Source organism: Heteronotia binoei, chromosome 20 (genome assembly GCF_032191835.1).
Source record: "Heteronotia binoei isolate CCM8104 ecotype False Entrance Well chromosome 20, APGP_CSIRO_Hbin_v1, whole genome shotgun sequence".
NCBI lineage: Eukaryota > Metazoa > Chordata > Lepidosauria > Squamata > Gekkonidae > Heteronotia > Heteronotia binoei.
This window is the reverse complement of record NC_083242.1, coordinates 37,952,132-38,008,695: the sequence shown is the minus strand read 5'-3', so window position 1 is coordinate 38,008,695 and position 56,564 is coordinate 37,952,132. Positions and strand designations below refer to the sequence as shown.

At 52.2% G+C, this 56,564-nt stretch overlaps 2 protein-coding genes across 3 annotated transcripts; one reads left to right on the top strand and one right to left on the bottom strand.

The window, feature by feature from the left end:
- The first annotated feature begins 3,137 nt into the window (after positions 1-3,137).
- Positions 3,138-37,321, top strand: TXNDC11 (thioredoxin domain containing 11). 2 transcript variants are annotated; one of them, XM_060260898.1, is made up of 11 exons: positions 3,138-3,357; positions 3,957-4,054; positions 6,017-6,146; positions 10,095-10,188; positions 15,802-15,914; positions 18,008-18,208; positions 24,599-25,358; positions 26,726-26,874; positions 29,552-29,658; positions 33,841-33,921; positions 36,145-37,321. In XM_060260898.1, exons 1-11 carry the CDS (start codon positions 3,160-3,162, stop codon positions 36,743-36,745), a joined length of 2,532 nt encoding a protein of 843 aa, XP_060116881.1. In that variant the 5' UTR covers positions 3,138-3,159; the 3' UTR covers positions 36,746-37,321. The 2 variants fall into 2 exon arrangements, with proteins under 2 accessions (XP_060116881.1, XP_060116882.1); XM_060260899.1 differs by lacking the exons at positions 3,138-3,357; positions 6,017-6,146 and having other exon boundaries at positions 3,998-4,054.
- A 2,954-nt stretch (positions 37,322-40,275) lies between these two features.
- On the bottom strand, positions 40,276-40,654 carry SNN (stannin). Its single transcript, XM_060260707.1, has one exon. The coding sequence runs from the start codon at positions 40,567-40,569 to the stop codon at positions 40,306-40,308; it is 264 nt and encodes an 87-aa protein (XP_060116690.1). The 5' UTR covers positions 40,570-40,654; the 3' UTR covers positions 40,276-40,305.
- Positions 40,655-56,564: the final 15,910 nt, after the last annotated feature.

The window sequence follows — 56,564 nt, the reverse complement described above, 5'->3', positions numbered from 1 at the left end:
GCACATGCTAGGAGGGCTGTTCCTGGAGGCCTGGGGAAGGGGGGCTCTCACCCCATCCGTTTTCAGGGGGTCTAGTCCAGGCTCAGTAGCCGCAGGTGGCTCTTTCACAGCCCCCGACACCCAGCTGGCCAGCTTGGGGAAGTCATTTTTCTCTTTAAGTCACTTCTGCAAGCCAAGCCAGCTGGCATCTTGGAGAATGCATGTAAAGATAAAGTTGCTTTCTTTCCACCTCTCCCTCCCCCATATATCTTCCTTCCTTCCTTCCTTCCTTCCTTCCTTCCTTCCTTCCTTCCTTCCTTCCTTCCTTCCTTCCTTCCTTCCTTCCTTCCTTCCTTCCTTCCTTCCTTCCTTCCTTCCTTCCTTCCTTCCTTCCTTGATGTTCATGTCTTGTGGCTCTCAAACATGTGACGTTTGCTCTGCGTGGTGGCTTCCCACCCCACTGAAGTCCCACCCCTCCCCATACCCTGTCCTCCTCCAGCCTCACCCCCCAAATCTCCAGGTATTTCCCAACCCAGCAATGGCAAATCTATGCACTGATAGAAGCCCCAGTTTGCCTACAATACAATCCTAAAAAGAGCTAACACCTTTCCAAATTTCAGTGGCCATAGGAAGGTCTAACTCCGCTTAGGATAGCAATCTTCATTGTGTTGGTTGCCTTTTCAGGTCCCTCTATGATGCGACGTCACCTCAGAGTCGAAACGACGGGTGCCTTGTTGTTGTTGTTCAGTCGCACAGTCGAGTCCGACTCTTTACTACCTTTACCTTTTTAGTGAGCGGGTTCCCCGACAGTGTCTTTGACCCACATTCATAATATTTGAAGGCTTCTGAGCTGTCCGAAAGCATTCCTCCAACTATTGTTGTTGATCATGATGAAGGCGATGCTACTAATAATAATAATTTTGTTTTACTGAATCATCCCATCCCGGCTAGTGCAGGATGGGATGATTCAGTAAAACAAAATCCCGGCTAGTGATTTACAACAATGAATAATAAATACAGTCATATAAAAACCAATTAACTAAGATAAATCATAAGCCTGATGGTGTCCTATTAACATCCTCCTGAACCAGATTTCTGGCTGTGGCGGGGGGTGGGGGGACCTCATTGAGGGGGAGGAGGGAGGTGCCAGCTCAGCAATCGTTGCTGCCCTAATTGAAAGCCTACACACACCAAATTGCATTTTCCCCATCACATGTTCCCAAATTCAGGCCTGCAGCCTGTCTCCAGTTGGCTTCTCTTGCATGCCCACCAAATAGGTGCTATGGGAATGGCTTGTACAGGGTTATTCCAGACATCTGCATTTATCTTATTTACAGCCTCTTTCTTGCTGAAACTGGAGGTAGATCACAAAATGAAAAAAACAGGACCATAAATAAGACCCAGTAGTATAAGGCCCAGCGCAACCACTGGATTACTGGACTTAGAAAAACAATGCAGTAACAAACAAGGAACGCCTACAATAAATGGTGCCATAAACGCACCACCCTGTTCCCATTACAAAACTCCCTCCTGGCCGGTTCCATTTGCCACAACCCAATTAATTCGCTTCTGAACAATTATATATAAGGTATATTTGTGAAGTGATTTAACAGGTGAGAACCAGTGTTTCCTCTAAGCTGAGTTGGCGTGAGCTAGCTCACAGATTTTTAGCTTTTGGCTCACACATTTTTGTCTTAGCTCAGGAAAAATGGCCCCAGAGCACAATAACTTATGCAGTAGCTCACAACTTTAATGCCAGGAGCTCACAACTTTAATGCCAGGAGCTCACAAAGTAGAATTTTTGCTTGCAAGAATCTGCAGCTTAGAGGGAACATGGGTGATAACATACTGTGTGAATGTGACCAACGGACCCATTTGCAGCTGGGCGTGTCATACACTTGGCTGAGAATTGGGGTTCGTTGCCAGGTCCCCCTCCCTACTGGCAGGGGATGGGGAGATATAGTTGCTAGATGCAGGCTGGGAAACTCCTGGAAATTTGGGGGTGGAAGCTGGGGAGAACAAGGACTGCAGTAGGGTACCGTGCCATAAAGTCCACCCTCCTAAACATCGCTTTTCTCCAGGGGGATTGATCGCTGTAGTCTCGAGATGAGCTGTAATTCCAGGGAGATCTCCAGGTCCCGCCTGGAGGCTGGCATCCCTAATAGGCACTCTGAAAGGTCTTTGAAATGAATCTGAAAAACAAGCAACATGTTGGGAATGGATAGAAATGCAAACTGTAAACACTGCAGGATGGGTGACTTTTACAATAACAGCCATTAAATGTTATGATTCCTCTCTTAACAGTGAAGCAATCTGTGATTTGGGGCCTCTGCAGCTTGGAAAAAAACATTGCGCATCTCTCTTAATGGGAACAGTCGTTCCCATGAGGCCACACTCTGGGTGGCTCATGCATGTGTGACCCACACAACCTATTATCTGCAGAGACTGGGTGTGATTTGCTAGGACTCTCCATCTTTTCAGACTGTAATAGGGAAAAGTTTACAAATCTGTTTTTTGCCAGTTCCCCAGTTCACCCTGAATTCTGTACTAGTCCCCTTGAGAGAAACCGGACTCAAGTAGGTGGCGTCTGAGTGACGCAAGTTGTGGAACTGGGATTTCTGTAAAAAAATTTCTAGAGAAACCCTGTGGTATGTCACACTGTTAACCAACTATGAAGATGATGTAAACGGACATTGTGTTGCTTTCTGTATTGCCAGATGTTTGTTTGATGTATTTATACCCTACTTGTTCTGCCCCTAAGGCAGATTACAGTTAAAATCCATCCGATTTTTAATTAACCAATTGCTCAGATTCACTGTTCTGGATGGACGGACAGACAGATAGATAGATGCTTTTTTTTGTAGCAGGAACTCCTTTGCATTTTAGGCTACACTCCCTGATGTAGCCAATTCTCCTGGAGCTTACAGTAGGCCCTGTACTAAGAGCCCTGTAAGCTCTTGGCAGATTGGCTACATCGGGAGGGGGTGTAGTCTAATATGCAAAGGAGTTCCTGCTACAAAAAAAAAGCCCTGGATAGGTTTGATATGAGAAGATATTATATGATAAATGAAGCCTCAGCTGATTCCTGCAACCTTTGGGGAGGAGGGAGCCTTGGGGGGGACAATTCCTGACAAGCATTTATCTCCTTTCTCACCCGGCAGCCGTGCAAAAGATGTGACGATGCCGGCAAAGCTCCCAGCAAGCTTCTTCTCCTCGAAATCACCGGTCATCGATTTTTTCCTGGGGCAGCTGGACCACGCGGAGCTCGTCCGCCAAGACTCGGAAGTCACCCTCTTCTTCTTCTATGCCCCCTGGTGCGGGCAGTCCATTGCCGCCCGGGAAGACATTGAGAAAGTGGCCAGCAGCTTGGCGGATCAGGTCAGCCGGAGGCAGATCCCGTTTTCCACTCTGTCCTCGTTTGATCTCAGGGTGGCGTGCTCTGAAGAGCTGGTTTTCATACTCAGCTTTTCTGCACGCAACTAATACATCGTGGCAAATTAAACAAACCGTCCTGGGTGCATTTGTAAGCTTCCTTTCAGCCGCCTGCACCACTGCATTCCCTCACCTTGCATAGAGTCCTTCTCTCCCACCCCCCTTGTGTTCCGGCTGCGGCTCAGGAGTAGAGCCTCTACTTGGCATGCAGAAGGTCCCTGGTTCATTCTCTGACAACACCAAAAAAAAAGAGAAATAGCCCCCTCTTGGGTCCGGTTTTGGGCATTGTGAGTTGTTTTAAATTGATCACCGCAATCAGCGTAACTTCTCCAGCCTTCTCCCAGGAACACTCATGGCCGGGGCTGAGGGAAGGGGGCCCCCGGGGGTTTCTGTTGTGCAGTTGGAAGAATTTCCCTGCACCAGTTCATTGCTCCTCTGTGTTCGTTTGCATTTGAAGTTCCAAAGTCTGACATTCTGCTTTGAAACTCACCGGATTTATCGAGTCCCCTTGTGCTCATGCCGTCTTGTTTGCTTTCATGTCCCAGGTGTTGTTTGTGGCCATCAATTGTTGGTGGAACCAGGGGAAATGCCGGAAGCAGAAACACTTCTTTTACTTCCCAGTGATCTACTTGTACCATCGGAGGTAAGAGATCTGCGGGTGCCCCCGAGAGGCTGTCGAAACGGCAGGACCAGTCTGAAGAAGGCCAGGGGCGGGAAGGCCTTTCCTCCTGGGATTGGAGCTCCTCCGCCAGCTGTCTCTTGGCAGTTCTGCTCTGCTCAGGCCTGACCTTCTGAGCCTGTCACAAGAGTTGCTTGGATTGCCATTCACAACAGAAGGATCTCTCCTGCTGTACTCTTGTAGCTTCTTGGAGCGGGCTTTCTTTGCTTCCTTACACAGAGAGAGGTTAAAATGTGGAATTTGCTTTCAGAAGACGTAATGATGGCTGCGGGCATAGACAGCTTTAAAAGGGCATTGGGCAGATTCATGGAGGACACCTCTCTCCGCGAGGGGAACTCATAAGAAAACAGTCTGTAATGAAACCTTTCATCCAGACTGCACACAGGCACTTTATCAAACAAATTGTCCCGCTTCACAGTCTTCCACATTCAGTCCACTTTCACATTCAGTGTTAGGAGAAAGAATAAGTTTATCCACAGAAGGCCAGTCCACGTTAGCCGGTGTCAAAACATTTCGTTGCCTTTGTCAAGACTGGTGGCTTTTAAGTGGAACCCAAAAATCCTGTCTCTTCCTCACAAGGCTCTAGCTGTTTGTAAAGACGGAGTGGGGTCCTCGTTTGTCATTTCTCTCACACGACTGAGCAAAAGTGCTCTTTGGCCCTGGGAGGGATAACATCATAAAACAGTGTGGCTTGAACAAATTGTTCACAAAGGCAAAGGAAGATCTTTGTCTGTGAAGATCGTTTCAGAGGGGATCCGTGTTGGTCTGCGGATGACCAACACGCGGGATTTGAATCCAGCACCTTCGAGAGCAGCAAGATTTTTGCAGCATGACCTTTTGAGAGTCAACACTCAAGGTCTCTGAGGAAGGGCGCTTAGGCTCTCAAAAGTTTACGACCCCCCCCCCTACCCACACCTTTAGGGCGCTCCTGGATTGAAAATTCAAATTGAATTTTGTCTTTCAAGGTTGGCTTCTTTTAAGGGGACTCCGTGGCTGTGGTTTCCCCTGCTGTTTCCTTGCCACGCAGATTCTTAAACCCAGTGGGGGGACACCAAGCCGCCAAGCAAGATCCATTATAAAGGACACAGACAAACACAAAGGTTTTTTTTTTTTTTTTTTAAACCTTAAAATAAAACATGCTTCAAACATTAGCACTTGTTGGTCTTAAAGGTGCTTTATTGTATCTCTCCCATGGGATCCAGGGAACTGGGCAAATGAAGCTCTGGAGAGCCAGTTTGGTGTAGTGGTGAAGTGTGCGGACTCTTATCTGGGAGAACCGGGTTTGATTCCCCACTCCCCCACTTGCACCTGCTGGAATGGCCTTGCGTCAGCCATAGCTCTGGCAGAGGTTGTCCTTGAAAGGGCAGCTGCTGTGAGAGCCCTCTCAGCCCCACCCACCTTACAGGGTGTCTGTTGGGGGGGGAGAAGATATAGGAGATTGTAAGCCGCTCTGAGTCTCTGATTCAGAGAGAAGGGCAGGGTATAAATCTGCACTTCTTCTTCTTCTTCTTCTTCTTCTTCTTCTTCTTCTTCTTCTTCTTCTTCTTCTTCTTCTTCTTCTTCTTCTTCTTCTTCTTCTTCTTCTTCTTCTTCTTCTTCTTCTTCTTCTTCTTCTTCTTCTTCTTCTTCTTCTTCTTCTTCTTCTTCTTCTTCTTCTTCTTCTTCTTCTTCTTCTTCTTCTTCTTCTTCTTCTTTCCTTCCTTCCCCAGGGTCCTTCTCCCATGGAACTGGAACTTCTCCCAGAGTGGGCTGACTGCCCCAGCTGTAGCGTTTGGGATGCTGCTTTTGCTGTTTGGATTAAACCGCTGGGCAGCATTGGGCTGTCCTGGCCTGACAGGTCCCTGTGAGCAGCTCAACAATCTTTCTCTGTAGGCAGCCCCAGTTTAACTTTTGGCACATGCTTTCTCTTCTTCTTTTTAATGCCAGCTTTGGGCCCATTGAATACAAAGGGCCGCTGAATGCTGTTTACATTGAGAAGTTTGTCCGCCGGGTGATGACGCCGCTCCTGTACATCTCTTCTCAGACCAAGCTGCAGCAGTTTCTCTCCGGTTATGAGGTAATTCCCTCTGTTTTGCCTTGTGCCCAGCACCGTGCTGCATCTCTTCCCGGGGTCCTTAGGAGGTGCTTCCTGCCAAATAAAGTCCTGCAGGCTGTCGCACTCGGGGCGTGGTAGGGGTTGGAGTCCTGAAGCGCTGTGCCTCGGTGTCATTGTCTGAGAGGCTCAGAGATGTCACCCTGCTCAGAATCCTCTTGGAAACTGTGGCAGAACATTCCCACCCTGACCTGCAAGCCCCATTCTGCCCTGCCCTCCTAGGGGGTTCCCAACTCCTCTGGAGGGGCTTTTCCTTCTCTCTATGATAGCTGGCTGCTGCCACCAACTGCCCTTTTTGCAAATGGAGAGCCAGTTTGGTGTGGTGGTGAAGTGTGCAGACTCTTATCTGGGAGAACCGGGTTTGATTCCCCACTCCCCCACTTGCACCTGCTGGAAATGGCCTTGGGTCAGCCATAGCTCTCTTCTCTGGGAGAACCGGGTTTGATTCCCCACTCCTCCGCTTGCAGCTGCTGGAATGGCCTTGGGTCAGCCAGAGCTCTCTTATCTGGGAGAACCGGGTTGGATTCCCCACTCCTCCGCTTGCAGCTGCTGGAATGGCCTTGGGTCAGCCAGAGCTCTCTTATCTGGGAGAACCAGGTTGGATTCCCCACTCCTCCGCTTGCAGCTGCTGGAATGGCCTTGGGTCAGCCACAGCTCTCTTATATGGGAGAACCGGGTTTGATTCCCCACTCCTCCACTTGCACCTGCTGGAATGGCCTTGGGTCAGTCATAGCTCTCTTATCTGGGAGAACCGGGTTTGATTCCCCACTCCTCCACTTGCACCTGCTGGAATGGCCTTGGGTCAGCCAGAGCTCTCTTATCTGGGAGAACTGGGTTTGATTCCCCACTCCTCCACTTGCACCTGCTGGAATGGCCTTGTGTCAGCCATAACTCTCACAAGAGTTGTCCTTGAAAGGGCAGCTGCCGGGAGAGCTCTCTCAGCCCCACCCACCTCACAGGGTGTCTGGTGTGGGGGGAGAAGATATGGGAGATTGTAAGCTGCTCTGAGTCTCTGATTCAGAGAGAAGGGTGGGGGATAAATCTGCAGTTCTTCTTCTTCTGTTTGGTTCCAGTTTGGTGTAGTGGTTAAGTGTGTGAACTTTTATCTGGGAGAACTGGGTTTGATTCCCCACTCCTCCACTTGCACCTGCTGGAATGGCCTTGGGTCAGCCATAACTCTCACAAGAGTTGTCCTTGAAAGGGCAGCTGCCGGGAGAGCTCTCTCAGCCCCACCCACCTCACAGGATGTCTGGTGTGGGGGGAGAAGATATGGGAGATTGTAAGCTGCTCTGAGTCTCTGATTCAGAGAGAAAGGTGGGGGATAAATCTGCAGTTCTTCTTCTGTTTGGTTCCAGTTTGGTGTAGTGGTTAAGTGTGTGAACTCTTATCTGGGAGAACTGGGTTTGATTCCCCACTCCTCCACTTGCAGCTGCTGGAATGGCCTTGGGTTAACCACAGCTATTGCAGGAGTTGTCCTTGAAAGGGTAGCTTCTGGGAGAGCCCTCTCAGCCCCACCCACCTCACAGGGTGTCTTGCGGCGGAAGGAGATTGGAAGCCGCTCTGAGTCTCTTGATTCAGAGGGAAGGGCAGGGTATAAATCTGCAGTCATCTTTTTCTTCAAATAGGAGGGAAAAGACTCCCAGCTTCCCTTCCAAGATCCTGAGGCCTTGCTTCAGCGTCTCCCGCTAGCCCAGCCCTGGCTTCCACGGGGACAGAGGGATGCCTTGTGTGTTCCCAGGGGAATAGCCAGTTGCCAGTTGCTTGCCTTCCCCCTGCTGGGTCCCTTTTAAAGTAGCATGTCTGAAACAGTTGGGGGCGTCTATATGGTACAGAGAACCACTTCCAGAATCAAAAGGGTTTTTAAAGTAGTATTTATTCATATGATCAAGGAAAAAGGGAATAGGAAAGAGTAAAAAACAAAAACAAAGCAAGGGAGAAAATGAACATGCAGTCTGTCTCAAAGACATATTGTGAGTGTAAACTAAACAAAAGAATCTATAGTGGACATATCTCCATGTTGTAAATACTGTTTTCTCATGTACTGAAACTAAAAAATGTAAAGGTAGTCCCCTGTGCAAGCACCAGTCGTTTTTAACTCTGGGGTGACGTTGCTTTCACAACATTTTCATGGCAGACTTTTGACGGGGTGGTTTGCCATTGCCTTCCCCAGTCATCTACGCTTTCCCCCCAGCAAGCTGGATACTCATTTGACCGACCTCGGAAGGATGGAAGGCTGAGTCAGCCTCGAGCCGGCTACCTGAACCCAGCGTCTGCTGGAATCGAACTCAGGTCATGAACAGAGCTTGGACTGCAGTACTGCAGCTTTACCACTCTGCGCCACGGGGCTCTGTACTGAAACTATAGTTCTGCTTTCAGTGAATTTCAAATGGACTAATTCCACCTAGCATTGCACTCCGTTGGGTTGATCTTTAAGCAGAGAAGTCAAGTTATCCATTCCAGCACGGTCCAAGACTTTCTTAAGTAGATCTTTCTGTTCTGGAGTTTCTTGCTTCTTCCATGCCTGTGCTAAAAGAATTCTGGAAGCAGGAACAATACGAATCACGAGAGATCTTTGGTTGCTATTATACTCATCAGGTATACATTTCAAGAGGAGCAATTCAGGCTGGAATGGTCTTGATGCAGCTAAAATCTTTTGCAAAAGTAAATGCACCTTAGTCCAAAATTTATGAACACTTTTACAGAGCCACCACATAGGGTAAAAGGTCCCTTCATGATTAAAGCACTTCCAACCTTGGTTGGACCTATTAGGATACATTTTAGATAAACAGAATCGAAAGTTTAAAAATGTTTATTTAAAAAGGGAATTTTACAAGCATCCTTTTAAGTACCCTGCCAGATTGAAGCAAGGAAGAACAAAAGAAATTGGTAAACAGCAAATCCTCTGTCGCTTTCTCTAAAACGAGGTGTTAAAATTATGACAGGCTTTTTGTATTAGCAGTCCTAGTTCTCTAGTTGTCCGTGTAGATGGAGCAGACTGCAGTGGTGTGGTCCCTGCGTCCCCTTATTTTCCCCAGACTCTTGGAATCGAGAAGGAGGTGGGTGGTTTCCTTGGCTTGGGCAAACTGCTCTTTCTAAGGGCCAAACTACACATGGTCTCTGTGGGCACGAAGGGATCCTCATATGAACATATGAAGCTGCCTTCCACTGAATCAGACCCTCAGTCCATCAAAGTCAGCCTTGTCTTCTCAGACTGGCAGTGGCTTTCCAGGGTCACAAGCTGAGGTTTTTCACGCCAACTTGCCTGAACCCTTTTGAGTTGGAGATGCCGGGGATTGAACCTGGGACCTTCTGCTTACCAAGCAGATGCTCTACCACTGAGCCACCATTCCTCCCCATGAATATATGAACATATGAAGCTGCCTTCTACAGAATCAGACCCTGAGTCCATCAAAGTCAGTCTTGTCTACTCAGACTGGCAGCGGCTCTCCAGGGTCTCAAGCTGAGGTTTTTCACGCCTACTTGCCTGGACCCTTTTTAGTTGGAGATGCCAGGGATTGAACCTGGGACCTTCTGCTTACCAAGCAGATGCGCTACCACTGAACCACCATCCCTCCCCAGTGCTTACTTTCGTTGCTAGGAAGGAAAGCCAGTATGGTTCAGGGCTGCAGCCCTTGGGAAAGGAGGATCTAATTCTTTTCTCCACTCTGTACTCTCAGCCACAAATCTCCTTCCCCTGCCTCTGTAGGGGAGAAAGGTGGGTCTCTTTTTGGTCCGGGAAATGGAGAGGGAGTGTTAACTCCTTTCCCAGCAAATGGCATTTTGGAGGATCCAGTTGGGCCTTATGCACCCTGACTGTGAGAGCCCCCCCTGACATGAATTCAGCCGATGTTTTTCCAGCACTGGCTCTCTGTAGCCCCCCCCCCCCCTTCTCACGCTCTCTTCTCTTTGCAGCCTGGAGTCTTGGGATATTTTGAGTTCAACGCATCACCTCAACCCCCAGGTTACCTGACGTTCTTCACTTCAGCCTTGCATTCCTTAGGCAAAGGTAAGAGCACCGCCCCTATGCTCTCTGCCACCGTTGACAACAGACTGGTGACAGATCAAACTTTTGAGCCCAGTGGCATCTTTTAAGACCAGTTTAAGTTTAATTCTGGTACCAGCACCGCTGGACTCAAACTCTGTCCTGACGCTTCAGACCCAGGGCTATTTTTGTAGCAGGAACTCCTTTGCATATCAGGCCACATACCCCCTGATGCAGCCAATCCTCTTGGAGCTTACAGGGCTCTTCTTTCAGGGGTGTGCGGCCTAATATGCAAAGGGGTTCCTGCTCCCCAAAAAAGCTTTGGTCAGACCAGCCTGGCAACCCACCTGCGTTAGACTTGTGATGTTTTTGTCCACCTTGCGTGACCATCTTGCTTGCCGAGTCCATGTCTGCAGCGTCCCTTTGGGCTTCCTCCAAGGTGCCGGTTGGAGTCGTTGGGGTGGAGGAGAGGAGCAGGGCTGGTGGGGAGCTGGCCTTGCTCATCTGGGCTTGCAGTGCAGCATAGTGGTTAGAGTATTTGAGCAAGGATGGAGAATGCCTGTCCAGTTGCTTCTGATTTAGCAATGTTGTGAATTAACCTCCACTCCTGAAGAGCCTTGCTTGGGTCTTGCAAGCTGATAGGATCACCATCTTCAAGCACCTTCAAGTCCTTGAAGGGCTGTCATCTAGAGGATGGGGTGGAGTTGTTTTCTGTGGCCCCAGAAGGTAGGACTAGAACTGATGGGTTGAAATTAAATCAGAAGAGTTTCCGGCTCAACATTAGGAAGAACTTCCTGACTGTTAGAGCGATTCCTCAGTGGAGCAGGCTTCCTCCTTGGGAGGTGGTGGGCTCTCCTTCCTTGGAGGTTTTTCAACGGAGGCTAGATGGCCATCTGACAGCCATGAAGATCCTGTGAATTTAGGGGGAGGAGTTTGTGAGTTTAGAGCAGTTCCTCAGTGGAAGAGGCTTCCTCCTTGGGAGGTGGTGGGCTCTCCTTCCTTGGAGGTTTTTCAACAGAGGCTAGATGGCCATGTGACAGCAATGAAGATCCTGTGAATTTAGGGGGAGGAGTTTGTGAGTTTAGAGCAGTTCCTCAGTGGAACAAGCTTCTTCCTTGGGAGGGGGTGGGCTCTCCTTCCTTGGAGGGTTTTCAACAGAGGCTAGATGGCCACCTAACAGCAATGAGGATCCTGTGAATTTAGGGGGAGGAGTTTGTGAGTTTAGAGCGGTTCCTCAATGGAACAGGCTTCCCTTTGGGAGGTGGTGGGCTCTCCTTCCTTGGAGGTTTTTCAACAGAGGCTAGATGGCCACCTAACAGCAATGAGGATCCTGTGAATTCCGGGGGAGTTTCTTGCATTTTGCTAGATGGACTAGATGACCCTGTAGGTCCCTTCCAACTCTATGATTCTAACATCAAAATGTCCATAGAAAGAGTCCGTAGACTTCCCAAAACAGAGGCTGGATGGCCATCTGACATCAATGAAGCTCCTGTGAATTTAGGGGGAGGCGTTTGTGAGTTTCCTGCCTTGTGCAGGGGGTTGAACTAGATGACCCTGGAGGTCCCTTCTGACTCTATGATTCTGATAGGGCAGTTCCTCAATGGAACAGGCTTCCTCCTCGGGAGGTGGTGGGCTCTCCTTCCTTGGAGGTTTTGAAGCAGAGGCTAGATGGCCATCTGACAGCAATGAAGATCCTGTGAATTTAAGGGGAGTGGATTGTGAGTTTCCTGCCTTGTGCGGGGGGTTGGACTAGATGACCCTGGAGGTCCCTTCCAGCTGTGATTCTCTGCTGGCCTGAGTTCTTTGTGGCTTCTTTGCCTGAGCGGCTCCATCTCCCGTCGGTCTCCCTCTTTCCCTGCTGTCTTCCCCTTCTGCTAGCAGGACTGTCTTTGCCAGGGACTCCCGTCTTCGCACGATATAACCCACGTACAGTAGCCTCGGTTGAGTCGTTTGAGCTTCTGAGGAGAGTTCTGGCTTGACTGGACCAGGTCAGCTTTCCTCCGCCCCCGAAGCCCTGTGGGTGACCCGGGGTCAGCCTTCCTCTTGGTCCCGCCCTGAGCCCATTTGCAGGAAGGGCGGACTTAAAATCGAATCGATCGTATCAACCTGCCTGGCAGGATTGCTGTGAGGGACGGGAAACCAGGGATACCTCTCCATGCTCTTTGCAGAGGGGTCAGCAGGCGAAAAGGGTGCTGGAGCAGAGAGGTTTGGCTGGTGAACAGCCGTTTGTAAACAGTGTGGGGGGGCACTGAAATGTTTTGTTCCGAGGCTGCGGCCCCCTGCCCAGCATGTCCCTGAGTTCAGAACAGAGGCCGCCCATTGTTTTCCAAGATGCATATCCTGCCAACAAGATGCTTGATCTGCGTTTGCTGTTTGTCTTGGACAGGGTTGAATTCCTCCTTTCCCCCCCCCCCACTGGGAGTCCAGATTGGAAAAGCTTTCCAGAGGAGTCTGAACTGGGTGTGCTTGAAATACACCCATGCTGTGTGTGCCCATCACCATTCTCAAGTTCTTTGCCTGGCATCTCTCACTGGAAGAGGGATATCAGGGGGGCATGAAGGAGCCCTCTCTGCTGGAGCTGAGACCGATGAGCTCTGTCTAAGGCTCACAAGAGGAGAGTTGCAGCTCAGAGGGTGGGGAAGTTCTGTGAGTTTGGGGTATGCATGTGTGCTAAGTGCACTCCACAGTCTGGAAGGTTTGCTTTCCAAAAAGAATGCAGGGAGGGAGAGCCACCGCTAATGCTGGCTGGGCCAAACCTCACGCATTTTTGGCCCCAACCCTGCAGTCATAGAGAGCCTCTGGTGGGCCAGTGGCTTAGACCGATGTGCTAACAGACAGGATCAAGCCCCCTCACTCTTGAGATGTTTGCAGAAGCTGCTGCGGCAAATTATCCAAGTAGCACATAGAGGAAGCCATGGAACAGGAACCCAAAAACAGAAAAGGCACACAGCTGAAATTACTGGAAAACTGGTGTAGTAAAATTCCTTATCACAAAGTGTACAAAAAATACAAAAATTAGAACATTCACAAAGTGTACCAATATATGTGTACTGTAATCTTATATGACAGCAAAGGCTCGTGCAGAAGCCGCACTCAAGCGGATCGAGGTATATGTCTCTCCACCCCGCTGCAAACATCACAAAGTTCATATCAGGAACCAGTCCACATTTTAGAGATGGCAAGTGAGTGGAGATGCGGCAAAAAACCTTTGCCTACTCGTCATTGAAAGACCCCCATGGGGGGCAGTGATGGGGCGTGAGCAGGGAGGCAGCCTGCGCCAGCAGAAACCCCAGCACTCCCATCCCCACCAGTCTGTGGAAAAACTGTCTTCCACAAAACCAGTCCCTGGTGCCAGAAGAGGTGGGGGCCACTGCCCTAGAGTCCACTCTGCAAAGCTGCCATTTTCTCCAGGGGAGCTGATCTCTGCCAGCTGGAGATCAGTCGTCAAAGCGGGAGATCTCCAGGCCCCTCCTGGAGGCTGGCAACCCTAGGGCCTGTGGTCAGCCGGCCTGGGAGCAGTTCTCCCTTGCACACTTTTGCGCAGGGTTGGCTGGAGCAGAAGGCATCGTGCTAGCGCAGTGTTCCCCAAAGTGGGTGATATTGCCCCCCGGGGGGGGGGTGCTGGAACGATCCGGGGGGGGCAGTAGTAGCCTTGGGTACAATTGGGGGAGTGGTGAATAAAAATAAGGGGATGGTGGAAGCATAAAGAGAGGAGAGGAGAGAAGAGAAGAGAAGAGAAGAGAAGAGAAGAGAAGAGAGTGGGAGGTGTCAAAACATCCCGTTTCTGGGAGGGGTCCAGAATGTCTAATCCGTGTCTTCTGTAGGATCAGCACATGGGAGTAGGCGGGGTAGGCAACTGCTTAGGGTGCCACCCTGCCAGGGGGTAATGCTGGGCACCCCCTGACTCCCCCTTCCCACGTGGCATGATTGCACCAGCCAGCAGGCAAGCCAAGAGCCCTGGATGGCGCTGCTGCACCGCTGCTTTTCTTGCAGGGCAAATGTTGTTGGAGCTTCCAAGGAAGCCTCCAAAGAGCGCCCCATTTGACTGCTACCTGCTGCTTTTGGGTTGAAAGAGGCTCGGTGGGGGCACCTTCCCATTGCGCTGGCTGGAGCTGGAGATTTCCAGCAGGGTGCTGAGGGTTTTCTTTTTCTGAAAAGGGGGCGTTAGGCCAAATAAGTTTGGGAACCTCTGTTCTAGCGGAAAGCAAATCCCTCTGTGGCTTCACTTCCTCCTCCTTTGCCAAGATTGCCTTTGCCTGCTTCATTAATTATGAAGGCTGGTGCTCCGGGTGGGGGTGGAGGAGTGAAACATGAGCCCCGGCCCCTTTGTAATGTGTGCTTGTCACAGCTTAAGGCCTGGTGTTCTTGGCAGGGTGTGAGCACACACAGAAGCTGGTTGTGGGCAGCAGGCAGAGGAGTCCCCAGTCCATGGTGGGATTGCAGAGATTTACCTGGATTTTCAACCTGTGTGTAAAGAAGGAGGCCAGTGCCGCTCTTAGGTCTGGGATGGAATGTCCTGGGAGAGAAGTTAAGAATGTCTGCGTTCCCTGCACAGTTTTGGAAGTTGGAGCACCTTGGAGTGACACGCACACACACCCTGCCTCTTAGAAAGATACCACTTGACACCAATACTCCCTCTAAGCTGTGGAGTCTTGTGAGCAAAAATTCTACTTCATGGCATTAAGGCTGTGGGCTATGGCAGAAGTTAGTGTGCTCTGGGGCCCTTTTTCCTGAGCTAAGACAAAAATGTGTGAGCTGGAATCTAAAAAACTGTGAGCTAGCTCACACTAACTCAACCTAGAGGGAACACTGCTTGGCACCCAGTTGCCACCCGGTGAGACGGCTGCATATGAAGGGAGAGCTGCCTGTTTGAACGCAGAAAAGCAAAACGGCATTTGTGCCGTCAACCCACTAGGCTCAAAAAATGTCTAGGAGTCATTTATTTATTTGCTTTATTTCTATCCTGCCTTTTTTTTTGCCATCTCCTAGGTGTGGAGCAGGTGTCAATGGGGTGTGGAGGGGGGAAGGGATTTGTGAGTTTCCTGCATTGTGCTGGGGGCTGGACTAGATGACCCTGGAGGCCCCTTCCCACTCTTTGATTCTATGCCCAGTGGGGCCTTACAGCAACTTACATCTTTTTCCTGTCCTCCGCTTTATCTTCACAACAACCTTATGAGGTAGGTTAGGTTGAGAGTGTGTATGTATGACCCAAGGTCACCCAGCGAACTTCCAAAGTGGAGATGCAAACCTGGGTCTCTTAGCTCCTTTCCTCCGTTTTAACCTCACAGCCCTGTGTGGCTACACTGAGAGTGTGTGACAGTCGAAAGGTCACCCAGCAAGCTTCCACGGGAGAGTAGGGGAATGAAGCCGCGTTCCCCAGATCCTAGTCTGATACGCTGGCCACTGTGCCCACATGGTCATGTGGTTCTCTCACGTTCATAAGTTGTTCAGCCCCTTCTTGGCAGCTGACCTGAAAGAAGAAGGTGTTGACATTTCCTGCATGAAACATCGGTTGTGCCATGTTGCTTTGATTTCCCAGAATTCCCTTTCCTAGCTGTGCGGGTTTCCTCTCCCAGGTGACGGGAGCTCAGGCCGCTCCTTTGGCTTCATGTCTCCGCTTTCCGTGTCCCCTTCTAGATTACCTTGGGACAATCCACTTTGGCGTGATCACCGATAAGCTGATTGCGAAAGAGATCCCGTTGACCAACTCAGGAAGTGTCTACTTACACAGACACGTCAACACCTCTCTGGCAAGTGTTTTCATTTTTTTTTTTTCGCTTAAAACATTTATATGTTGAGGTGGTGGAGATCCAACTCCATTGGCCTCCCTTGCCCAACTTTGTGCCATCTACGTGGCATATCCATGTGGCTGCCTGTTTACTGTTCCCCGACACCTGCCCAGCACCTGGTTCCATCTGTGGGCCTACACGCTGTCCCCGATTGCCATCTTATGTACTACTCAAATGAAAAGAGGGGGACACAGTAGTGAAGAGCGTGAAAAATAACTACAAAGAAAACTGTGTTCAATATTGCTACATAGTCATGCAAATAATATTTATACAATATCAGCAACACATAACAAATCAATAACAAGCATTAAAAGTCCAAAAGGCTCAGTTCTAAACAATGTCCTTGAAATGTGGCAGGTATTTTGCTGGTAACATTCCCAAATAGGTATAATCTGATGTATAGAGGGAAGCTACTCGAGCTTGAATGTTGTGATGCTCCGTGGCTGTGAGGATGTATTAATCAGGACCCCAAAAAGGGAAATTTTCTGGTATGAGTGTGAATAATTAGACCAATAGAATGATCCTGAAGTGGAATCAGACTGCCTGACGAAGGGCTACGCTCTGAAATGCACCAAGACATCCGGAAACCGCCTTGTAGATCTCAGGAGGCTTCTATACATCAGATTATACCTGTTTGAGAATATTACCAGCAAAATTCCTGGAGGAGGATTTTGGACTTATACTTGTTATTGATTTCTTTTGTGTTGTTGATATTGTATAAATATTATTTACATGACTTTGTAGCAATCTTATGTACTACTCCGTACTGGATAGGTTTTGACATTTTGTGTAGATTGTGCTTTCATCGTTTTATTGTCTGTTTTCACTGTTGTAACCCGCCCTGAGGCCTGCTGTCCAGGGAAGGGTGGGCTAGAAATTCAGTTAAATAAATAAATGTTGCCTTTCCACCAAATCCAGCCCCTAGGATGCCAAACATCAGGGCATTAAAACATCAAGTGGCCTTCTCTTCCCAGCATGGATTATCTTTCCCGGCAGTAAGGGGAGGCCAATCTGTGTTCTTTCTGCATGAAGGAGAAAGAGAATCTTCCTGTCTCTTTGGTCCTCCCCCTTTTTAAAAGCAGTGTTGTGAAAATGATTCTTTGAATTGTCTTGTGAGCAGGTGAGAATCCACCCCCAAGGTTGTGTCATGTGCAAGGACTCGGTTCCCTTTTCTCTCACCAAGGTGTTGGGGAATTTTCTCTTTTTATATAATTCATAAACACTTCCTCTTACCACAGTTCCCCAAACAACCTGATGCTCCCAGGATATAATATATGAAACCCAGAAACTTTTTCAAAACAACAGATAAGCTTTTTTGTTCTCCAGTTTTCTCTCAAGATAGCACGCTCTGGCTATATATAGGAAAACAAAACAGTTAGATAGCAAACTCACATCATACTCTTAGTTAGACACTTATACATTCTTACAGTTAAAATCCAGTTTTAGTAGTTAGGCTTACACACGCTATTTCTTTAGATAGCAAACCTCATACAATTTTATACCTGCAAGATTTCTAAATGTGCTTAAGCGTAGCATTTATGAGTCTGTATTCTCAGTCTTTGTTAAACGTCTCTAAATGTTAGAAATCTCTAAATTTCAAAACAAATGCTATGTTGTTTTGAAAAAGTTTCTGGGTTTCCTATATTAGATCCTGGGAGCATCAGGTCATTTGGGGAACTGTGGTAAGAGAAAGTGTTTCTGAATTATATAAAAAGAGAATTCCCCAATACAAGGCCCAGGATCTTCCTTGTCTTCTTCAATAAAGGCCTCCCAGTTTCATGAAGGACAAGTTTGGGAAGCCAAGGATCCATCTTCCTGTCCCTCGCCACTGTTGGCAGGGGGTCACTTTTGCTGGTAGATTTCTTCAGTTTTCGGTATGATGCCCTAACCCTGAGGGAGGGCTTCTAGTGTCCTGGCCCCACTGATGGACCTCCTGATGGCACCTGGGTTTTTTGGCCACTGTGCGACACAAAGTGTTGGACTGGATGGGCCATTGGCCTGATCTAGCATGACTTCTCTTATGTTCTTATGAGGACTCTTCCCTTCCTTTCTAGCTCTATCCATGTGAAGCCATGAATTACACTGCTGAAAATATTTACCGGTGGGCCTTGGAGAACCAAGAGACGTTTGTCCGCTGGCTGAGGCCTCACGGAGGGAAAAGTCTCTTGCTGAACAACGAACTGAAGAAGGGCCCCGCCCTCTTCCTCTTCCTCCCTTTTAACCCCTTAGCAGAAAATCAGCCGCTGGTTGATGAGGTGAGTGATCCTTCCACCCCCCCCCCACCCCTTCAGTAGGTGAGAACTGTGGTTGCCAGTCCCTTTGGACCCTCTGTTGGGAAAGGAAGCCAGGTATAAATGTTGAGCGGAAATGCTTTGCCTCAGTCGCCTGAAGAAGACTGCAGATTTATACCCCGCTCTTCTATGAATCAGAGCCTCAGAGAGGCTTGCAATCTCCCTTATCTTCTCCCCCCACAACAGACACCCTGTGATGCAGATGGGGCTGAGAGAGCTCTCACGGAAGCTGCCCTTTCAGGGACAACTCCTGTGAGAGCTATGGCTGACCCAAGGCCATTCCAGCAGCTGCAAGTGGAGGAGTGGAGAATCAAACCCGGTTCTCCCAGATAAGAGTCTGCACCCTTCACCACGACACCAAACTGGTGTGGTTCCTTTTGCTTCTAGGAGAAAACAGACTCTGAGGTGGTAGAACCAGGGAGAACTTTACCTCCAAGCCAGCTGCAGGACAAGAGACAGCCTGTTCCGTCTTGGCCAGCAGGGCTCAAAAGATCTCGCAGATCCTTCTCTGCAGCCAGTGCCAGGATCTGATTTGGGTTATACCTTCTTGTTTTGCAGTCAGTCCTTCCCAATCTGGTCCAGAGTTTTCCAGAGATCAGAAGCTGCTGCTGTAGTTGTGTGCATGCCCTCGCTCCCCCCCCCTACCCTTGCAATCTCTAATGCAAATGGTGTGGCCTTCCTTATGCCTGTGGTGTCTCCCCACCTCACAGGGATGTTGTGCACCAGCAGCCCCACTCGTATGAGACCTTGCAAGAGAGGCAGGGCTGCTGTTAGCCCCACGCAACACCCGTGAGCCTCGTTTTCTGAAACGCTGGTCCTGCCCAGGGTGGGTGAGTGGGGAAGGGGCTGCTGGTTGAAGACCCATTGAAGAACTCTCATCATCAGGCGTGTCCTTTGAAGTGGGTCTTTATTCGGGCACTAAACGGCAGACGCTCTGATCGGAGCAGCTAAGGGGGGGGGCCCAGTGAGCCTTTCTTGCACACTCAGCATCAGGAGGGATAATTTCTCCCTTGGCAGTGAACTGGCCTCAATTCTGTGAGCTGGAAATACTGGTCGGTTGGTCTCTCTCTGCTCTGTCTCTGTCTCTCTGCTCTCTCTCTGTCTCTCTGCTCTGTTTGTCTCTCTCTCTGCTCTCTCTCAGTCCCTCTCTCTCTGTCTGCTCTGTCTGTCTTTCTCTGCTCTGTCTGTCTCTCTCTCTGTCCCTCTCTCTGCTCTGTCTGTCTTTCTCTGCTCTGTCTGTCTCTCTCTCTGTCCCTCTCTCTCTCTGCTCTCTCTTTGTCCCTCTCTCTCTCTGTCTCTCTGCTCTGTCTGTCTCTCTCTCTGCTCTCTCTTTGTCCCTCTCTCTCTCTGTCTCTCTGCTCTGTCTGTCTCTCTCTCTGCTCTCTCTCTGTCCCTCTCTCTCTGCTCTGTCTGTCTTTCTCTGCTCTGTCTGTCTCTCTCCCTGCTCTCTCTCTGTCCCTCGCTCTCTCTGCTCTCTCTTTGTCCCTCTCTCTCTCTGCTCTGTCTGTCTCTCTCTGCTCTGTCTGTCTGTCTCTCTGCTCTCTCTTTCCCTCTCTCTCTCTCTCTGCTCTGTCTCTCTCTCTCTCTGCTCTCTCTTTCCCTCTCTCTCTCTCTCTGCTCTGTCTGTCTTTCTCTGCTCTGTCTCTCTCTCTCTCTGCTCTCTCTTTCCCTCTCTCTCTCTCTCTGCTCTGTCTGTCTGTCTTTCTCTGCTCTGTCTCTCTCTCTGCTCTCTCTCTGTCCCTCGCTCTCTCTGCTCTCTCTTTGTCCCTCTCTCTCTCTGCTCTGTCTGTCTCTCTCTGCTCTGTCTGTCTGTCTCTCTGCTCTCTCTTTCCCTCTCTCTCTCTCTCTGCTCTGTCTCTGTCTCTCCCTGCTCTCTCTCTGTCCCTCGCTCTCTCTGCTCTCTCTTTGTCCCTCTCGCTCTCTGCTCTGTCTGTCTCTCTCTGCTCTGTCTGTCTGTCTCTCTGCTCTCTCTTTCCCTCTCTCTCTCTCTCTGCTCTGTCTGTCTGTCTCTCTGCTCTCTCTTTCCCTCTCTCTCTCTCTCTGCTCTGTCTGTCTCTCTCTGCTCTGTCTCTCTCTCTCTCTGCTCTCTCTTTCCCTCTCTCTCTCTCTGCTCTGTCTGTCTTTCTCTGCTCTGTCTCTCTCTCTCCCTGCTCTCTCTCTGTCCCTCGCTCTCTCTGCTCTCTCTTTGTCCCTCTCTCTCTCTGCTCTGTCTGTCTCTCTCTGCTCTGTCTCTCTCTCTCTCTCTGCTCTCTCTCTGTCCCTCGCTCTCTCTGCTCTCTCTTTGTCCCTCTCTCTCTCTGCTCTGTCTGTCTCTCTCTGCTCTGTCTGTCTGTCTCTCTGCTCTCTCTTTCCCTCTCTCTCTCTCTCTGCTCTGTCTGTCTCTCTCTGCTCTGTCTCTCTCTCTCTCTGCTCTCTCTTTCCCTCTCTCTCTCTGCTCTGTCTGTCTTTCTCTGCTCTGTCTCTCTCTCTCTCTGCTCTCTCTCTGTCCCTCGCTCTCTCTGCTCTCTCTTTGTCCCTCTCTCTCTCTGCTCTGTCTGTCTCTCTCTGCTCTGTCTGTCTGTCTCTCTGCTCTCTCTTTCCCTCTCTCTCTCTCTCTGCTCTGTCTGTCTTTCTCTGCTCTGTCTCTCTCTCTCTCTGCTCTCTCTCTGTCCCTCGCTCTCTCTGCTCTCTCTTTGTCCCTCTCTCTCTCTGCTCTGTCTGTCTCTCTCTGCTCTGTCTGTCTGTCTCTCTGCTCTCTCTTTCCCTCTCTCTCTCTCTCTGCTCTGTCTCTCTCTCTCTCTCTGCTCTCTCTTTCCCTCTCTCTCTCTCTCTGCTCTGTCTGTCTTTCTCTGCTCTGTCTCTCTCTCTCTCTGCTCTCTCTTTCCCTCTCTTTCTCTCTCTGCTCTGTCTGTCTGTCTTTCTCTGCTCTGTCTCTCTCTCTGCTCTCTCTCTGTCCCTCGCTCTCTCTGCTCTCACTTTGTCCCTCTCTCTCTCTGCTCTGTCTGTCTCTCTCTGCTCTGTCTGTCTGTCTCTCTGCTCTCTCTTTCCCTCTCTCTCTCTCTCTGCTCTGTCTCTGTCTCTCCCTGCTCTCTCTCTGTCCCTCGCTCTCTCTGCTCTCTCTTTGTCCCTCTCGCTCTCTGCTCTGTCTGTCTCTCTCTGCTCTGTCTGTCTGTCTCTCTGCTCTCTCTTTCCCTCTCTCTCTCTCTCTGCTCTGTCTGTCTCTCTCTGCTCTGTCTCTCTCTCTCTCTGCTCTCTCTTTCCCTCTCTCTCTCTCTGCTCTGTCTGTCTTTCTCTGCTCTGTCTCTCTCTCTCCCTGCTCTCTCTCTGTCCCTCGCTCTCTCTGCTCTCTCTTTGTCCCTCTCTCTCTCTGCTCTGTCTGTCTCTCTCTGCTCTGTCTGTCTGTCTCTCTGCTCTCTCTTTCCCTCTCTCTCTCTCTCTGCTCTGTCTGTCTCTCTCTGCTCTGTCTCTCTCTCTCTCTGCTCTCTCTTTCCCTCTCTCTCTCTGCTCTGTCTGTCTCTCTCTGCTCTGTCTCTCTCTCTCTCTGCTCTCTCTTTCCCTCTCTCTCTCTGCTCTGTCTGTCTTTCTCTGCTCTGTCTCTCTCTCTCTCTGCTCTCTCTCTGTCCCTCGCTCTCTCTGCTCTCTCTTTGTCCCTCTCTCTCTCTGCTCTGTCTGTCTCTCTCTGCTCTGTCTGTCTGTCTCTCTGCTCTCTCTTTCCCTCTCTCTCTCTCTCTGCTCTGTCTGTCTTTCTCTGCTCTGTCTCTCTCTCTCTCTGCTCTCTCTCTGTCCCTCGCTCTCTCTGCTCTCTCTTTGTCCCTCTCTCTCTCTGCTCTGTCTGTCTCTCTCTGCTCTGTCTCTCTCTCTCTCTCTGCTCTCTCTCTGTCCCTCGCTCTCTCTGCTCTCTCTTTGTCCCTCTCTCTCTCTGCTCTGTCTGTCTCTCTCTGCTCTGTCTGTCTGTCTCTCTGCTCTCTCTTTCCCTCTCTCTCTCTCTCTGCTCTGTCTCTCTCTCTCTCTGCTCTCTCTTTCCCTCTCTCTCTCTGCTCTGTCTGTCTTTCTCTGCTCTGTCTCTCTCTCTGCTCTCTCTCTGTCCCTCGCTCTCTCTGCTCTCTCTTTGTCCCTCTCTCTCTCTGCTCTGTCTGTCTCTCTCTGCTCTGTCTGTCTGTCTCTCTGCTCTCTCTTTCCCTCTCTCTCTCTCTCTGCTCTGTCTGTCTCTCTCTGCTCTGTCTCTCTCTCTCTCTGCTCTCTCTTTCCCTCTCTCTCTCTCTCTCTGCTCTGTCTGTCTTTCTCTGCTCTGTCTCTCTCTCTCCCTGCTCTCTCTCTGTCCCTCGCTCTCTCTGCTCTCTCTTTGTCCCTCTCTCTCTCTGCTCTGTCTGTCTCTCTCTGCTCTGTCTGTCTGTCTCTCTGCTCTCTCTTTCCCTCTCTCTCTCTCTCTGCTCTGTCTGTCTGTCTCTCTGCTCTCTCTTTCCCTCTCTCTCTCTCTCTGCTCTGTCTGTCTCTCTCTGCTCTGTCTCTCTCTCTCTCTGCTCTCTCTTTCCCTCTCTCTCTCTCTCTCTGCTCTGTCTGTCTTTCTCTGCTCTGTCTCTCTCTCTCCCTGCTCTCTCTCTGTCCCTCGCTCTCTCTGCTCTCTCTTTGTCCCTCTCTCTCTCTGCTCTGTCTGTCTCTCTCTGCTCTGTCTGTCTGTCTCTCTGCTCTCTCTTTCCCTCTCTCTCTCTCTCTGCTCTGTCTGTCTGTCTCTCTGCTCTCTCTTTCCCTCTCTCTCTCTCTCTGCTCTGTCTGTCTGTCTCTCTGCTCTCTCTTTCCCTCTCTCTCTCTGCTCTGTCTGTCTTTCTCTGCTCTGTCTCTCTCTCTCCCTGCTCTCTCTCTGTCCCTCGCTCTCTCTGCTCTCTCTTTGTCCCTCTCTCTCTCTGCTCTGTCTGTCTCTCTCTGCTCTGTCTGTCTGTCTCTCTGCTCTCTCTTTCCCTCTCTCTCTCTCTCTGCTCTGTCTGTCTCTCTCTGCTCTGTCTCTCTCTCTCTCTGCTCTCTCTTTCCCTCTCTCTCTCTCTCTGCTCTGTCTGTCTTTCTCTGCTCTGTCTCTCTCTCTCTGCTCTCTCTCTGTCCCTCTCTCTCTCTGCTCTGCTCTGTCTGTCTCCCTCCCTCAGTCCCTCTCTGCTCTGTCTCTCTCTCTCTGCTCTGTCTCTCTCTCTGTCCCTCTCTCTCTGCTCTGTCTGTCTCTCTCTCTGCTCTCTCTTTGTCCCTCTCTCTCTCTGTGTCTCTGCTCTGTCTGTCTCTCTCTCTGCTCTCTCTCTGTCCCTCTCTCTCTGCTCTGTCTGTCTTTCTCTGCTCTGTCTGTCTTTCTCTGCTCTGTCTGTCTTTCTCTCTACTCTCTCTCTGTCCCTCTCTCTCTCTGCTCTGTCTCTCTCTCTGTCCCTCTCTCTCTCTGCTCTCTGTCTCTCAGCTCTCTCTCTCTGCTCTGTCTGTCTGTCTCTCTCTGCTTTCTCTGTCTCTCTCTCTCTCTAATGGGAGCCTGGGTGAGTGGGCAGACGCAGCTCTGCTTTGACTCTCAGAAGCTCATTCTCCCCAAAACCTGGTCGGTCTCTCAGGTGCTCCTGGACTCGCGTCTCACGGTTCTGCTGCAGGCCAAGGTGGCTCCCCTCCCCTCTGAAACTCGCCAACGAAGCCTGGAGTTTGGTAACCAGAAGGGGGTTGCTTGAGAAGGGTGGGAGTGGAGCTGGTGGCGCAGAGCTCTGGGGAGGCCAGCCGAAAAGGGCAGGAGTCAGGAGCACCTTGAAGGAGGCAGGGGAGGGGCTTCCATGCTGATCCGGCTTCTCAGACAGGCAGACTCAGGAAGGACCCTCAGCCAGTGGGAAGTCTCCCTTGAGCCTCAGCCCGTGGCTGCTGGCTTTGCTTCTTCCAGCACTGCAGATCGTGAGGAGCCAGAGGCCCATGCTGTCAGAACTTGTATCTTTACCTATGTGCCTAGCAAGAGTTATATACTATTAGCCCAACTGACTCCATGTTAGAAACGTTTACTAACCCTGTAACTTTGCATTTCAAACAAATACTAACCACTGAAGGGTGACTGATAACCGCTGGCAAACATCTGCAAATACCTTTGAAGCTGGCAAGCCAGGGAAAGACAGCGGGGTTCCTTCCTCCGCGATGGGAGATAAGAAGCCTGGGAACAGACAACTGTCTCTCTGAGTGTGAGAAGGGATTTATTGTTTTATGTTACCAATGTATAAGAATGCACCGATGGCCTTGGAAGCCATCAGAGTCAACTTGCTTTTTCCATGAACAAGAGTTCTCAAATAAATGTATTAACTTTTGAAACAAAGGAATGCGTTTTCTTTTGAAGTTCCCAGTTCTGACACATGCTGTGTGGTTTTCTTCCTTCCGCAGATTTCCAGCCTGGCCTTGGCCTACAAGAGCTGCAACGGAAGTGGCCAGGAGAGGCCGGGCCCTGACCGCTCCCAAGGAAGAGGAGGAGGAGAGACCCTCCCCATCGCCCAGTCCCGGTGCTGCAACACGGTGCTGCTCCCCCCGCAGCTGGCCGCCCTCTCCCACTCCCACAACGTCTGCGAGCTGTGCGTCAACCAGAGCGCGGGGGTCCAGCCCAGCCGGCTGGGGGTCCTGCACTGCAGCTCCTTGGAGATCGAGGCGGCCCTGGACTCTTTCTACCTCAAGGAGCGGACCTTCTCCCAGGTCGTCTCGAAGACGGCCGCCCTCTGCAGCAACTTCCTCGGCTCTTACAGCCCGTTCAGCTACTACACGGCTTGCTGCCAGACGGTCCACCGGGGCCTGCTGAGTCTCCACAGCTCCCCGCAGAGCTCTCCTCTGCTCCCCTCGGGCGTGGCCATTTCTTCCCGTGGGGAGAGGTGGGGGGAGGAGCCCCCCCGCTCTGCGCCTCACATTGAGGACGGGAGCGGCCTTCCCTTGGACGGGGCCGTCCCACTGGGCTCTGCTGTCACGGGCTTGAGTTGCCGGAGCAACAAGACTTTGAACCTCTACCTGCTGGACTCCAACCTCTTCTGGATGTACGCGGAGAGGCTCGGGGCACCGAGGGCAGCCTCCCCCAAGGCGTTTGCGGCCATCGTGGACCTGAAGGAAGAGGTGCACTACGTCCTGGATCAGGCCCAGGCCCTGATCCAGCCTCATCTAGGTGGGGCACGGGGTGGTTCTCTTCCCGCTGAAGGTGTCGAGAGCAGAAGGGGGCGTTGGCAGCGTCAGCTAGCTTCGCGGAGAGTCCGAGTTCTTGTTAAAAATTGGCCGTTTTAAAAAAGGTTTCGCTTAAAATCTTTCCTCTCCCACCTCTCCTCTGCTTGAGGTGGCTTGGAGCAGTCACAGCAGCCGGTAGAGCTGCCTCCTGCCAGCACACAAAGAACTCCCTTTGTAAAACCCACCCCTGCCCCCACCAGTTGGAGAGCCAGTTTGGTGTAGTGGTGAAGTGCGTGGACTCTTATCGGGTTTGATTCCCCACTCCTCCACCTACAGCTGCTGGAATGGCCTTGGGTCAGCCATAGCTCTCTTATCTGGGAGAACCAGGTTTGATTCCCCACTCCTCCACTTGCACCTGCTGGAATGGCCTTGGGTCAGCCAGAGCTCTCTTATCTGGGAGAACCGGGTTTGATTCCCCACTCCTCCACTTGCACCTGCTGGAATGGCCTTGGGTCAGCCAAAGCTCTCTTATCTGGGAGAACTGGGTTTGATTCCCCACTCCTCCACTTGCAGCTGCTGGAATGGCCTTGGGTCAGCCATAGCTCTGTTATCTGGGAGAACCGGGTTTGATTCCCCACTCCTCCACTTGCACCTGCTGGAATGGCCTTGGGTCAGCCAAAGCTCTCTTATCTGGGAGAACTGGGTTTGATTCCCCACTCCTCCACTTGCAGCTGCTGGAATGGCCTTGGGTCAGCCATAGCTCTCTTATCTGGGAGAACCGGGTTGGATTCCCCACTCCTCCACTTGCAGCTGCTGGAATGGTCTTGGGTCAGCCATAGCTCTTTTATCTGGGAGAACCGGGTTGGATTCCCCACTCCTCCACTTGCAGCTGCTGGAATGGCCTTGGGTCAGCCATAGCTCTCTTATATGGCAGAACTGGTTTGATTCCCCACTCCTCCACTTGCAGCTGCTGAAATGGCCTTGGGTCAGCCACAGCTCTCTTATCTGGAAGAACCGGGTTTGATTCCCCACTCCTCCACTTGCAGCTGCTGGAATGGCCTTGGGTCAGCCACAGCTCTCTTATCTGGGGTTTGATTCCCCACTCCTCCACTTGCAGCTGCTGGAATGGCCTTGGTTCAGAGTTGCGCATAGGCTCCAAAAGGGCCTCTGAGGCACAGACCCACTTCTGAGGCCCAGCAAGTGCGAGAAGAGATGAAGGGTCCCTGGGGGGAAATGGCGTTGGCTTCTTCTGATCCTGCCCTGCTCCTTTTATAGCACAGCATTACTCGCTCGTGCAAGCCTCATTGCAGTTAGATCGTGCAGGGGAAATTTCCAGAGGATCTCCCAAATGTTGCCCTCTGTTCCTTTTAGAAACCTTCATACAGAACTACAGTGTTCTTTACAGCCCCTTGAAAAGGCACCTGGTGGGCAACCCGCAGTCCATCCACTTCGCTGCTCAGCGCAGAATCAGAGAAGTCACCACGGACACTTTCCGGGAGGTCGTGCTGAAGAGCGACAAGGTGAGAGGGCTTCCTGCATCCCCAGGGCTTGGGCAGGGCTGGCTTAGCCTCTTGGCTCTCCTGCGGCTGAATCCGGCAAGGTACAGCCAGCCTGCCTGAAGACGCGGACCAGGACTCTCCAGCACAGTTGCCATGGCCGCCCCTCCTGGGGCCTGCCAGGTGTTTCCAGAAAGAGGGTGGGGCTGGTGGAGCTTCTGGGTGGCCCCTGGAGATCCGGCAGATGTTGCCGGACAAGCGTTTCTTAGCTAGCTAAATATGGATGCTTGTGCGTAACCAGGGCTTTTTTTGTAGCAGGACCTCCTTTGCATTTTAGGCTACACTCCCTGATGTGGCCAGTCCTCCTGGAGCTTGCAGTAGGCCCTGTGCTAAGAGCCCTGTAAGGAATTCTAGCAGGACCTCCTTTGCATATTAGGGCACACCCCCCTGATGCAGCCAATCCTCCTGGAGCTTCCAGTAGGCCCTGTACTAAGAGCCCTGCAAGGAATTCTAGCAGAACCACCTTTGCATATTAGGCCACACCCTCCTGATGCAGCCAATCCTCCTGGAGCTTGCAGTAGGCCCTGTACTAAGAGCCCTGTAAGGAATTCTAGCAGGACCACCTTTGCATATTAGGCCACACACCCCTGATGCAGCCAATCCTCCTGGAGCTTCCAGTAGGCCCTGTGCTAAGAGCCCTGTAAGGAATTCTAGCAGGACCTCCTTTGCATATTAGGGCACACCCCCCTGATGCAGCCAATCCTCCTGGAGCTTGCAGTAGGCCCTGTACTAAGAGCCCTGCAAGGAATTCTAGCAGAACCACCTTTGCATATTAGGCCACACACCCCTGATGCAGCCAATCCTCCTGGAGCTTGCAGTAGGCCCTGTACTAAGAGCCCTGCAAGGAATTCTAGCAGAACCACCTTTGCATATTAGGCCACACCCTCCTGATGCAGCCAATCCTCCTGGAGCTTGCAGTAGGCCCTGTACTAAGAGCCCTGCAAGGAATTCTAGCAGAACCACCTTTGCATATTAGGGCACACCCCCCTGATGCAGCCAATCCTCCTGGAGCTTGCAGTAGGCCCTGTACTAAGAGCCCTGTAAGGAATTCTAGCAGGACCTCCTTTGCATATTAGGCCACACACCCCTGATGCAGCCAATCCTCCTGGAGCTTCCAGTAGGCCCTGTACTAAGAGCCCTGTCAGCTCTTGGAGGATTGGCTGCATCAGGGGGGGTGTGCCCGTGCGGCTCTTGTGAGTTCCTCACTGGCTGCTCCTCAGCAGAGTCTGCTGGGGCTCTCACTGAGGGGTCGGCTGTTGAGCCGGGGGGTTTGCTGTGCCCCTGCTCTGCAAGAGGCGAATGCGTAGGTTCCGTGGGTCCTGGTTTCTCTGCTCCCAGGTCGTGGGAGGAGCGGGAGAGACCCATCTCAGAGGCGGCTGCAGCTTTTAGAAAAGGCACAAGTGATGCGATGGCTGGCCGAGGGGTCATTTGGAAACACCTCAGACTAGAGAGGCCGCGGACCAAAACTGTGGTCCCCCTCCAGAAATTTGCAGCCCAGTCTAGCAGTCCAGCTGGATTCCTTGGTGGGGAATTCTCCACCATTAGTCATATGGAGCAGAGGTGCATCAGGGGCTATTAGCCACAGCATATTGTTGGAACTCTCTGTCTGAGGCAGTGATGCTCTGTATTCGTGGTGCTTAGTGGGGGCACAGTGGGAGGGCTTCTAGTGTCCTGGCCCCACTGGTGGACCTCCTGATGGCACCTGGGTTTTTTGGCCACTGTGTGACACAGAGTGTTGGGCTGGATGGGCCACTGGCCTGATCCAACAGGGCTTCTCTTATGTTCTTATGTGACACAGAGTATTGGACTGGAGGGGCCACTGGCCTGATCCAACACGGCTTCTCTTATGTTCTTATGTGACACAGAGTGTTGGATTGGATGGGCCATTGGCCTGATCCAACATGGCTTCTCATGTTCTTATGTCTGGAGCAGTGATCCTCTGTATTCTTGGTGCTGGGGGGGGGGGCAACAGTGGGAAGGCTTCTAGTGTCCTAGCCCCAATGATGGACCTCCTGATGGCACCTGGGTTTTTTGGCCACTATGTGACACAGAGTGTTGGACTGGGTGAGCCATTGGCCCAATCCAACATGGCTGTTCTTATCCCTGTGGCAGGGATGCTCTGTATTCTTGGTGCTTGAGTGGGGACACAGTGGGAGGGCTTCTAGTGTCCTGGCCCCACTGGTGGACCTCCTGATGGCACCTGGGTTTTTTGGCCACTGTGTGACACAGAGTGTTGGACTGGATGGGCCATTGGCCTGATCCAACATGGCTTCTCTTTTGTTCTTATGTGACACAGAGTGTTGGACTGGATGGGCCATTGGCCTGATCCAACATGGCTTCTCTTATGTTCTTCTGTGACACAGAGTGTTGGACTGAATGGGCCATTGGCCTGATCCAACGTGGCTTCTCTTTATGTTCTTCTGTGACCCAGAGTGTTGGACTGGATGGGCCATTGGCCTGATCCAACGTGGCTTCTCTTATGTTCTTATCTGTCCTTGCAAATATAGAACCTGGAGGAAGGACCAGATGCCTTGAATCAGCATGTGGGGAGGTGGAATTGCCTGTCTTTCCTTCCTCTCTGCCCGTCATTGGCCAGCCCCCCCTTCACCGCCCTCTCACTTGCCTCTTCTTCCTTTCCCAGGACACCTTGCTGCTGTATTATGCTCCCTGGTGCGGTTTCTGCATGGTCCTCAACCACGTCTTCATCCAGCTGGCTCGGATCCTGCCCGAGAACTTCATTGTGGCCAGGTAGGGAAGGCGCTGGTTCCTTGCAGGTGTTGTTGAGCTCCTGCCTAAGCCCACACACCCCTTGGGGCCAGCTTGGGTTGTCTGGTGCCTGTGGTCATCCTCTGAGCTCACGAAGGGAAGAAGCGGAATGGATTCTGCCTAGCCAGGCAGTGATGCCCCATCTTGAGAGCCAGTTTGGTGTAGTGGTTAAGTGTGCGGACTCTTATCTGGGAGAACCGGGTTTGATTCCCCACTCCTCCACTTGCACCTGCTGGAATGGCCTTGGGTCAGCCGTAGCTCTTTTATCTGGGAGAACCGGGTTTGATTCCCCACTCCTCCACTTGCAGCTGCTGGAATGGCCTTGGGTCAGCCAGAGCTCTCTTATCTGGGAGAACCGGGTTTGATTCCCCACTCTTCCACTTGCAGCTGCTGGAAGGGCCTTGGGTCAGCCAGAGCTCTCTTATCTGGGAGAACCGGGTTGGATTCCCCACGCCTCCACTTGCAGCTGCTGGAATGGCCTTGGGTCAGCCAGAGCTCTCTTATCTGGGAGAACCGGGTTGGATTCCCCACTCCTCCACTTGCAGCTGCTGGAATGGCCTTGGGTCCTCCAGAGCTCTCTTATCTGGGAGAACTGGGTTGGATTCCCCACACCTCCACTTGCACCTGCTGGAATGGCCTTGGGTCAGCCGTAGCTCTTTTATCTGGGAGAACCGGGTTTGATTCCCCACTCCTCCACTTGCAGCTGCTGGAATGGCCTTGGGTCAGCCAGAGCTCTCTTATCTGGGAGAACCGGGTTGGATTCCCCACTCCTCCACTTGCAGCTGCTGGAATGGCCTTGGATCAGCCAGAGCTCTCTTATCTGGGAGAACCGGGTTTGATTCCCCACTCCTCCACTTGTGGCTGCTGGAATGGCCTTGGGTCAGCCAGAGCTCTCTTATCTGGGAGAACCGGGTTTGATTCCCTACTCCTCCACTTGCAGCTGCTGGAATGGCCTTGGGTCAGCTCTCTTATCTGGGAGAACTGGGTTTGATTCCCCACTCCTCCACTTGCACCTGCTGGAATGGCCTTGGGTCAGCCAGAGCTCTGGCAGAGTCTTGAAAGGGCAGTTTCTTTCAGAGCTGTCTCAGCCCCACCCACCTTACAGGGTGTCTGTTGTGGGGGAGGAAGATAAAAGAGATTGTGAGCCACTCTGAGATTTAAGGTATATAAATCCCAATATCTTCTTCTCTCCAGGGATGAGATGAGACGAAGAGATTGGATTTCTGTCCAGCCCATCACTCGGAGTCTTAGAGCGGCTTCCAGTTGCCTTTCCCTTCCCCTCCCCCAAAAGACGGAGGGACGGTGGCTCAGTGGTAGAGCTTCTGCTTGGGAAGCAGAAGGTCCCAGGTTCAATCCCCGGCATCTCCAAAAAAGGGTCCAGGCAAATAGGTGTGAAAAACCTCAGCTTGAGACCCTGGAGAAAGAGCCGCTGCCAGTCTGAGAAGACAATACTGACTTTGACAGGCCAAAGGTCTGATTCAGTATAAGGCAGCTTCATATGTTCATATATGACATCCGGTGAGGCTGAGAGAGCTCTCTGGGGACTGCTCTTGAGAGCAACAGGTCTGAGAGAGCTGGGACTGACCCAAGGTCACCCAGCTGGCTGCATGTGAAGGAGAAGGAGTGGGGAATCAAACCCAGCTTTCCAGATTAGAGTCCATCACTCTGAACTGCTACCCCAGACTGGCTCTCAGCTTCACAGAGAGTGTTCTGGGCTCGGCTGGAGAGTCTGATCTTCAGGGGGCAAAGCCAGTTTAACTCACAGTGACCTCGAGCAGCCCCCACCCATCCTCCCACCCAAGAAATCTTTATGGTGCTTCTGGGAAAGGCCCAGACTTCTGACCCCGGCTGCTGGGCTGAAGGGGACCTCGGGGGTTTTAATAGATGCAGTTGGGGAGCCATCTTGGTGTGAAGCAACAGAACAAGGTTTGAGCCCAGAGCGAAGCCTGCGGTGTGTGTGCATCGAAAGCTTCCCCCCAGAACAGTTGCTGTGTGAATTGCCAGAGGGGCATCCCAGCTCCGTTCTGTGCCCCGTGTGTGTGTCTGTAAATTGCCGTCTAGCCCCAGCTGACTTTTGGGGACCCCAGCGAGGGGATTTCAAGATGTGGTCGGCGGTGACCTCCCTTGGTGGGCATCAGCCTTGCTCAGCTTCCAAGCCCCGATGAGAGCCTTCCAGAGAAGTGAGAAGCAGAGCGGGTTGGCCTTTGCCTTCCTCTGCAGAGCCTGTCTTGGTGGCCCCTCATCCGAGGACCAACCCTGCTTAACTTCTGAGACAGGCCCCTTCTGTGCCACCTTCCCTGCCATGTGCCTCTGTTCAATCCCCAAAGCCTCGTGGACTTTACGCTGGTGTCTTGGACAGGTGTGTCTTGTGGCCTGCACTTTCCTAGGGCCTTTCTCTTCACCGGCACAACCCGCCTTGTGAAATCAGACAATCCCTCTGGCAGTAAAGGCTGTCGGTGGGTCCCCAAACAGAAAGGTGCCAGAGCTCTTGAGTGACTGGGCCTTCCCCACCCTGGAGAGCCTGGCTTTAGACTCAGCCCCGCCCCCCCCCCCCCGGAGCTTTTGTCTTCTTGAGGGGCTCTGCCGTATGTGTCACTCCCTCTGGATGACTCAAGGGTGATCAATGGGCAGATGAGACCGGTGGGGTATTTTAAGCTCTGCCCTTTGAGGAACCACTCAGTACTTAATGAAGCACATGAGAAGCCTTCTCCTCGCCCTGGAGCTGAGCTTCAAAGCCCCCTCCTCTCCCCAAGGGAAGCAGTTTTTGCTTGCTAAAAAAGCCCTCGCTGCTTTGTGCTCTGAGCAGCTGCGTCCCACTGCGTCTCTTCTCCAGCGTTTTCCACGCAGCTGTTTTATCTCTGTCCTTTGGACTTCCTGCCCTGCTGAATCACCTGAGTTGTTCTAACGGGTCCCTTTCTTCGACGCAAATGGAAGAGGGCTTGGGAGGGTTGTAGTCCTCACCATCGGTGCCCTGAGAAATGAATGAGGAGCCTCAACGACTTCTCTGCATCGCTGTGTGAGTTGCTGCCTGGGAGTGTTTCCTCTGAGTCTCTGCCTTGGGATTCATAGCATGACCCAATCACACACCGTGCAGAGGTGCAGCAGAATTCTCTTTGCCCTCCGATGAACTGGGCCACCTCTCAGTCAAACAAGGGAAGAAGGCTTCTTTGAAAAGAAGGTTCCCTCTCCTCCTTGGGGTCAACTTTTCAGTTGTGAAATATGCCTTTGACTCTAGTTCTTTGGGGGTGGGATTATGTCTTGGTAAGACATAGGAGGACAGGGGAATAAAAACAGCATCCATATTTCACATTTCTGCTGAGATACTGTTACTTACCTTGTTCTAGTCAAATGTTTCCAAGGAATCTTTGATATGCTGGGGTGGGGGGGGGGCCTTCATTGGGGGAGATAGCTGAGGGAGGTCCATTGACTCAAGTGCAGCCCATCTTCAAGAGCCAGTTTGGTGAAGTGGTTAAGTGTGCAGACTCTTACCTGGGAGAAGCGGGTTTGATTCCCCACTCCTCCCCTTGCACCTCCTGGAATGGCCTTGGGTCAGCCAGAGCTCTAGCAGAAATTGTCCTTGAAAGGGCAGCTTCTGGAAGAGCTCTCTCAGCCCCACCCACCTCATAGGGTGTCTGTTGTGGGGGAAGAAGGTAAAGGCGATTGTGACCACTCTGAGAATCATAGGGCAGGATATAAATACAATATAACCTTCTCATTTGCCAATTTGTTTCCCAGATGTAGACAAGGACACAATCCACATTATACTTCATATGAGCCAGTCTGGTGTTGTGATTAAGTACGTGGACTCATACCTGAGAGGACTGGGTTTGATTCCCCACTCCTCCACATACACCTGCTGGTGTGACCTTGGGTCAGTCATGCTCTATCAAGAGCAGTTCTGGGAGATCTATCTCAGCCCTTCACAGGGTGTCTGTTGTGGGGAGGGGAAGGGAAAAGAGATTTGTAAGCCTCTCTGAGACTCCTTTGGTTAGCACAATGCAGGGTATAAATCCAGTCTCTTCTTCTCTAGCAGTATGCTGATGTGGCTGCCTGGCTCCCTCCTGATCCCATTTGTTCTTTCAAGGATGGGTGGGGGTGTCAAGAACAGAGGGGATTCCACCCCCCGCTTAATTTTGTTTTTTCTCGCCGCTGTTCTCCTGCTAGGGTCGACGTGTCTCAGAACGACCTTCCCTGGGAATTCATGACCCACCGCCTCCCAAACGTTGTGTTTTTCCCTCGCCAGAGGTAAGGAATGCATCTCCCGTGGACTGGCTGGCTTTTTTGTTCTAGCCTGAGAATGTTTTGGAAAGCAGGGGCCGCTGCTCCGAATGGGGAGCTGCTTCCCCTGGGCATGTAGAAGGCCCCCCCTGCCAGTTGTCAGGAGAACCACTGCTGCCGGCTCAGATCTCTCAGCAAAAAAAAATGTTCGCAGCTCTGGGGGCCTGAATTCCTGTGAGGAATGGGCCTCCCTTGGTTTCCCCGTGATGCCTGGAAAAACAAGACAGGACTTCCTGTCCTCCCTCCCACTTTTGGAACACTCTGCTATCTAAGCAGCACTTCAGGCATTTTCCTAGGACTCCCCACAGCAGGAACAGCCCTGTAAGGTAGGCCAAGAGGGCTAGCGGCCTCCTCTGTACAGGTTCCTCAGCTGTGCATGGCAGACATCAGGCTTTAGCATGGCAGAGTTTTTAAGTTGAGAGTTGCACCCTCTGGCTGCACAGCTCTAGACAACAGGGACCAGCACGGGCCCAGAGCTGAGTTATGTCGAAGGAGGAACTTCTGTTTTGTTTGGCTTGTTCTCCCAGTGATCTTGGGACACTTGGGAGGGAGATGCTGGCTTCAGTTCAAGCCAATCGATTTACTGTTGCCGCTGAAGAAAAGGATGTTTGAAAACTATTGTCCTTTCTTTTGAGCAGCTTTTCTGGCTTGGCATCTTGACACTCTCCCAGAACAGGAGGGAGGCTGTTGCCCTCTCCTGGTCTATGTGCTTGTTCTTGTTTTTCCTCATCTGAGTTCTTTTTTTAAAAAAAAAAATTCTGTAGGGGCAATTAAGGGCTGGATCCAGCTCGCTTCCCTTCCCACTGGTGCTTTCTGCTCCCCCAAAAGGCTCCTTGGAGCAGAGGCAGGCACGGCTTCCCACCCCCCAGCAAGCAGAACCAGGAGGGGGGCACAGTTGGGACTCCCAGAGCCACAAAAGGGGAGAGCTGCCCAAACAAGATTCCACCAATCAGCTCCCCACAAAATGTAGTCCGTCCTCGTGGCTGTTCTGCTTTTGGGACGCAAGTTTATGTCTTAAAATGTTTCTCTCTTGCCTTTCCTTGTGGTTCAGGGTGGCTCACAGTAACGTTTTCAGTGAAAACCAAAATAAAATAGCCAACTCCAAGCCTGTCCCAGCACCAAGTTCTGTGGGAGTCTGATGCAGTGAGTGTAGGTTTCTTTTGACCCCTCTTCACTCACGTAGGCCCTGCTTTCCTTCCTCAGGGGGGGGGGGGGCTCACGTCGCTCTTCTCTCACTTTCCCTTTCACCTTCACAACAACCCTGTGAGGAGGGTTCGGCCGAGGCGACCACAGCAGTTTCTGTGGCACAAGCGGGGATTCGAATCTGGGTCTCACACACCCTCACTTGAGGCTTTAACCCCTACCCTGCCCCGTCTCCCAGTGTTGTGCCAGAGGAGGGGTCAGCTTAGTCTGGAAATGGCCTCTCAGTTGGGCAAGGCACCCAGTGGGCATTCCCTGGGTGGGGAGTGCTGGTTTCTTTCTCGCTCTCAGTGTGTCGCAGGCGGGCTTTGGGGGTTGGACTTTAGCGCAGGGGTGTCAAACTCATTTATGAGGGCCAGATCTGACATAAATGAGACCTTGTTGGGCCGGGCCATGTGTGTGCCTATTTTCAATATATGTATATTTTTAGAAACTTAAAACATGCTTAAAATGTTACCATTCATTGGTCTTAAGGATGTTTTCTTCGTATTTCTCCCCTGGGATCCAGGGAACTGGGCAAAGGAAGCTCTGACTCTTTCCTTCCTTCCGCAGGAGACTGAGGTGGGGAGGAGCCAACAGAGGAAGAGGTGCTTGGCTCAGTAGCTCTGCAGTGCAATTGAGAGAGCCTGGCAAAGCAAACTATTCCTCCCCCCCTTCCTCCCCAAGGGAGGAGCCTCAGCCAATGGAGCAAATTGAGGTTTTGCTCTGTGCTCCTGTGTGATTGAGCAAGCCTGGCAAAGCAAGCTGTGATGCAGAAGGAAGCAAGAGAGAGGGAGAAGGAAGCAGATGACAGCCGGTTGCTTGAGGGCCTGATAGGAGTCCTCCAAGGGCCTGAGTCAGCCCCCAAACTGCATGTTTGACACCCCTGCTTTAGTAGGTTTCTTTTAAAGCAGAGTTCGGTCCCTCAGGAAACGCGTGTAACCCATGGGTCTCACCCCAGAGGACTAGGGACACTTTGTGCTCATTCTCTCCCGATTTTTTTCCCCCTAGGAAGGACCAAAGTGTGAAATTCCCCGAGGAGTTCCCCATCACACTTCCCAACCTCCTCAAATTCCTCCTTCGCCACTCAAGCCCCCCGTCCTCCTCCGGGCCCGGCTCCCAGCCCTGCCTGAAGGAGTGCCGCGTCTCCCTCTTGGAAAGGGAGCTCCAGCAGCTGAGGGCAGAAATCCAGGCCCTGCGGGAGGCTCAGGCCTTGCTGCGAGCCCAGCTCTGGGAGGTGCGGAAGGAGGAGCAGCGGCTCCAGCAGGAGCGCCGGGCCTGGCGGAAGCAGGAGGAGGCCCTGCAGAGCCAGCGGGAACACCTGCAGGGGCTCTGCGACCAGAAGGCCCGGGAGCTGGAGGGCCTGGCCCACAAGCTGCAAGACCTGGCCGAGGCCTCCAAGACTCTGCTGGCCGAGAACACCCTGCTGAAATTCCTGCTGGCCTCCTTGGAGGGTGGGCGGCGGGCCCAGGCAGAGCCGGACTCCCATCTCGCCCAGGAAGAGGGCAGTCTGGCTGCGGAGGAGGAGGAAGAGGAGGAGGAAAGCACCCCTTTGGAGGCCACAGTTGCTTTGGAGCACAGCAAAGACAACTGGACAGAGCAACCCACCTAAACAGAGGGGGGGGGGGAGGGGGCGACAGGGACACACCATTAAAAACAAAATCACGTGACTCTTTATGCAAATTTTATTGAAATTCAATCATAAAGACTTGGACTTTCTGACGGACTACAAAAGGTGTGCGGGGAAGGGGGAAGCCAGATGACCTATTTTTTATAACAAGTAAATGATCCAGATCCAGCATTTAGGCCCGCGAGGTTTGGCCACGAAGCTGCCCTTTGCACTTTCTTATTGCACTAATTTGAGACAAGGAAAAGTATTTTGTACTGGTGTCATCTCGATGAAAACATTAACCAGGTGGGGAAGGCTGACCATGTGATATTCTGCCCCACCCCCCCTCGAATCCCATTCAGGACTAGTTTTTTTGAGCAGCATCAGTTTCAAAAAAAAAAAGAGGAAGTCTTAATTTATGCTTTCTTGGAAAAGCCTCAATGGGTGGTCACTTTTTGATGCTTTTTGTTTACATCACAGGGGGGCTGCTTCAAGTCTCTGTCTTTGCAAAAACCGAATGGGGGGAGAAAAATTAAAAGGGGGGGCTCCCTCCTTCCCTCTTGTGACTCTCTTTCCTAAGCGTTGTCCTGCTTCTTTTGCTAAGCATTGTTCTGCTCTCTGCTTCAGCAGTTTGTCTCTTAAAAGAGCTGAGAAGCCCCTATGTGCCAGAGGGGGTCTTTCCCAGCCTTCCGCGTCTCCTGGGCTCTCCTCCACTTCCCCTAGGAGGGATGTGGTTCTTCACTGATGGCGCAGCCCCCCACCTCAACTCTGGGGCAGCCACAGATGTGCAAGTGTGCTGGACCGGGTGCTGAAGCAAGCAGTATCCTGGGTGGGCATAATGCCCTCCCCCCACCCCCGGCTTTCTGAAGGCAGCTGTTGACTCATTCCCCTTTCACCCAAAAAATGATCTGGGAAGGGAGAAGCGTCTTTGTTCTGACGCGCATTCCGCAGCTGTAGCAGGAGGCCCAGCCTCTCTCTGCCGCCACTGTGAATTCAGACCCTGCATTCCCATGCCCGTTTCTGGGACAGGACTGCAGAAAAACCACTGCCAGCAGGTTGGGCGAGGGAGGGCCCCAGTACGATTTTGCGCTGGGTGGGTTCTCCCAAAAAGGAAGAGCTGACTTTGCAGACTAGAAAGGTTGGGGAGCTGCTGCTTCCTACTCTGCTAGATGGGCTTCCTCGCTTGCTTGCTGCTTCAGGCCTAGCGAGAGCAGCAAGAGGTCAGTTGAACAGCAGAACTTCCCCCAAGAGGGCTGCAGGCCAACACTGGAAGGAAGGGAAGGGGATTCTCCATAGCTCTCTGTTAGAAAAGCCATGCTGGTAGATGGCCCTTTCCATCTCTGGGCCTCCTTTCTCCCTCACCTGGTCTAAGCAACTGCGCCACCTACGGACTGCAGGCACTTCCGTTTCCTTTACTGATATCCCACCTTTCTTTCTCCCCAGTGGGGGGACCCAAAGTGGCCCTACAGCCTCTCCTCCGTTCTGTCCCCACAACAACCCTGAGAGGTGGGCTCATGCAGAGAAGATCAGAGGCAACTGGAGGGGGGAGGCATGAGGCACAAGGCTTAGCTCAGGCTTCAAGGGAGCCCTTCTATACCACCAGACAGCCCCACACTTGTGGGCCTGCCCAGGCTGTCTGCCTTGATGGGGAGGGAACAACACCCTTCCTTTTCCTATCCCACCAGCTGGCACTAAGTACCCCAGGTCCTTGGCAGGGGCAGTGGGAGGTTTAACAGTCCAGAGGTAGTTGGGCTGGACTGCGCCCCTCTGCTCTCACCAGCTTCTTCAGGCACTCAAGCTCTGGGGGGGGGGGGGAGCAGGGGGACCCCCAAAAACCAAGGAAGGCCAGAGATACTTCTGCAAGCTCCACCCCCCTCCAGCTGCACAAGCCGGGTCCCTTTGCTGGCTACCATCCCCAGCACCGCTGAAGCCCTTTGAATCAAAGAATCCTAGAGCTGGAAGGAACCCCCAGGGTCATCTAGTCCAACCCCCTGCACAGTGCGGGGAATCCACAAACCCCTCCCCCCAAATTCACAGGATCCGCATTGCTATCCGATGGCCATCTAGCCTCTGCTTAAAAACCTCCAAGGAAGGAGAGCCCACCCACTCTTAACACTCAGGAAGTTCTTTCTAATGTTGAGCTGGAAACTCTTTTAATATCAACTTACTGGTTCTGGTCCTACTTTCTGGGGCCACAGAAAACAACTCTGCACCATCCTCTAGATGACAGCCCTTCAAGTACCTGAAGATGGTGATCAGATCACCTCTCAGCCACCCCCTCACCAGGCTACGTGGGACCTGCTTCGGGGGGGGGGGATCCCCTCCCCTCCTGAAGGGCTTCCAGAGATGGTTTTGTTCACTGCCAGCCAAGCTGGGGGGAGGGGGCAACGGGAGTCCAGAGGGGTGCTTCATAGCTGCCCCTCTTTCTGGCCCTGGGAGGGGAAGGAGCCCTTTGGGGAGAAGGGAAGGGGGCTGGAGATATTCACGAAGAGAAGCAGAACAGAGAGAACAAGAGCGGAAGAAGGAGGCCTCCCCGCATGAGGTCATCCTCCCAGGCCCCCTTTTTAAGTTATTTACAGAAGCCCTCTCTTTTACAAAAAACGCAAGGCTTTTTCACCTACAAAACACACCAAGATCTATACAGCAGTGAGAAATCCACAAGACTGGCGCGCAAGAGGCCTGCCGCCAGGGGTGCATGGGAACATCTGGGCACAACCAGCTAAGGTAGGGACTAGTTACATGAATGCCACTGTGAGGAGGCAAGGGAAAAGGACTCTTCCCACCCTCTGCTGAAGGCTCCCCAAGCAGGCTCGCTCTGCCACCCCCAAGCCCCCCAGAAGCCTTCCAGCAACTTTGCCATCATGACTTCGGAGCGAGGGGAGGGGGCTTACCAAGCCAAAAGCAATCCCTTTCCCCGTGCGAGGTCTCCCCCCCTCCCCAAATATTAAAATCAAGCTGCATTCCAGAAAGGGTGAGTTTTTCAGCTGCAACACCCCAAAGAAAGCTCACCCCTCAGTTTCCGCTGCTACAAAAGTTTCCCTACATACACCCCCTCCCCCCCGGGGTTTGGAGAAATCCCATCGGCGGTCATGCGTCTCCTCACCCCAAGACCCCTGCTCACGTGAAGGGTATTCGTGCCGCTCCCCTATGCCGTGGAACAGGCTAGAAATACACTCCCGCACACACACCCCTCCTATGTACACGCGCGCACAGGTTCACAGTTGTGTTCAGTTCACATTTCAAGGGGCTGGTTCCGTCCCTAAGAGGCTCAGTGGAGAATTCAAGTAACAGGCAGAGCCGGCCTTGGTTGGAGACGCTGCAGCTGCCCTGGCTTCCGTCCACTGCCGGCAATGGACCTTCCGCTACGGGAAAAAGATGACGACTCGGGCAGTCCCAGAGCAACCAGGAACCTCAGCAGCCTCAGTGCACTGCAGATCCACAGGCAGCCCAAAATGTCACCTCAAGCCCCCGACTTCTGGACAGAGCGGTGTCCCCCGCCTGGGTCCTTGCCAGGGTCCCCTCCGGCTCCAGCCATCGGGGCCCCCTCTCCCCTCCACGGCCAGTTAGCTGTGGGCCTCCGTGCCGTTGGGCGTGAGCTTGGCTTTCCTCTCGGTGCAGGGCCCGCGGGCTGAGTACTGCACCAGCAGGAAGGGCTCCTTGGTCTCCCCTTCGCCCACGATGCTCTCCTCGTCCTCCGACTGGCCGATCCGCTGCAGCCGCAGGTAGCACCAGCAGCCCAGGATCAGGGCGCCCAGCGCTGCAATGGCGATCAGGATGACGATGACCGTGACCACCCCCGTGGTGGGGCTGTGGTCCATGATCGACATGGTCGGCTCTGGAAGTGGGAGGGGCCCGCAGCGGTCAGTGGCCGGAGAGCTTCAGCCGCATCGCAGCACCTGGAAGGGCAGAAACAGGAGACCATTAGGGAATTGACCCCCAGGGAGGAGCATCAAAGAAGAAGACAACAACTGCAGATGTATACCCCGCCCTTCTCTCTGAATCAGTCTCAGAGCGGCTCACAATCTCCTTTACCTTCCTCACAACAGACACCCTGTGAGGTAGATGAAGATATTGGATTTATATCCCGCCCTCCACTCCGAAGAGTCTCAGAGCGGCTCACAATCTCCTTTCCCTTCCTCCCCCACAACAGACACCCTGTGAGGTAGATGAAGATATTGGATTTATATCCCGCCCTCCACTCCGAAGAGTCTCAGAGCGGCTCACAATCTCCTTTCCCTTCCTCCCCCACAACAGACACCCTGGGAGGTAGATGAAGATATTGGATTTATATCCTGCCCTCCACTCCGAAGAGTCTGAGCAGCTCACAATCTCCTTTCCCTTCCTCCCCCACAACAGACACCCTGTGAGGTAGATGAAGATACTGGATTTATATCCCGCCCTCCACTCCGAAGAGTCTCAGAGCGGCTCACAATCTCCTTTCCCTTCCTCCCCCACAACAGACACCCTCGGAGGTAGATAAAGATATTGGATTTATATACCGTCCTCCACTACAAAGAGTCTCAGAGCGACTTCACAATCTCCTTCATCTTCCTCCCCCACAACAGACACCCTGTGAGGTAGATGAAGATACTGGATTTATATCCCGCCCTCCACTCCGAAGAGTCTGAGCAGCTCACAATCTCCTTTCCCTTCCTCCCCCACAACAGACACCCTGTTGGATTTATATCCCACCCTCCACTCCGGAGAGTCTCAGAGCGGCTCACAATCTCCTTTCCCTTCCTTCCCCCACCACAAGAGACACCCTGTGAGGTGGGTGAGGCTGGAGAGGGCTCTCACAGCAGCTGCCCTTTCAAGGACAACCTCTGCCAGAGCTATGGCTGACCCAAGGCCATGCTAGCAGGTGCGAGTGGAGGAGTGGGGAATCAAACCTGGTTCTCCCAGATAAGAGTCCCCACACTTAACCACTACACCAACACTGGTTCTCAGTGGGCATCAACTACAAGCGGAGCTCTTGGGTATCCACATGTGGCTCACAGTATCCCCATCAATGCAAGACAGATTGGTGGAGGGGGGGAGGGATTTGTGCTCTCATGAGCGGGGTGGGAAATGCTATCAAATCAGAGCCAACGTATGGTGACCTTGCAGGTGTTCAGAGGTGTCTTGCCCTGACCTGGTTCTGCATAGCAGCCATGGACTTCCCCAATGCCCTCCCACCTCAGTCACCTTCAGTAGCATTAAAGGAGAGATAAAAGAGAGGGGGGGGAATAGATGTACACACAAATAGATAAAACATGCCAACATGAGTCAAGACAAAAGAACGGTCTAAAAGGGTCTAAAATCTGTACACAAATCAGTCTAATACAAATTTAAACTACAATACATGACTGCGTAGAAGAGCAGCCTGCAAAACCTTTGCCACAGCATCAAGGACTATCCAAGTACTAACCAGGGTTGGCCCAGCTTAGCTTCCGAGATCTGAAGAGACCAGGCCATTGAGGGTGGGCGGGAGAAGTTCGGAGGTGGTTTGCCATCGCCTTCCTCTGTGCAGCCGGGGCTCTCTCATCCAAGGACTAGCCTGGGCCAACCCTGCAGCTTCCAAAATTGGGCTAGCCTGGACCATTTGGGTCAGGGCTGTTCTCTTGTACCCCCTCCAAAAGAGAGAGAGAGAGAAAGAGACTGCACTGCAGTGCAGGAATCACCTGGGAAGCATTCTGCTTCCAGCCTGTTGGGAAGGTTCCAGCCACAAGATTTGGACATGCAGATACAAGCCTGCAGTCCCACCACTCTGGAGAACCGCAACAGATCTTCTTGAAGGATTTTGGAATGCTGCTTCCCCCTCTGAGCGCTCCGGCTGCAGGGGAGCCAATCCAGCCCTTTTATGGTGCAACCTGGCCTCATTATCCCCACTGCAGGATGCATGCGGCAGGGTCTGCCCTCCTGTTCTAAAAGCCAAGAGCTATTTCATACTTCCAGTCCATCCTGGTTGCCACAGTCTGTCTAGAGGAACATCAGGCAGCGACCAACAGGAAGTGGAGACCAGGGCCCGGCCTTTGCAGTCTCCCAACATTCCCAGTTTGCAGGGAAACCCTCTCTCCCAGGCAACTGCGGCAGCAACCCGGCCTGCCCAGTTCTCAAGGGGAGGGCTCAATAAAGATGGATTGACTCAGTGAAGGAAACCACAAGGGCCTCCACTGGCAAGACCCGGTAGGATGCTTTGGAGGACATCCATTCACAGGCGCCGGCCTAATTCAGAAGCGGCTGCACGCAGCACCCAGACAAAGGAGGAGGCAAGGTCTACAGCTGGTGGGGGCCAAACTTGCTTAATGTAAGAGCCACACTGAATAAGTGTGAGATGTTTGAGAGCCACAAGAAATGAACATCAGATGTTTGAGAGCTGCAAGGGAGGGAGGCAGGCAGGCAAATAGATGGAGGAGGGAGAAAGCAACTTTAACATTAAATGCATTCTCTAAGCCACTGGCTGGCTTGACTTGGAAAAGTGATTTAAACAGACAAATGCCTTTTCCAAGCTGGCTAGAGAGAGCCACAAAATATGTGTAAAAGAGCCACATGTGGCTCCCAAGCCACTCCTGTTCTAGAGGAAACTCTAGCAAAGCACCGCTCCTAACCCAGAGAGAGAGGGAGACCTCTCCTTTTGGGGATCAGCTGCTCCCCCAAGCGTGGCACCATTCATGGTCAGGCTGTGGCTTGAAGGACAGAAGTCGACGCATGCGTCTGAAGTGCTGCACCGCTTCCAGCACGCGGCTCACAGGCCCAGATCCCCTGGGCTCCCCTAAATGTGCCATCAGCTCTTTACATACCTGCCTGCTTGCTCCGCCAGCCCGTCACCTTCTGCTGCAGCCAGCCCTCTCCTCTGCCCACCCTGAATCCTTGCGATGTAGGAGCTGAACTGCAGGGGCAAAGCCCTATGGCGCACTCACTCCCCCCCTCCAGGTCCCAAAAGCAGGCCTTTCGCCTGCCACCAGCAGCCTTTCTTTTTCAAAAAACCCACGGAGCTCTTTTGGCATTTCTGCAGCAATAGATTGAATCAGGCCGTTCTGCTGGGAGACGCTTCACAGAGTCTCACTTTTCACTTGTTCCAAACATTTTGAGGGATTCTCAGAAGTGAGGCAAGCCACGCACCACTGGGCAGATTTCTCACCTCCACCTGCCTAGACTCAGCAGGCCCCCACTTTGGAACAGCCATGTGGTTATTTTATCACTTTAGAACGTTTTTGTGCCACCTTTCAGCCCAATCAGGGCCCCTGGGGTGGCACACAGAATTACCCTTTAAAGGTCTGAACGATTACAAACAATTACAAATATTAAAGGGATGGTGGCTCAGTGGTAGAGCATCTGCTTGGTAAGCAGAAGGTCCCAGGTTCAATCCCCGGCATCTCCAACTAAAAGGGTCCAGGCAAATAGGTGTGAAAAACCTCAGCCTGAGACCCTGGAGAGCTGCTGCCAGTCTGAGTAGACAACACTGACTTTGATGGACCAAAGGTCTGATTCAGTAGAAGGCAGCTTCATACATTCACATGTCTAAGGGGAGGGACGGTGGCTCAGTGGTAGAGCATCTGCTTAGGAAGCAGAAGGTCCCAGGTTCAATCCCCAGCATCTCCAACTCAAAAGGGTCCAGGCAAATAGGTGTGAAAAACCTCAGCTTGAGACCCTGGAGAGCCGCTGCCAGTCTGAGCAGACAATACTGACTTTGATGGGCCAAGGGTCTGATTCAGAAGGCAGCTTCATAGGTTCTGTTATTAAGGGAGGGAGGGTGGCTCAGTGGTAGAGCATCAGCTTGGTAAGCAGAAGGTCCCAGGTTCAATCCCCAGCATCTCCAACTCAAAAGGGTCCAGGCAAGTAGGTGTGAAAAACCTCAGCTTGAGACCCTGGAGAGCCGCTGCCAGTCTGAGCAGACAATACTGACTTTGATGGGCCAAGGGTCTGATTCAGAAGGCAGCTTCATAGGTTCTGTTATTAAGGGAGGGAGGGTGGCTCAGTGGTAGAGCATCTGCTTGGGAAGCAGAAGGTCCAAGGTTCCATCCCCAGCATCTCCAACTCAAAAGGGTCCAGGCGAGTAGGTGTGAAAAACCTCAGCTTGAGACCCTGGAGAGCCGCTGCCAGTCTGAGCAGACAATACTGACTTTGATGGACCAAGGGTCTGATTCAGTAGAAGGCAGCTTCATAGGTTCTGTTATTAAGGGAGGGAGGGTGGCTCAGTGGTAGAGCATCAGCTTGGTAAGCAGAAGGTCCCAGGTTCAATCCCCAGCATCTCCAACTCAAAAGGGTCCAGGCAAGTAGGTGTGAAAAACCTCAGCTTGAGACCCTGGAGAGCCGCTGCCAGTCTGAGCAGACAATACTGACTTTGATGGGCCAAGGGTCTGATTCAGAAGGCAGCTTCATAGGTTCTGTTATTAAGGGAGGGAGGGTGGCTCAGTGGTAGAGCATCTGCTTGGGAAGCAGAAGGTCCCAGGTTCAATCCCCAGCATCTCCAACTCAAAAGGGTCCAGGCGAGTAGGTGTGAAAAACCTCAGCTTGAGACCCTGGAGAGCCGCTGCCAGTCTGAGCAGACAATACTGACTTTGATGGACCAAGGGTCTGATTCAGTAGAAGGCAGCTTCATAGGTTCTGTTATTAAGGGAGGGAGGGTGGCTCAGTGGTAGAGCATCAGCTTGGTAAGCAGAAGGTCCCAGGTTCAATCCCCAGCATCTCCAACTAAAAAGGGTCCAGGCATAGGTGTGAAAAACCTCAGCTTGAGACCCTGGAGAGCCGCTGCCAGTCTGAGGAGACAAGGCTGACTTTGATGGACCGAGGAGGGTCTGAATCAGTAGAAGGCAGCTTCATATGTTCAAAAATTATAAAGTAATTCAGTAAAAACCCTAAATAACACCAGAAACAGGCCAATCACCATTACTGAGTGTATGCCAAATGAAATGAAAAAAAAATCTTCACCTACTTGTGGAAGACACACCAGTAAGGGAGAGACTCACTAGCTTATGCTGCTCTGGAAAGCATTATAAACTCTCAATAAATAAGACAAATTAATCAAGCATCCCCCACCCCCCAACACTGACAAAACCCCCAAACATTTTGACAGCTAAATCTTTGCCTTTCAGCCCACTTCTAATCCCCCCCCCCAACACAGTAACTAGGAGTGCAAAAGCCACAGACAACCACCCTGGGAAGACCTGCAGCCCCCCCCCCCCAAAATGACCAAGCATTTCTCTTTCTACCTGAGTTCAACCAGACCTGCTTACAGCATGCAGAGCACCAGCTTCGCCAGAGAAGACCATGTGGCATCACTACATGGGCACCTGTTTACAGTCAACCACTACTGCCGCAAGATCCGAAGCGGGACTCCTCCAAACGGAGTCCTCCTTCACTCCAGGGACGGTGTCTGAGCGTAGCCAGGCTTTGGATCCTGCTACGTCTCGCCACCCCTGCTGGAAGCACTGCAGAAAGACAGCTAAACCTCTGGAGAAGCGTCTGCGAGGTGGAGGCTTTTAGAAAGCCATGACCAGCGAGGAGGGGCGGGAGGAGGTGGAAGCAGAAAGGGGAGGAAAACCTGCTCTGTTTCCTGCCGGCAAGAGCCACCTCCCTCTGTGTCACGCGGGATGGAAGGGAACGGATCTGCTAGGCTCTCAAGGACGCTGACCATCAACACAGCAGAGTTTTTCCACACAAAGACGTCGCTGCCAGGCTGTTACCTCCCAAGCAGACCATCCCTTCTCTTTACCCCCATCCACAGACTACCACCCATATGAGGAAACAGGCTGATTCAGTAGTGCATCAAATGAAGAGCCCTGCTGGATCAGACATAAGAACATAAGAACATAAGAGAAGCCATGTTGGATCAGGCCAACGGCCCATCAAGTCCAACACTCTGTGTCACACAGTGGCAAAAAATGTTATATACACACATACACTGTGGCTAATAGCCACTGGTGGACCTGTGCTCCATACACTGTGGCTAATAGCCACTGATGGACCTGTGCTCCATATTTTTATCTAAACCCCTCTTGAAGGTGGCTATACTTGTGGCCGCCACCACCTCCTGTGGCAGTGAATTCCACATGTTAATCACCCTTTGGGTGAAGAAGTACTTCCTTTTATCCGTCTTAACCTGTCTGCTCAGCAATTTCATCGAATGCCCACGAGTTCTTGTATTGTGAGAAAGGGAGAAAAGTACTTCTTTCTCTACTTTCTCCATTCCATGCATTATCTTGTAAACCTCTATCATGTCACCCCGCAGTCGACGTTTCTCCAAGCTAAAGAGCCCTAAGCGTTTCAACCTTTCTTCATAGGGAAAGTGCTCCAGCCCTTTAATCATTCTAGTTGCCCTTCTCTGCACCTTCTCTAAAGCTATAATATCCTTTTTGAGGTGCGGCGACCAGAACTGCACACAGTACTCCAAATGAGACCGCACCATCGATTTATACAGGGGCATAATGATACTGGCTGATTTGTTTTCAATTCCCTTCCTAATAATTCCCAGCATGGCATTGGCCTTTTTTATTGCAAACGCACACTGTCTTGACACTTTCAGTGAGTTATCTATCATGACCCCAAGATCTCTCTCTTGATCAGTCTCTGCCAGTTCACACCCCATCAACTTGTATTTGTAGCTGGGATTCTTAGCCCCAATGTGCATTACTTTGCACTTGGCCACATTGAACCGCATCTGCCACGTTGACGCCCACTCACCCAGCCTCAACAGATCCCTTTGGAGTTCCTCACAATCCTCTCTGGTTCTCACCACCCTGAACAATTTAGTGTCATCCGCAAACTTGGCCACTTCACTGCTCACTCCCAACTCTAAATCATTTATGAACAAGTTAAAAAGCATGGGACCCAGTACCGAGCCCTGCGGCACCCCACTGCTTACCGTCCTCCACTGCGAAGACTGCCCATTTATACTCACTCTCTGCTTCCTATTACTCAGCCAGTTTTTGATCCACAAGAGGACCTGTCCTTTTACTCCATGATTCTCAAGCTTTCTAAGGAGCCTTTGATGAGGAACTTTATCAAAAGCTTTCTGGAAGTCAAGGTAAACAACATCTATCGGGTCTCCTTTGTCCACATGTTTGTTCACCCCCTCAAAGAAATGCAATAGGTTAGTGAGGCAAGATCTTCCCTTGCAGAACCCATGCTGAGTCTTCCTCAATAACCCGTGTTCATCAATGTGCCTACTCATTCTGTCCTTGATAATGGTTTCTACCAACTTTCCCGGTATTGAAGTCAGACTGACTGGCCTGTAGTTTCCCGGATCTCCTCTGGAATCTTTTTTAAAGATGGGGGTGACATTTGCTACCTTCCAGTCCTCAGGAATGGAGGCAGATTTCAATGAAAGATTACAGATTTTTGTTAGAAGATCCACAAGTTCAACTTTGAGTTCCTTCAGAACTCTCGGATGTATGCCATCCGGACCCGGTGACTTATTAGTTTTTAATTTGTCTATCAGTTGTAGGACCTCCTCATTTGTCACCTCAATCTGACTCAGGTCTTTCAACACCCCTTCCAAAATTAGTGGTTCTGGGGCGGGCAAAAAGTTCTCGTCTTCTACAGTGAAGACGGAGGCAAAAAATTCATTTAGCTTTTCAGCCATTTCCCTATCCTCCTTCAGTAATCCTTTTACCCCATGGTCATCCAAGGGCCCCACTGCCTCCCTGGCTGGTTTCCTACTTCTAATATATTTGAAGAAAGTTTTATTGTTGGTCTTTATGTTTTTTGCAATATGCTCCTCATAGTCCCTTTTTGCCTGCCTGATCACAGTCTTGCATTTGATTTGCCACAGCCTGTGTTCCCTTTTACTAATCTCACTTGGACTGGTTTTCCACCGCTTAAAGGAGTCCTTCTTACCTTTTACAGCTTCCATTACTTTATTTGTTAACCACGCAGGCCTTTTCTTATGCCTGTTTGTGCCTTTCCTAACTTGTGGTATGTATTTTATCTGAGCTTCTAGGATTATAGTTTTAAATAGCGTCCAAGCTTTCTCAAGGGTTTTGACCGTATGTACCTTTCCTTTCAGTTTCTTCCTCACATGCCTCCTCATCTCAGTGTATTTACCCCTTTTAAAGTTAAACGTGGTTGTGGTGGTCTTTTTGGACAACTCCCTATTTATACAAACGGTGAAATCAATAACATTATGGTCACTGCTCCCAAGCGGCGCAATCACTTTTACATCTCTCACCAAGTCTTGGGCATTACTTAGGACCAAATCCAGGATCGCCCCACCCCTGGTAGGTTCTGAGACCATCTGCTCCATAGCACAGTCATTGAGAGCATCAAGAAACTCAATCTCTTTCTCTCGACCAGAACACATATTGACCCAATCAATCTGCGGGTAGTTAAAATCACCTATTACAACACAGTTTTTACGTTTAGCCGCTATCTTTAAGCCTTCCATCATATTATAATCGTCCTCTCTCTTTTGATTTGGTGGGCGATAACAAACTCCCATAGTTAAATTTCCTTTTGGGCCCTCTATTTCAACCCAAAGCATTTCTAAAAGTGAATCTAATTCTCTGATCTCAGCCTTACTGGACCGTATATCCTCTCTGACATACAGAGCCACCCCACCTCCAACCCTTCCCTCCCTATCCTTCCGATATAGCTTATATCCAGGAATCACCGTGTCCCATTGATTCTCCTCATTCCACCAAGTTTCTGAAATTCCCACAATGTCTATGTTTTCTCCCAGCACTAAACATTCCAATTCACCAATTTTACTTTGAACACTTCTAGCATTTGCATACAAACATCTATAATTTCCCAGGCGAGCTAGGCCCGCCACCTTCCTCCTGCCGCCTCGAGACACTGGCAGACAGTCCATATTGTTTGTCACCTTCACAGTGGACAACTCCGGTCCGTTACCCGGTAGAAAAATAGCAGCTAACCCTTCATCTCTTTGAGACGAGTCCTCCCGAACCAGAGACATTTCATCTCCTGTCGGCTTTCCCCCAAGATTTAGTTTAAAAACTGCTCTGCCACCTTTTTGATTTTAAGCGCCAGCAGCCTGGTTCCATCCGGGGACAAGTGGAGACCGTCTCTTTTGTACAGCTCCCGCTTGTTCCAGAAAGCATCCCAGTGCCTAACAAACTTAAACCCTTCCTCCTTACACCATCGTCTCATCCACACATTGAGACTTCTAATTTGTGCCTGTCTCTCCTGCCCTGCACGTGGAACAGGTAGCACTTCCGAGAAGGCTACCTTGGAGGTCCTGGCCTTAAGTCTCCCGCCTAGCAGCCTAAATTTTTCCTCCAGGACCTCACGACTGCATTTCCCCACATCGTTGGTGCCAACATGCACCACGACCACAGGCTCCTCCCCAGCACTGTCTATCAGTCTATCTACTACACGCGTAATGTCCGCTACCTTCGCACCAGGCAGGCAAGTCACAATACGGTCAGTACGCGGTTTCGCCACCCGGCTGTCTACTTGCCTAATGATCGAATCACCAACTACCAATACCCCCCCTCTCCCCCTGCTCAGGGATGGTTCCTTGGCGCGAAAGGATTCCCGCTCACCGACCGAAGAAGAGGTCCCTTCTGAGGGCGCATTCCCCTTATCCTCAGCACGGTGCCCTGTTCCCTCTCGACCCTCACGCTCTCTGGCAGCAACGGGGCTGCTACGTTCAGAGCGGGGCTCATCTAATACGCCCCCGAGAGTCTTCCCCAAGTGCCTAACTGACCGTCTCTGCTTCTCCAGGGCAGTCACCTCGGCCTCAAGGGTACGAACTCGTTCCCTGAGGACCAGGAGCTCCTTGCATCGAGCACACACCCAAGACTTCTGTCCTTTGGGCAGATAGTCATACATGTGACACTCAGTGCAAAACACTGGAAAGCCCCCAACCCCCTGCTGGCATTCTATCTTCATTGTATATATATATATATTAAAATATACAGTCCTCTTTAAATGCTGTTTAAGTGGCTCCCCTTCTGGCGGGTCAACTTACCTAAACTTACCTTATTGGGAACTTACCTTATTTGGAGAACAAGGAAGCCAGGGATCTGGGTTCCTGCTCCTTAGAGAGCCCCTAGGCGAAGAGCCACAGGCCAAGAGCCCTTTAGCTCTCGCCCTTCGGCTCGCGCCAAAGGCTCGCGCCTTTGGCAAGGCGCAGCTTAAAATGCAAAGAGGTGGAGCAGGGCACTCCTCAGCAATCACTCTCAATCAGCAGCAATCACTCTCAATCTCTTTCACCCTTAAGGCAGTCAACCAAACAAAGAGCAGTCAACCAAACAAAGAGCAGTTCCCCAGCTATCACACCTTAGAATTTTAGGCAGCCCCACAAACCTTAGAATGTAGTCCTTCAAAACTCAGAAATTCTCAGCAATTTCTCCAGCTGTCTCAGCTATCAGAGCTGCTCTGCTCTGCTCCTCCCAGACCTCTGTGATCAAACCAGTGAGACCAGGGAGGGTCCATCTAGTCCAGCCTCCTGTCTCACACAGTGGCCAGCCAGTTCATCTGGAGGGCCCACAACAGGGCAGAGAGGCTGAGGTCTTCCCCTGAGAAGATCATCAGAAGAGCCCTGCTGGATCAGACCAGTGGTGATCCATCTAGTCCAGCTTCCTGTTTCACACAATGGCCAGCCAGTTCCTCTTGAGGGCCAACAACAGGGCAGAGATGCCAAGGCCTTCATAAGAACATCAGAAGAGCCCTGCTGGATCAAACCAGTGAGGGTCCATCTAGTCCAGCCTCCTGTCTCACAGAGTGGCCAGCTAGTTCCTCTGGAGGGCCAACAACAGGGCAGAGAGGATGAGGCCTTCCCCTGAGAAGAGCATCAGAAGAGCCCTGCTGGATCAGACCAGGGAGGGTCCATCTAGTCCAGCCTCTTGTCTCACACAGTGGCCAGCCAGTTCATCTGGAGGGCCCACAACAGGGCAGAGAGGCTGAGGTCTTCCCCTGAGAAGATCATCAGAAGAGCCCTGCTGGATCAGACCAGTGGTGATCCATCTAGTCCAGCTTCCTGTTTCACACAATGGCCAGCCAGTTCCTCTTGAGGGCCAACAACAGGGCAGAGATGCCAAGGCCTTCATAAGAACATCAGAAGAGCCCTGCTGGATCAAACCAGTGAGGGTCCATCTAGTCCAGCCTCCTGTCTCACAGAGTGGCCAGCTAGTTCCTCAGGAGAGCCAACAACAGGACAGAGGCTGAGGCCTTCCCCTCAGAAGAGCCCTGCTGGATCAGACCAGGGAGGGTCCATCCACTCCAGCCTCCTGTCTCACACAGTGGCCAGCCAGTTCCTCTGGAGGGCCCACAACAGGGCAGAGAGGCCGAGGCCTTCCCCTGAGAAGAACATCAGAAGAGCCCTGCTGGGTCAGACCAGGGAGGGTCCTTCTAGTCCAGCCTCCCATCTCAACCAGTGACTGTCCAGTTCCTCTGCAGGGTGAAGAGACAAGGGTACAGAGGCCAAGGCCTTCCCCTGATGTTACCTCCAGACTCTGGGAGCAGAATCAGAAGCCCAACGGGAGGTGGAACAGGGGAGACATTTCTCCCCCCACCCCAAGAAGACTGGTACTGCTAACAGTTGTCTGCAGGACTCTGACCCCCTTTACAAGAGCTCCCCTCCCCTCTTCTCCTTGAGACTACAGCCCAGAAAGTTGTCAGTGGAGCTTCTGAGACTTGCAGCCCCAGAATGGTTGGCTCCAGCCTTGCAGCTCTGAAAGAGGAGAAAGCCTCTTGTGGGGGCAGGAGACCCCACTTTCCAGCCTCATTTAAGGGCACCACCCAGCTTGTGGGGCACAGGAGGCTCTTCCGCAAAGCCCACTGAAGAGCTACGGCAGCAGGAGAACCGGAAGGTGCAGGAATGCTCCGTTATGATTCTGGCCCCATGAAACCCTGGAGCAGAAAGAGGGCAGAACACTGCCAGACACGGGACTGGGCTTTCTGAGAATTCCCATTTAACAAACCACAGTCGAATTTCTAGCCCTTCAAGCTGTACAGAAAGGTGTGGAAGCAGAGGAGTTGTGAAGCTCCTTCCCTGGTACCGGTAAGTGGGGCTTGGGTGCCCTACATAGCTCAGCTCCTTGCCTGTTCTCCGAGACTACAAAGACACATCCCACACCTGTCTGCATTTGTTTATATAGGTCACTGAATTTGCACTGGAAAAGTTTGCTTCTCCGACGTGGAAAGCATGATCCTACAGGCTCCACCCTCAGAAATACGGTTGAGTCAGAGGTGCGGGGAGAACATGCGGGCCTCTGTCGCCGGCCAAATTTCCAGGGGTGACAGGCAGCCCTCCAAGAAAACATCTGGAACAAAAGTCCATCAGTGATAAACATCTGGAGCAGAGGTCCATCATTGGCCTCAGCGTATTGTTGGAACTCTCTGTCTGGGGCAGGGATGCTCTGTATTCTTGGTGCTGGGGGGGGGGGCCACAGTAGGAGGGCTTCTAGTGTCCTGGCCCCACTGATGGACCTCATGATGGCACCTGGGTTTTCGGATTACTGTGTGACACAGAGCGTTGGACTAGATGGGCCACTGACCTGATCCAACATAGCTTTCCTTATGTTCTTTTATCTGGGGCAGTGAAGCTCTGTATTCTTGGTGCTTGGGAGAGGGGAACAGTGGAAGGGCTTCTAGTGTCCTGGACCCACTGATGGACCTCCTGATGACACTTGGGTTTTTTGGCCACAGTGTGACAGCGTGTTGGACTAGATGGGCCATTGGCCTGATCCAACATGGCTTCTCTTATGTTCTTATGTCTGGGGCAGTGATGCTCTGTATTCTTGGTGCTTGGGAGAGGGGAACAGTGGAAGGGCTTCTAGTGTCCTGGCCCCACTGATGGACCTCCTGATGGCACTTGGGTTTTTTGGCCACAGTGTGACAGAGTGTTGGACTGGATGGGCCATTGGCCTGATCCAACATGGCTTCTCTTATGTTCTAAAGATCAGGCCAGAGCAGCCACAGGGAGCTCACTTTGCCCCCTCCCTGCCAGAACTAACTCCCCTAGACCACAGAAGCAAAAGAATGTGAAGGACTGATTTGGGGGGGGGGTCGTCTCTCCACACCAGGAAGACACCAGCCCCTGCTCCCAATGCACAGGCCTGCTTAGACCAACCGCTCCCCACTTGGGGTTGTGCAAACCTGAAGGGCTTGGGCTTGCCCCCCACATGGAGTTTCTGTCTGAACCAAGCCCCTCCAGAAAGAAGGGGGAAGCAACGAGCGCGTCTCTGTGGCCACCACATCTTTCCATGTGCTGCAGCACCTGCAGCTTGACTGGGCCAGGACAACTCGCCCCAATTAGAACTCCAGCCTGCGAAGGTTCCTCCACGGGGTGCCCCTCCCACTTGCTTATTCCCAGAGGGGCAGCCACGTTAGTCCACGGCTGCAAAATGGAGCCGGAACCCTGGGCCACGGGGTGCTGGAAGAAATGGGCTAGTTCTTCACGGGCGTCAGCTGCATTTCACCTGCTCACCACAGAACCCCTGGAAGATCTCGAGACAAACCAAAAAATGCAGCTGGGCTTTTTGTTGCTGTTTTTCCCGCCGGCCACCTGGCCTACCTGGCTGAGCGGTGGCGTCAAACAAGTCCCCCCCAGTAGAGCAGCTGGGAAAAGGGCAAGGAAAAACCCTCTCGTTAGGAAAGTGTGACACCAGGCGTTCTTCAGTGGCCATTGGAAAGAATGAGGAAGTGCAGCTGCCTCTATGGGCCGCAGGCGCTGAGACTCAAAATAGCCACCAGCCACGCGTGCGAATGAGGCACAGGACTGCTACAGCCCGCCCCCCGCCCCCCCCCCCCCCACACACACCAGTGTTCCCTCTGAGGTAGCGTGAGCCGGCTCACAGAGCTTTAGCCTCCAGCGCTCACATTTTGGTCTTTGCTCAAGACGGATGGCCCCTGAGCAAGCTAATTTATGCAGGAGCTCACAACTTTAATGCCAGGAGCTCACAAAGTAGAATTTTGGCTCCCAAGACTCTGCAGCTTAGAGGGAACATTGTCCCCCACAGACCTCAGGATCAGCGCCCCAGATGTAAAGATGCAGAATAGCTACATCCCAGAAGGGGACGGCTGACCCCAGGGCCCCAAAGGGGCACTCTTAGCCTCTCCCTGCTTTCTCTCACAAGGAAGCACCGTTCCTTCCACCCCAACCCCATGGAGACCTGTACGAGAGAGACTCCTTCAGGAACGCTGGTCTGAAACCAGCTCCACACAACACCCATGCCCCTCACTGGAAAGGGAAAGCAGGGATTCAAACACTCTGGGCAAACTGAGAGGGTCTGTGCTGTGGGACCAGTGGGAGGCACAAAATTTGCTTTAAAAGCACACACACACACACACCTCTGCAGCTAGCATTGGAAGGCCACAAAGCCTTCACCACAAGTTCCACGGCCACCTCCGACTTCAGGTGCAACAACTCAGCTGCCCATCAACCTAGAGGCCTTCCAAACGAGAAGCATTTTCAACCTGGACACCGAAGGGTTGGGTGGGGGTCCATGCCAGTCACACCTCTGGTGGGGGGGGGGGCAAGACTGCAGAGGGGCCAGCCAGCCTGGGTTGAAAGACAGCTGGTTCCCCCAGAAAGACACATCACCACCCGGTCTCTGAGACTAGGCAGGCCTATGCAGACAGAAGGGAGCCTGAACGCCAGCTGCTCACCACCTTCACCCCTCCAAAAAAGGGCGCCTGGGAAAATGGGCCGCCGATGCAGCTGATAAAGATGGTGCCAACCACACTCATTACCCGCCAGCACCCTCGCAGCCCAGCTCTGAAGGTGCCAAACAGTCTTCCCTGCCAGATCCCCATCACAGCTGGTAACCTGGGTGCAACCCACGTGGGCGTGACCACAGCCCTTCAAATCTGCCCCCTCCCAAGATGGCTGCAGCTGAGCGCCAGCAGTATCTCCAAGCGCCACATCTGCTTCCCTGGGGGAGCCGTTCCTTCCTCTTCCCCAGAGCAGGGCAGACGCCTCTTCCGTTCCCAAATCCCATCCAGCAGCTCTCTCCCATTTTGATCTGGATTCAAGAGCTCTCTCGCCCCAGTTCTTTGCCGTCTGCAAGGCAGAAATCAAGGCCTCCCAGCAGCCTCACGGAGACGTTAAGGAGTGTTTAAATAAAACAGGTCTGTGCAGGTGTTCTAAAATGATAACCGGAGTGCCCGGGGCACTCAACCCAGCCCTCTCCTCCCCCAAACCCCAGGGCTGGTCAGGGAGGCCTGAGAAAGAGGGAAGACCCCCAGGGAGGTCCCAAAGAATCAGCCCCCCTTCTCTGACCTCAGCTGGGTGACTGGGCAGTTTTGGGACCAGGTGGGGCCGCAGTTCAGGCTGGAACAGAGTCAGCAGCTCTTTCAAGAGCTGGGCAGCTGGGGGAGCAGGCAGCGTTCCCTCCAGGCTGAGCCTCCAGCTCACAGCTTTTGTTGCCTTAGCTCAGGAGAAATGGCCCCCGAGCACCCAAATGGATGCAGCAGCTGCCAAGGTAGAAGAACGTTTGCTTAGAGGGAGCAGCGGCTCTGGGTACCCCCGACGGGGCACTGGGGGCAAAAGCCCTCCTTGCAAGTCAGAGGCGCCACGGCTGCTGCCCTGGAGGAGAATCCTGCCCGTCCATGGAGCACCACGCTCCCCCCCCCGCCTTTCCACGCAGGGCTGAACTGGAGGGGGGGTGGGGGGGGAGGGAGCATCAGCTGAACTCTGGGCCCCCTCCCCCCCCCGCAGCGCCCCTCGGAGGCCGCCTGTCCAAAGAGACCAACGCCTGAATCTGGGCAGGGGGGCGGGGGGGGGGGTGCAGAGAAGGCGGCCGCTCTCTCCTCCTGCAGGCCCGGGGGGGGGGGCGCGGCTGGAGGCAGCAGCAGCAGCAGCAGCAGGGCCGGGCGCTCCAGCCGCCTTCTCCCCCCCTCCTCGCCACGCGGCCCCCCGACGGCGGCAGCTGCT

Excerpts from the sequence above, each read along its gene's own strand:
- SNN (XM_060260707.1), bottom strand. The coding sequence starts at position 40,569 with ATGTCGATCATGGACCACAGCCCCACCACGGGGGTGGTCACGGTCATC.
- TXNDC11 (XM_060260898.1), top strand. The coding sequence starts at position 3,160 with ATGCCGGCAAAGCTCCCAGCAAGCTTCTTCTCCTCGAAATCACCGGTC. Across the intron at positions 6,147-10,094 it reads AGTTTCTCTCCGGTTATGAG|CCTGGAGTCTTGGGATATTT; the intron begins GTAATTCCCTCT and ends TTCTCTTTGCAG. Across the intron at positions 18,209-24,598 it reads ATCAGCCGCTGGTTGATGAG|ATTTCCAGCCTGGCCTTGGC; the intron begins GTGAGTGATCCT and ends TTCCTTCCGCAG.